The sequence below is a fragment of the Callithrix jacchus genome, chromosome 18, assembly GCF_049354715.1.
Source record: "Callithrix jacchus isolate 240 chromosome 18, calJac240_pri, whole genome shotgun sequence".
Classification (NCBI taxonomy): domain Eukaryota; kingdom Metazoa; phylum Chordata; class Mammalia; order Primates; family Cebidae; genus Callithrix; species Callithrix jacchus.
The window spans coordinates 38,735,848-38,803,616 of NC_133519.1; the positions used below are offsets into that span (position 1 = coordinate 38,735,848).

At 40.8% G+C, this 67,769-nt stretch overlaps 1 protein-coding gene and 1 long non-coding RNA gene across 5 annotated transcripts; both read left to right on the forward strand.

Moving 5' to 3' along the window:
* The first annotated feature begins 29,704 nt into the window (after positions 1 to 29,704).
* CCDC190 (coiled-coil domain containing 190) lies at positions 29,705 to 36,402 on the forward strand. 4 transcript variants are annotated; one of them, XM_008984911.5, is made up of 4 exons: positions 29,705 to 29,810; positions 30,561 to 31,013; positions 34,646 to 34,772; positions 35,039 to 36,402. In XM_008984911.5, exons 2-4 carry the CDS (start codon positions 30,827 to 30,829, stop codon positions 35,643 to 35,645), a joined length of 921 nt encoding a protein of 306 aa, XP_008983159.3. In that variant the 5' UTR covers positions 29,705 to 29,810; positions 30,561 to 30,826; the 3' UTR covers positions 35,646 to 36,402. The 4 variants fall into 4 exon arrangements, with proteins under 4 accessions (XP_008983159.3, XP_078211173.1, XP_002760327.4 ...); XM_078355047.1 differs by having other exon boundaries at positions 34,649 to 34,772; XM_002760281.6 differs by having other exon boundaries at positions 30,815 to 31,013.
* A 6,132-nt stretch (positions 36,403 to 42,534) lies between these two features.
* Positions 42,535 to 45,821, forward strand: LOC144580084 (uncharacterized). The gene is made up of 2 exons (XR_013528961.1): positions 42,535 to 42,910; positions 44,691 to 45,821. It is a non-coding gene; the product is annotated as an uncharacterized LOC144580084 (long non-coding RNA).
* The last annotated feature ends 21,948 nt before the right edge of the window (positions 45,822 to 67,769 follow it).

Consider the following 67,769-nt stretch of genomic DNA (forward strand, 5'->3'; position numbering starts at 1 on the left):
CAGCTCCTGCTGGACATGCCAACCAGGCCCTGCAGCTTCTTCAGTGTGTATTTCCCCTTCTCCTCTAACAGGTGCAGCGTTTTCCAGGACAGTTGATATGGGAACTTACTACAGCTATTGATCTGGTCCCCGGAAGGAGATATAGGACTAGGTCCTGAGCATGCAGTTGTCTCTCAAAGCAGAGGCTTCTGAGCTGTCTTCAAAGAAAGTGAAGGTGCTAACTTTCAACAGGGAGGAATGGGCCACTTCTGTAGGTCTAGAGGGTCTAGGACCATCTGGACATTCAAGATTACCAAGTGAGTAAAACCATGTGTTACCATCCTGAGGCTCAGGGTACCATCTCTCTCTGACCAGGAATCTAAGCTTCTTAGAGCAGATACTTCAGGATTGGGAATTCCATTTTTTCTGGACTTCTGTTACCTTTGTAATTAAATCCTGGGCCTTATCACCAGGCTTTTCTGTTACAAAAGAGATGCTCCGTCTCTCACAATTTAACTTCAATTGGTGATCAGTTATCCTCAGCCTTCTTTCTCTAATGTATTAGACGTTCAGTGGCAGTCCTCCAATTCCACAGTCTATAAAGACTTGTCAAATGCCTGAAATAAGCTTTCTCTTAGGGAATTCCCTGCCAAGTGTTCTGATCAGAAACTCAGCCTCTCAGATGCCCTTTCCAGATGAGCAGGTGCCCCTAAGGGAAAAGGGGCTCCAAATATGATCTCATCCCTCCACAATTCCATATTACCCCAGATCTTGCCCTTACTTAGGCAATACTTTGTAAGTTTTCTCATTACTTTTAAGTAGGTGTTCTACCTAAAGCATAAGCGTTGGTCTGAAGTACCTAGTCATCTGTTACCAGAAGAAGTTCTATTTGTCAATGTTTTCTAATGCATACATAATCTCCGTTTTTTTTTTCTTAATGATTTAGATGTTTCCTCCATAAATTAGGAGTATTCGCTGGCACTGCTCAGGTGATGGGTACGCCAAAATCTCAGAAATCACCACTAAAGAACTTATTCATGTAACCAAACACCACCTGTTCCCCAAAAACCTACTGAAATAAAAAATAAAGTAGCTTTTGTTCAAAAAAAAAAAAAAAAAAAAAGAAAGAAAGAATATTCTTTGGCTGTCATGTTGGCAACAAATATTTTCTCCTAAGTTTGTAGTTTGGCTTTTGACATAATTAAAGTCATAATTTTTTTTTTAGATTTCTTTACGTAGTCAAATTTATCAAACTTTTTCTATGTAACTTATTCCAAGACTAGCAACATATTACCCAATGCTTTCTTTTGGAAATTTTATGAGTCATTTTTTATGTTTAAATCTCAAAACCATCTGTAATTCCAATTTTATTTTCCACAGGAAGGATAAGGGAAAATTCTGAAAAAGCTTCCTAAAATATTTTGCATTTCATTAAATCAGAAAGAAAAGTACCAGATCTTGCTTTTAATTCTCCATTTTTTATATAACATTCTCTCAGTAAGCTATGAATGCATCTTTTACAATAGAAAATTTGAACAATACAGAAATGTATACAAAGGAAAAAAAATCAACAGTAAGTCCACCAGTTAAAGATAATTCCTATTGTTTTGGTGTATTTATTTAGGCACAAGTATAGTTTTTATAAAATGAGGGTCATACATTATGTAGAAATTTTATTCTTGATTTTTTTTTAATTTAGTATTAAGCCATGAAATTTTAGGTCTATATTACTGTGTAATCTTCAAAAACATAATCTTACAGGGCTACATAGTGGATGTAGTATTATATATATGTTAGAATGACAACCATTTCAGCAATTCAGGAACAAACCGATGCATGTTTAAAATATTTCCAAATAACTTCTAAGAGATAATAGTTCTGCCAACTGTGTTTTGGAGCACTTGCCTCAAACTAAATATTTTCTTTTAATCTCAACCATTCTGGAAGGTGACAACTGGCTTATTGTTAGGGGCCTTTTATACACCATGGAAGTGCCTTGGAATGCTAGTGCACAGGAAGAATGTCCCAGGATTTAAGAAAATCCCCTAAAGTCTTCAAGTCCTCAGCTGTTCCAATCATGAGAAAACAAGATGTTCATCCCAAATTACCATTCATACCAAAGCAGAAAACCATTGTCTTCCTTCTCTAAGTGACTAAAGCCCCATCCAGGACAAATGGTCTATCACACTTTGGCTGATTGTGACTCCGAAAATTGTATATTCCCTGATCCTGTCTCCTGAGTAGAAATCTGAACAAACCTGAGAACTGCAGAGTTAATCAGCAGGTAAAGAGCAGAGGAGAGGAAAACATAAGGGAGACGGAGGAAAAAGGAAAAATAAGACGTTTGTTGGGTCTTGTCTCTATTCATTGGGTCTTGTCCCAATGAATCTGAAGAAGCCCAGTGGCTGACATGGAAGTCAGGGTCTAGCCAAAAATCTTAAAATATGCGTCTCATTTAGGGAATGGTTGTTTAATCAAGAAGGCATGCTTTCTCCCCATTTAGTAACAACTGTGGAGTAGCCATGAAATTAAGCACGGTCACAAAGGGATGGGTGAGGGTCATTAAACCAAGACAATCTCCAGGTCTCTCTGGTGAGTGGATTCTTTCTCTGAGCTGTAAAGAAGTCATTTGCCATCACCAAGTCTCAGAGTTTTCATTTGTAAACAAAACTTTAGAAGAGAGAAAGGCAGAAGATAATAAAAACAGCATTTATCAAAGGCTTTCTATACATCAACCATTATATACATCATATATAATGATTTTATATATATTACATATAATCTAATTTGATCTTCACAGCAACCCTCTATTATTATTCTTATTTTACAGGCAAAAAAACTGAGGCTCACAGAAAAGTTAAGAAAATTAACATGGTTACACCACTAGGAAGTAAACGCAGAGCCAGGATTTAAATGAGGGTGTCTAATTCCAAAGCTCATGTGCGGTCTACAAAATTCTGATGCTATGTTGAGCAAAGCATTTAACTTCTGAAGACTTGATTGCCCTACTTTTAATATAAAACAGGCAAAAGTAATTACATAGAGTTATCAAAGGTAAGGACATCCTTTAGTTCCTTGAAACATAGGAGGTTATTTGTAAATTTGATTATGGTGATGCTTTTGTGTTCGTGGAGTCGTACATGAGTCTGTGACTTAAAATTTAATTTAGTCCTGTAATTACCTATTTATAGCACAGAAAACTAGCATGGTCTACAAATAGTGGATATTAAAATCTTATTGTAGAAGTTCATACATTGAAATTTAACTAAATACCTAAACATGCTTGTGTTTCCATCAGTAATTATTCAGTTAGAACAATGCAAGTGTGATGTGACAACTGGAGTCAGAACTGCTGTGAAATGCGGGGAGGGAAAGGAAGCCCACAGTGGGCCCAGCCTTTGATCTCTGTGACCTTTCACCCCTTCCGGTTACCAACTGCAGTTCTCTCTTCCTCCTCCCACTGAAACCCATTCTCAAGAGATCTAGCATCAGGTATTTACAATTAAGGTACATTTTAAACAGCATGCTACTGGGTATTTATTTGTTTCTTAGCTTAGCAATAGGAGGTACAGGAGCAGAGGAGAGAAAGGGATGAAGGAGTGAGAGAAAGGGAAAGGGGCAGGAAGACAGGCTTTGTTTTTTGTGTTGACAATGATGTTACAGTTAAATCAACCCCCGACACCTGAGATCAAGAGAGAATGTGGTTAGGAAGTAGGGAGCAGTTCAGCTCTTCTTTTCTCCCACTAAAAGGACTGCAGACATTGTGCAAGAATGTGGGTTGGAGACAATGTGATATAATGGGATAAACACTGTCTTTACATTCTGAGAACTGGGATTTGATTCTTACCCTGCCACTCTCTAGCTTCAAACATTAGGCAAATTACCCTTCCTACCGGGGCTTTTGTTTCTTCAACTGCAAATTTAGGAGGTTGAAGTCACAACTTCTAAGGACCTTCACACTTCGATTTTCTGATTCTAGTACTTGAGCACTTTCAGAATAACAGGATCTAGAATGATTACTATTTTTGCTTAAAATGTATGAATAAATAGGTTTATACAACAAGAATACTTTCAAGCAAAATTCCAAAAGTATACTTCCTTTTTTCCGGTACGTAGCACAAATCCTTGCATGCTGAGATTAAATTATTGCTGCTTTTTCAGCGACACTCCTATCAATACATGTCATTTCCACCACAACCTGGGGGCACCTCCCTTTGCCCACACAGCTCCCTTCACCCCCACCACCCCCTAACTTGCAAGTAGCCTCGTCTTTTCACTGGACAGTAAAATGAGACTGAACTCTGCCTCTTGAGTTGCTTGACACAAAGCAGAGTGTAAAGAGGATGGGGATGGCAGTGCCTCACCTCGCAGGATTGCTGAGGATTTAGCGGGGTCTTGTGCATGCCAACTGCAAAGCCTACACGAGGGAATGATATAGGAGTTAAAAATAAATTATTTAGGCAGTTAGTGAGGGTAAAGGAATCCCCAGTAAGGTTTTTCTTTTAATAAAAAAGCAGCCCCCAAATCATTTCTTTTCTAACAAAAAGCAGCGTAGGCTGGGTAAGCTAGCTCATGCCTGTAATCTCAGCATTCCGGGAGGTTGAGGTGGGTAGATCACCTGAGGTCAAGAGTTCAAGACCAGCCTGGCCAACACGGTGAAATCCCATCTCTACCAAAGATACAAAAAATTAGCCGCGTGTGGTGGCAGGTGCCTGTAATCCCAGCTACTTGGGAGGCTGAGGAAGGAGAATCACTTGAACCGGGAAGCAGAGGTGACAGTGAGCCAAGATCATGCCATTACACTCCAGCCTGGGCAATAAGAGTGAAGCTCCATCTCAAAAAAAAAGAAAAAAGAAAGCAGCCTAAAAAAATCAAGCTGCAAGCATACATAAGCAAGCTGAAAGCTTGTAGCTCTACCAATAGAAAAGGTGTACTTGGAAGCCAGGTATGTTTAATATGGAGGTTGTCTCTTTGATTTACTTTGTTGCCACATGTGCAGGTGTCATGGCACCAGCCAGGTAAGTACTCTATTTGTATAATAACTGATAAGGGTGGGATAGCCCCTTCTCTGGCTATGTAAATTACACACCTGGTCCAACCAATCCACTTCGCCCTATGTAAATCAAACACCACCTCCTCAAGCTCCTCTACAAAGCCAACCACATGTTGCTCCAAACTCGGAAACCCACTGAGTCTCCTTCCTGTGCACAAGGAAGCTCTATCTTCTTTGTTTAGCCTATTAAACTTTCCGCTCTTAAGCCTGCTCCTCATGTATCTGTGTCTTCGATTTCCTTAGTGCAAGGCAATGAACCTCAAATATTTCCCCAGAAAAATGATGCCGCTTCAGGAAAACTAGAAAGAAGGATGGTGACAAGGAGAAGACATGCCATAGAGGCTTTTACTCTCTGTTTCAATAAACACACCCCTTTTATTTAACGTTGAATATGTACTTCTTAATCCAGAATCCTTTACATGTAACAGAGCATTCTGTATCTGCCATTGTCCTGTTCCTTTTGTGTCCTTTCTTCCCTTTTCCTCCGGCTAAGATTAGAGTATTACCTTTGTGTGGAAATTTGTTGGTGGCCATGTGGCTTCACTGCTTGCAATAAAAAGCCACTTTGCTTTTTTTAATCTTACTAAGCAAAGATAAACATCTCACCCTTTTAGATAAAAAGACTCCATGACTCTTTCCATCACGCAGGCATCGAGCTAGTGTGAACTCATCCTGATCTCGAGTCTCATGGAGCTGCAGTCAGTGTTGTATTTCATTCCTACTCTTCCAAAACTGATCAACCTCTCTGTGCCTTGGTTACTTCTTCTATAAAATAGAAATCAAAATATGACCGACTATATATAATGTTGTGACAATCATAGGAGATAATTCAGCTAAAGTGCTTATAACAGTATCTATCACATAGTAAATACGTACTACTTAAGGAAAATCTCCAACTGCCTTCCTTATATTTCAATATTTTGGGAATTGTAAGACAGTAATCTGAATGGCCCCAACAGCCCCCAGGTCTCTTGGCTGACCTGCAGCATATGCTAATACCAGGCAAATCACCTACAAAACTATCTAAGCATCTCCAGGTACTGACCTAACAAACTCAAACTATCACCGTCTTCATGAGACATAATCATAGGCTGAGTCTCTGCCAGCTCTCAAACCACAGCCACCCTAAATCCTTCTGATGGTAGTCCATTCCCCTGGGCTCCCTTCCTCTCCTGACAGCACCCCGGACCTCCTCTCTCCTCATGCCTGTTCTCTTCCCTTCCCAGCCAACAGCTGTTATCGTAGTTGTATAAGTGCAGGCTGCTAAGGGAAGGAGAGAAGTTGGCTTCTCTCCCAAGGCAAACAATTAGCGAAGCATTAACTTCTCTTAATGGGCAAAGCAACATTAAGCAGATGGAAGCCCAGACCCAGGTCACTTTGCAGAGAGCCAAAACTGTGATGGGGCTGCCAATGTTCATATATGACCTCTAAATTGAAACTTAATTGGCCATTAATGGAATTCATCTAATTACAAACACTTGTAATTAAGCATGAAGATGAAAAAGAGCCTGAATTTTGGAGTTGGAGAAAGCAGAACTACATTTGATATGGTCAATAAACCCATACTTGAGAGCATATTCAATTACCCCCGTCTTCCATCACACATTGCTCACACAACATCAGAAAGCCCACTGTGGTGCCCTCCCTACCCTGGTTTCACCACTGTCCATGAGGGCAGTAACTCCAGGGAGTCCCTGAGAGATAAGAAAGTAGCAATAAGGAAAACCTTTGAAAATATAATGGAATTGATGCTATTTTGTAACAAGGAAACTTTTCCCATTCTGGAACTCCAAGACATAAGGGGTCCTCCCAGATAGGAATGCAGGTTTATAAACTCATTTTTTCCTATATTTCAACACACAGCATAGTGACCTGTAAGGCAAAGGCAAGATTAAGAAAATACATTATCAGGCCGGGCGTGGTGACTCACACCTGTAATCCCAGCACTTTGGGAGGCCTAGGCAGGCAGATCTCCTAAGGTTAGGAGTTTGAGCCCAGCCTGACCAACATGGAGAAACCCCATCTCTACTAAGAAATACAAAATTAGCTAGGCATGGTGGCACATGCCTGTAATCCCAGCTCGGGAAGCTGAGGCAGGAGAATCACTTGAACCAGGGAGGCAGAGGTTGTGGTGAGCTGAGATCACACCATTGCCCTCCAACCTGGGCAACAAGAGTGAAATGCCATCTCAAAAAAAAAAAAAAACGAAAGAAAATAGATTATCAGAGATGTCAAGTCACTTGCCCAGTTCCACAGAGCAGTAAATGGCCGAGCCAAAGCTCTGCAGTAATCCTGCCCTACCTCCTCGTAGTTAATAGGAAGAATAAAATATCAGGTATGTGAAAATGCCTTGTGAAGTATAAAGTATAAAACCAGTAGATCTAATTACCTTCTTGGGATGAAACAATAAAGCACTAGCCCAGTGCCTGGCAGTTACAGGGCGGTACAGAACAGTGGTTAAGAGTTCAGGCTTTGGATCCAGGATGTCTGAGCCAGATCCTGACCCATCACTTATGAACTATGTGACCTTTGGGCAAGTTACCTTTCTACAGCTCAGTTTGCCCATCTGTAAAATCAGAAAAACAATAGTCCTAATCCCATAGGATTGCGTCAATGCATAAAATATTCTTTGAATGCATAAAATACTCTGGAACATAATGAGCACTCATGAGTGTTAGCTATCATTACTGATATGCGAAGACTAACGAGAAGTCCAGATTTTACCCAGAGCTCCCCTTCCCTGTGGTCTCCAAATCTCTCTGTGTGCTTACTGGCGTGTGTAACAAGATCATTCCTAGCTATTCTCCCAGTGCAAGCATGGGGCCAAGATGCAGATGTAATCCCTGCAGGAGGGGTCTGTAGGAGGCTACAATAGCTTTCCCAGATGCCTAAACAGCCCACCTCTTTACTCTTGCTGCAAATGCAACTGCCAAAATGTGGAGACCTTACACTACCCCTTGCTGGGAGCCTATTTAAGCCAGCACCACCCAGACCTCATCCTGTCAGGGAAAGAACACTGCTTCCCTCTGGGTCACGCCATCACAAGCACAGCCTAGGTTTGCCTAACTATAGCATAAGCTTAGATGTATCTAAGGGTCTCCTAACAATGCCAACCTGCCTCCCTCCTTGTCATCCCACCATACAATGAAAGTCATTGCAGGCTTCCCAATACGCTAGAGTCCAGATCTGACCTAATTCTGGCCCAGAAAGAAGAGGAATTCCAGCCTATTTCTGTCGTAAGATTAACCCCTTTCAGGGTTAGCATCATGGGTATGTGATCGTTGAAGTCACACAGGGTCTTATGCTCAGAATTGGGACTTAGTGCTCTGTGATCACCATCTTGAAATTCTTAATAATTTAATCTGTGTTTTGTAAGTAAGTCCCACAGGACAGGGGACCATGAGCCAGGGGTTTGAAGCCTCAGCTTACATGGGGTTCTGCTCCCTGTCACCTCCTCACCTCCCTGGGACAGGTTCTGGGCCTCCCTCTCCTCATACCAGTCCCCTGACCAGTGCTGTCCTCTGCCTAGGATGACTGCATTGTTTAAGCAGGAGGTCAGTATTCATTCTGTCATTGCCCTTGGTCACCAGAGGGTACTGAGCATGGGCAAGAAGAGAGTTGAATGAGTGTCTTGGCTGGAGCAGGGCAGCAGCATCCATCCACACCTGGACTGGCAAAACCAAAGAGCACTTGGCAGGTGACTGGTGATGAGTGGCAGGGGTTGGTGGTGGGAAGAGGAGTTCTTACCACATCCCATGGTTTCTGCCTGTCCACCAGAATTTAGGGCCATGGGCCATAGAGAGCAGAGATTGATTCCCCCATTCCTTCTCAGGGCCCATGTTTTCATTTTGCACTGGGTCTGCAAATTACATAGCGAGCCCTGACACTTTCTCAGGATGATTGGCTTCAGTAACACGAATTACTTTTAGAGAAAGCCCTATTTTTGCCACAGGAGCATGGTCAGACTCCATGACCCCAGTGAGTCTGGATGTTTGCAGCTTATCTGTGATTACCTTATAACAGACATCATGCAAATATGAAATCATGATTACACCATGGGATTTCATATATTATTAAATTACTAAGAGTGCACTCAGGATTCCATTGTTCTCAGGCTCCATTGTGATAACAGTAATGGTAAGTAGACCTGAGAATCAGAGACAGTCTAATTTTGTTATATAACTAGAAACAATAAGAAAATACTGTTCAGGAAGATTTTCATGAAAACAGAGGGTCGAGAACACCAGGCTCAGCTGGGCACAGTGGCTCACACCTGTCATCCTAGCACTTTTGGGAGGCCAAGGAGTGCAGATCACCTGAGGTCAGGAGTTCAAGATCAGCCTGGCCAAAGTGGCAAAACCCCATCTGTACTAAAAATACAAAAATTAGCCCGGCATGATGGTGGGTGCCTATAATCCCAGCTACTGGTGAGGCTAAGGCAGGAGAATCACTTGAACCCAGGAGGCAGAGGGTGCAGCAAGCTGAGACCATACTACCTCACTCCAGTGCCTGGGTGAAAGAGCAAAACTCCGTGAAAGAAAGAAAGAAAGAAAGAAAGAAAGAAAGAAAGAAAGAAAGAAAGAAGGAAGGAAGGAAGGAAGGAAGGAAGGAAGGAAGGAAGGAAGGAAGGAAGGAAGGAAGGAAAGAGAGAAAGAGAGAGAGAGAGAGAGAGAGAATACCAAGCTAAGACTCCCATTAATTTAATGAGCTACACCAAGGCTTACAAATTTTTGAACAGGGAAATCGTTTTCTAAACGGAAAGTAAATACAATCAAAGCCAACTTTGACTCTTTAGGTACTTTCTTCAGCATCATGTCTAGGAGACGGGCTGAGGAGCCATCTAAGCACCACCACATCATTTTCCAGAAAATAAATATGACTCAAGACAGTATCTCATTGCATCTGATTCCCCAGTGCGTTTAGGGTCCTGTTGTGGCTGTTCACACATGACATCTCTATCTAAACTGTCACTGAACAGTCAACCATCCCTGACAGGGTGGGACACAGAGAGCTTTCTAAGGAATTGTATGCTTTTCTAAAAGAAATGTGACTCAAACCAAACTATTCCATTTCGCTTATCCCCACTCACTCCAAGAACTAAACATTATTATTGATTATCCAGAGATTTAAAAAATTCCTCATTATGCTTCTAATGGTCTTAAATGTCACAATTTTAATGTCTACATGTCATTCCTTTTGCATAATTGTATTGGGAGTTTTGATGAAGTACAGTGGCTGCCTGCACCGCCTAATTTTTCTGTAGCTTTTGGCTGCCTTTTCTGTTTTCTAATGAACCAGCTGTGTGGCTCAAGCAGAATGGTATTCACTAAACAAGTGGGGATGCTGTTAGTGGGAACAGAAGAGTTAACCCTGGGTACAACAGACCTAAATGCTTCCTCTTCCCTTCAGACAGTGGCCCTACTCCAAAAAGAAAGGTCCCAAATTCCACCTGCAAAACAGTAAACTCCTAATAGACCTAAAGAGCTTGTGTTTGTAAGCTTCACCTATGGGTCAAACAGTACACCCTTCAATAGCAGGAAATGCACGTGGTTCATCTCCAGGAGGATATAGCACAGTGTTGAAATGTATTGGATGCAGAATAAATGCTCATGGGAGGAAAGAAGGAATAGACCAGCCATGACAACGTGGTAAATAATGTGAAATAATGTGGGCTTTTTTTTTCCCCAAACACACATTTCCTCTACTAGTTTTAGAGAATTCTTTTGAGATCTGTTTTGAGCACAGAGCTAAACACAGCAAATAACTGAAGGCTATGGGCCTCACGAGATCAGGCACCACACAGAGTTTACGTTTGTAATTGTGTGGCTGAGCATGGTGCCAGACACATAGTAGGTGGTCAATAATTACTTGTGAAATGAAAATGTGCCACTTCCTGTGAAGTGAGTCGGGTGAGGCCAACAGCCTCTCTAGTCCAAAATAATTGGACTTTGCTGTTTGTCCATTATTTTGAATGCCGGGCTAAGATCTTACCACAGAGCCCTCATGAATCTCCAAGTAAAACCTACACGAGTGAGCCCCCTTTCCTACTTTATCAGGAACTCCATATGGTTCCCCAGATTCGTGAGTTCTATAGACCTCTGCTTTCTTTCCAGCTGGATAAGAGCAAAATCATGCTGACAAACCTATCAGGATTAACCGAGGCAGAGCGGGGGACCAGAGAACCCAGCGTTCTTCTCCACCCACTTACTTTCCTACTCTCTTTTCTCTGGGGCCTGAATAATAAGGTTAGAGAGGGTTAAAATAATGGATGCGCTGTTTAAAACATGAAAGAGACCCACCAGCCCCTAATCTCTACAGAGCCCTGTCAGTAGAGACTGTACTGATCAAAATAGTCAGCGTGGCCCCTGGTTTCTGAAACCACCTGCTGCTTGGCTTTAGAAACTCCTGGTTTGAACCCCTGAGGGGTAACAGCCCAGTAGGATTTAACTCTGGAGCCTGTCAAAGAAAAAACACAGATCTGCCCCATACATTCCAGGCTGTATTGTTCTTATCACCCACGGGCTGTGATTGAAGGCTGGATATCATCAATCTGATCCAGTCTGTTTACAAGTAATACCAAAATAGAAAAAGACAAAGATCAAAGTCCACTTAAGCTGGACTCCTTCCCTGCATCGCCAGGGCTTAGATTGCAGTTGCTGTGAATAAACTTCCCCTGGACCTGACGGATGTCTCCCTCCCTGACTCCCGCAGCTCTGGGGAAAGGAAAACAGCCCCCGACCAGGGACAACCCAGCCATAAACTCTCCAAAACACGAGCTCTATCAAGATGCTTGAAAATACAAGACATTAGTTTTAGAAAATACAAGCATTTTTCCTCAGCACAAATGCATCACTGTTACCTAAGGAGCAATAAACTGGTTGCTAGAAACACCAACCTGGGATACCAGTGCGAGACAGATCTCTTGCCTCTGGGGAAAATGCACACAAGACAAGAAAGCTCAATTCTCAGTTCTCCTTTAAGGAACATGTATATTCATTACTGCCTCACAGATATAAAACAGGAAAAGGCAGAGCAAGCAAGTGCAAGGGGTATGAGCACTGATTTTTTTAATACAAAGAGATTCAGCATCAAAATACCATAAAGATAGATGTAAATTCAGGGCAAAGTTCATTCATTAACCTTCTGATAACTATAATGTACATAAGGGCCTTTGCTCTGGATATATAGGTGTCCAGTGGTCTTTGAAGTAGAGTCCCCCGACCAGCATCAGTATCATCAGTATCACCTAAGAGCTTGTTAGAAATGCAATTTTCTGGGCCCCACTCCAGACCTACTGAACTAGAAACTCTGGAGATGAGACCTAAGGATCTGTGCTCAAATAGTCCCTACAGCTGATGATGATGTATGTTAGAGTGTTTTTTAGAATAGTGATGCCTGGCCCCCACCCCAGGGACACTCTGCTTTAGTTGGAATGGAGTGTGACCTTGGCGTCAGGATTTTAATAAGATCTCTAGGTGATTCTATTATGCAGCCAAGTTTGGGAACCACTGGGCTGGGTTCAGAACAGATTCCCTCACAGCTCTCTCATCACTCCTTGTATCTAGCATTTGCAGCCACTTCCATTTTGAAGAGAAATTTTCAAGGAGTTATTCACCTGTCAAAAGTTGGAACAAAAATTTAGATGGATAGACTGCTCTAGTTGAGCCACATGTTAAACAACCTATTCTCAGGTACTGAATATGTGGAGGACCCTGTGCTCGAGCCCAGCAGATGTTTTACCATGAATTTGCTATTCTTTTTTAAAAAATAAAAACATCTTTATCGAACCACGTAAACATCAACAGATATGATTCATTTTTAACCATTAATTTTAAAAGTGATATTTGGAGCAGTTTTTCATATGATACAGTAACTTTTTCCCAAATATTTAATTCTCCTCTTAAATCAACCTGTATCATGGTTTTAGAATCAAAATCTTTCTCAGCCATTTAATTTCAGCTTCCAAGTAGGTCAGCCTCAAAATGATTTTTGGTTGCCTATTTCTAAGCACAACTCTGTGTCCTAGTTTAGTTAGAGACAATCCAGTTCATGGTTTATATTCCTCGAGCTCAAAAAAGGAATGTACTGTTTCGCCTTGGGTGCCAACAAAATGGAAAACTGAGATGTCAGGCCTGAGAGTTAGGTAAGCCCAGAAGACTACAGCAGGTACATACCGGTGAAGCAAAGGGCCGTGGGAGGAACAGGTAGTTAATCAGTGGTGGATTGGACGGGAAGCAGGATGCCTACCCAGGAAATGAAAGAGAGAAAGGAAAAGGCAGAGCAAGCAAGCAGCATCCAGAACGCAAAACATGGGGAGGCAACCATCAGGAATACTGACCAGGGTTCTAGAGTTTGTGCTAAATTATAGAAAACCTATGTAATAAATAGGAGGATAGGCATTGATAGATAATAACAAGGGTCAGAAACATAGACAGGGGCCAAATCCAAACACTGTATGACAAGACGTAGCTGTTTGCAGTATAATGTCTCTGGTACCAATTCTGTTTGCAACTAGGCTTGGCTTTCTCCAGGACAAGAGAGACCACAGAAAACCAACCTGCAGAGCCCAGGAAGACCTGGCAGCTGTGGATTGCATGTAATAAGAATTCAATACTGGTTTGTTGAATGAATGTATGTTCAAAAGTATTCCTGGTTTTAATAGCATATTATTCTCTGCCAGTGACTGTAGTCTGTCTGCCACAGCCTGCCTATCATAGCAGCTGGAGGGGAAAGTGTAAGTTTAGGTGTGCTTTAATTAAAAAAATAAAATAAAATAAAAACAAGTGATGAGCTGGAAATCTGGATTTTGATCCTAGCTCTGCTTCCAACTGAGTAGCTGTGGGAAGGTCATTTTATATGTCTACATCTCAGTTCCTCTCCTAGAAAATGAGGCAAACAGGACAGGAATGCTAAAGTATCTCACTGCTCTGAAAATCTGTGGTGCCTCACAATAGGTACATTCCTGAAAATACATTCCAAACCTGATCTCCACATGTCAGATTATATAGGATACCTGCATGTCACCGACGGCATGTGGCTTGATGACTTCCCAGATATTTTCAGTATCTCCACGGTCGATGGGAAGTGGATCTGGTCTTTTAGGTTGTTGTTGCACCGAAGGCCATCCATGTGAGTACACTGATGGTCAGACCTAGAGCACGTATGTTGGCTGAGTTTAACTGGAAGTTATGCAAGTTTCTAAGTTTCTCTACGGAAAACTTTGTATTCTGCCATCACAGACATGGAAGCAAAAAATCAGAGGCACTGGAGTCAGATATTTGGTTTGAGCTTTGGCCTTTGTGCACTGGAGTTAGGGAAAGATGGGAGGAGGAAGGCAGTGTGCCAGGAGTGGAGATGAGTATCGCATACACACGCAGAATGTGGCGTAAACACTCCCTGAAATTCCTGTCATCGTCACTTTCTCCAAAGAGACATCTCCCGCACCCCAGCCAGCTACGTGCCTCATTGCATTCTCAGCCAGATGCGGGTTGGCCAAAGGGGCCGCCATCTGGTCTCTGAAAGCCCATTATAGCCATAACAGGCAGCTGAATCTAGTTATAAAAGCCAGCCTCTCTCAGCCTGGCTGTCTCGGGCTTGAAATCGCACACTTAGGAAGCACCTGCTTGGGACAGAAACACCTCTCCCATGGGAACTAAGGGAGGAGAGATCTCCAGGGACATGGGCACAGGCACACAGGCCGTGGGCAGAATCAGGTTCTGGACAAGGTGTAGAAGCGCTTTCCTGTCACTCCACACCCTGCTCTGTTATCTTCCCTTGCTTACTTGTGAGGAGCACATACACAGATCTACCCCTGGAATGATTGTCTCGGGAATACTGTGAGAAACAGGGCTTTGTTTAAAGCAGGAGCAGGTGAGGGACCTCAGAACATCTAGGACTGTCAAGCAAAGAGCCACCTGTACTAGCAGTGGTCGTCCAAGAGAGCTCAGATCACAGGCTGATGTGGAGGCCACTGGGGCCTTTGGTGCTAGGGCCAGGGGTGGGCAAGTGAAAGGCCAGATGCAGCCACAAAGGAGCTGCTGGGCACTCAGAGGATGGAATGTACGGAAGCAAATCTCACCCTCCACTGCTCTGTATGGCACAGCACTCATATGCATGACCCTTTCCAAAGAGGAGTCAGGGTCTCCCTTCAGTGTACCAGCTCTGATGTTCAAAATAAAGGTTTAAGGCAACAAAAACCCTGAGAAGTCCAGAATGTCCCCTCATTACTGTCCTGACTGGCTGAGTGCCCTGCTGCCCTTCACCGGGCTTTGTTGAAGCCTTCACGTGTTTTCTTGTGTCCATAACTAGCACAGCCTGCCCTGATGCCTGGAATGCCCTTCCTGCTCTACCCCTCCTCATCAACTCTGCTGGAAGCAGGAGAGTGGTCAAGAACACAATCTCCGAATGCTGGACTGCCTGGGTTCAAATCCTAACCTCCCTGTGTTTCTTCCCTGTTGCATGAGGAGGAGGATAGAGTAGTTACTTCAGAAGGTTGTTTTAAGAGAAAAGACATGTAAAGGATTTAAAACAGTGTCTAGTCCACGTTAAACACAGAAGGGACACTTGTCGTTATTCCACAAAGACCTTTTTGAGTCTTCTCTCATCTTCTTATGGCCACTCTTCCTAAAAATTCCTAATTTGAAGGATCACATTTTTTTTCAATTATTAATTTAGATGTATGTCTCTCTTCCTCATCTTTGAGCTTCTCAAGGAACAGGATTATAGCTTATTAATTTTTGCTGCCTTTGGTACAGAGTTTGGCATTCAGCAGGTGTATTTGAAAGCGTATTGAATTAAATTTATTGAAAAACTTCAACTAATAATACTTTTCACTTCATGAATGGTAAATGTGTGCTAGGAACTTGAATTGGTAAGGCTTTAAATTTAAAATTATTATTTTTCTCCTGGTTCACAAGTTTGGCTCTCAGAAACATGAAGGAAAACTGCCACTATAAACTAACAGTTGAGGACTTAAAGAAAAGGAATGAATTGAGAAATAGAATTAAATACAAATATTTATCCTCAAGAAAGAGAAATGTAGGGAAAAAATTGTCGTCTTGGAGTTTATTAACACAAAAGAAGGCGATTCTCTGTGGTCAGTTGGGTCTTTAGGAAGGCAGGTTGAAGTCCAGAAAAGAGCAATATGTAACTTAGAGACACGTCTGAAGAGAGTGGGAAGTTCCTCGAAATAATAGAAAAATAAGGAAGAAAGCAGATCAGCACAAAACAAACCAAAGTGGATGCATGTGGTGCTCGGAGGTGAGCTCCAATTATAAGTAGCAGAAAACCAAAGCAGCTCAATCACATCCAATGCAGCCTGGGCTGTGAGGACAGGTGTTGGAGCCAGCTGAGGCAGAAGGAAAACACTACAGAGAGCCACAGAGGCTCTTTCTCTTGGTGGGGAAAGGCTAGTGTCCAATATTCAGACAGACAGGATAGTTCCACAGCCTAGGAAAGGATGTCATCTTGACAGAGAGAAGGAAGAACAACTCAGCTCTTGTTCGCCTTCAGTTTCTCCATTAAGGATAACCATCAGCAAAATAGAAAGTGCAAAAAAAGCCCTTTTTTTTTTTTTGAGATGGAGTCTCACTCTACTGCCCCAGCTGAATGCAATGGCACGATCTCAGCTTACTGCAACCTCCACCTCCCAGGTTCAAGTGATTCTCCTGCCTCAGCCTCCTAAGTAGCTAGGATTACAGGTGTGCACCATCACTGCTGGCTAATTTTTTGTATTTTTAGGTAGAGACGGGCTTTCTCCATGTTGACCAGGCTGGTCTCAAATTTTTGACCTCATGATCTGCCGGCCCCAGCCTCCCAAAGTGCTGGGATTACAGGCATGAGCCACCACTCCTGGCCAAAAACAAGCATTTCCAAAAGGGAATTGATGACCAAAATGAGTGAAACGGTAGTAAGAAAATCCTTAGAAATTTAAAAGAACTTAAATCCCATGCCCAGGTAATGACAGTCATCACAAGTCACATTTCTTTGGCATTCTATGGCTTTAAAAAAAGTTCTTTCTCTCTATTATCACATTTTATGAATTTAATGTCAAAATGGCTTCTAGGGTTCAGAATGAAGAGTTGACATGAATCTTTAGGCAGAACCCTCTAGAAACAATTTTTTTGACCAACACAGAAAAGTAGTCATTTCATTTTAGCAACTAAGAAGAGAGAATTAAATCACATGGCATAGTTTTGTCCTTTTAAAATGTATTTTTTTTTAATGTTTCCTAACGTTTATCACGCAAAAAATAACTTAAGTCTTCCTAAGAAAAATGAAAACCCCCTTTAACGAAACAGCATGTTGTGGGCATTAGGAGAAGCAAATGTTACATGTAAAAGAAAGACGAAGAAACGGAGAGAGGGCCCACTTGTTGGGCCAAACAGGAGGAGCTCATGCTCTGCTCTGACTTACCCCACTGAGGTTCATGCCGAGCGCCCAGACATTTGCAACATCCTGAGTTTCTGCCCAAAGGTTTCAGCACACAGAGTGGTTTAGAAGCGCCACCTCACGTCAGACTCAGAAACTACAACAAGTTTTCACAAGACATGAAGAATCACTTTAACTAAAAGTATCTAACTGAAATTCTGGCCATAACCTAACTTCAAGCGTACGGTTATTTCCCTAGTCCATGCAACTGAATTCCAACATAGGTTTAATAGTCTATATTGAATAATTTAAAAATCCGTCTCTAGGCAAAACAGAATCATGGGACTGGGTGGTATCATTACCACGATGTTAAGTAACAGTAAGTTCTCCTTTGACCATACAAGTGGCCTAAAGATTCAGGTGATTCGAGTGGAAGCCCTCTCATGCCCTAGCTGTCTTCCTGTCCTTGATCCTCCTCTCTGCAGCTCTCCGTCATCTCTTGGACCCTCCCTATCCTTACAGCTCATGCTTCAGGGTATAGCAAAGCCTGACCCCAAAACCCTTGTTGGGTCCTCAAAAATTCTGCCGTCTCAAGCATCCGTTGAATTTCCAAAGAATTTTCCTTGGTCCAGCATTTTCTGAATTTAAATTCAAGAAATGATGCGTATTGGTCCTAGGTATGGGGAGAGGAAGTGGACAATGGCTGAGGATGTGCAGGTGTTGTAAAGAGAGTGTAATGAGGGATGGGTTTAGAGAGAACAGCAGCTGTTTCAACCTTAACGCACTCGCCATCGTATTGCTTCCTAATTCACTTAAAATGGTAACGCATTTTGCTCCATCAGAAATTCTCTTCCAACGACCCTTCAGACTAACTTGCGTATATATTCCTTGTAAAAATAAAAACTGCCTTTAATTCTACCTGCAAAATAACAATTCTGACTTTATTGTGTTGTAAGTAAATTTGGCTTTTCTTTCCTTTGTTTTAGTGACAAATGGACCCGACCATGGCAATGTCAGAATTCCAAAAAGGATGACTGAAGGTTCGAGTGAAATCCTTGGCTCTAGGACTTCTTTAGAAATTAACAGATGTGAAGGCAAAAGGTATACAATCTTAAAGGACTCAGGTTTCTTCTCAGCGACATCTTTGAGGAATAACCCAGTAGGTGTAGTTTCTTGTCTTAGTCCATCAAGGCTGCTATAACAAGATACCATAATCTAGGCAGTTTATAAACAAAAGAAACATTCCTCACAGTTCCGTAGGCGGGAAAGTACAAGACCAAGGTGTCAAGTTTTTGGTGTCTGATGAGTGTTTCCTGGTACATAGATGGCCATTTTCCTGTGTGTCCCCACATGACAGAAGGGATGAGGGAGCTCTGAGGCCTCTCTTTTAGGTCAGTAATCTCATCAGGAGAGCTCTACCCTCACCACCTAATCACCTCCCAAAGGCCCCACCTCTAAATGCCATCATACTGGGGATTAGGTTTCACAACATATGAATTTTGGGACGACACAAACATTTAGTCCACAGCACCTGAACTGCTTCCCCCATGCAAAAGATGGAGCAAATGAGAATGGAATGGAAGGGGAGAGACACAGCCGGGAAGAGCACAAAACCAGCAAATTCATTTGCAGGATGTGGTGCAGAGGAACACCCACAGGTGCTCTGCCCCAGTTGCTTCTATCTTTTAGGAGCTTCAAATTCAGCTATTTGCATTTCCAAGCCACTCCCAGCCTTCTCTTCTTAATGAAGGGAAGACTAAATGAAGTTTGAAGCTTAAGGAATCTAATTTGCTGATTTCAGGGACTGCATCAGATGAGTTCTTAAAAAGTAGGGTGATGATATCAGTTCTCTACTCACGGTAGTTGAGTTCAAAGTTGGACTTGGCTCCCTTGAAGCAAGAAAGGTCAAGCTGTCTGGGGAGGCCTGTGGGTTTTGATGAAGAGTGGGCATGACCCTCCTCCCTGATGCTGTTGCACTCTACTCCTGGAAGATTGCTTCTGCAAGGTTCACAGGTGCTGCTGCTTGGTATCTTCCCCTACGTCCATTCTCTTCATCAGGTGCTACAGTAAAAGTCAAGATGGTTTGGAAATTTTCTAAGACCCCAATTCTTCTAAAGATTGGTTTTGGGAGAGGAAGCTGCTAAAACCCAGCTCCCAAGCATAAGAAGGGAATTTGTAAAAAAAAAAAAAATGTTATAGAATGAGCATAGGCTGGCTGAGTTTAAAAAAAAAATAGGCTGAGACAAATGGGTTAGGGATATTAAGAAAGGGAGGTACAGCCAGGTGCGGTGGCTCACGCCTGTAATCCCAGCACTTTGGGAGCCGAGGTCAACAGATCGAGACCTTCCTGGACAACATGGTGAAACCCCTGTCTCTACTAAAACTACAAAAATTAGCTGGGCGTGGTGGCAAACATCTCTGGTCCCAGCTACCAATCGCTTGAACCCAGGAGGCGGAGGTTGCAGTGAGCCAAGATTGCACCACTGCACTCCAGCCTGGCGACAGCAAGACTCCATCTCAAAAAAAGAAAAAAAGAAAGGGAGGTACACAGTGACCTAAATAGAAGCATTTCACTAGCAAGTTTTTTCTCCTTGAAGAACAGACAGAAGCTTTTCAAAGTAATAGGTTGATGAGATTACAATAATTTTTTGGATTATTTTTCCTAAACTTTTCTTTATGTTCCAGAGTTCTTACAATAAGCAAATCTTGACTTCATACTTACCAAATATTAAACATTATGAAAAAGAAATCTTTTATATCAGTATCTAATTGAATTTATTTCTAAGTTATAATGATTTCTATTTTCTACCTTTGATAATAGATGGTGACAAAATTTAACTTTTCTTTGACGATGGGGATCTTGGAAGTCATGCTGTTCACTGATGTCAGTATAATTTTTCATTACACAATACTTACAAAAATCTGGAATCTGAATCCTTTTGTCACCCCTGCCACAACTAGAGGTGCATTTCCATATCAAACATCTAATTCTAAGGCTAAAGAATTTTATTTCTCAAGCAAAGACACACTATGGGAAGGTTTTAATCAATGAAATGACATGAAAATCAATCTGGTACTGTGAGAAGGGACCAGAGTCGATTAGGAGAAATCGATTAGGAGTCCATTATCATGGTTTAGACATAAGGAGTCAAAAGGAGGATGGCATTGATGTTAAGGAAGAAATGGAAGCAGAAGATACTGTAATAAGGCAGTTAAGAGGACTTAGTAATGGATACACATATGAAGGGAAACAGAGGAATTGGTGATGACAAGCCCAAGGATCTGGAAGAATTAGGGTATCAGCAACAGGAACAAGTCAATCAAATGGTGAAGAGGATACATTAAGACATATCATGTTACTGGAAATTTTATAACAATAGATTGATGATATGCTTGGTAATTAAAATAGTGTGACTCCCAGTAGTGAATAAAGATTAACAGAAATTTTTAAATTTAGAAATCTACAAATTTTATATTTGGAAATACTGGAAATGAGTGGGTAACACCAACCTAAAAGTTAAGGGCTTCACAGGACTTCTTTCAAAGTTGCTGTCACGTGTTGAATTGCGGCCCCCCAAAAAGATATGTTAAAGTTCTGATCTCTGGTGCCTGTGAATGTGACCTTATTTAGAAATTTAGTTCATACTGATTTAGGGTAGACCCCAATCCATTGTGTTTGGTATCCTTATAAAAGGAGAAGAAACACAGCAACAGACACAGAGGGAAGATGGCCGTGCGAAGATGCAGGCAGAAATTGGAATTATGCTGCCACAGCCAAGGAATATCTGGAGCTACCAGAAGCTGCAAGAAGCAATGATAGATCTGCCTCTAGAGCCTCCGGGGGGAGCCTGGCCCTGCCAACACCTTGATTTCAGATTCCTGGCCTCCAGAACTGTGAGAGAGAGAATAAATTTCTATGGTTTTAAGCCACCTAGTTTTTGGTACTTTGTTATGGAAGCCATGGCAAATTAATGCAGTCCCTATTCAGCCCTCAGAGTAGGGAAAAAGAGGTAGATGTTTAGTTTGGCAGGTGGCGTGGATATCACAGGACTGTGTCTCTATGGAGATCCACTATTATATCAAGTTACCCATTAAACAGATGGAGAGATTAGGAGTGTGTTAGTTCACACAGTAACTCTGTGTATTTTTTCCTCAGTAAGTACACAAAATAACTCTGTGTACTTTTTCCTCAATAAGGGTGGCCATTGCTGTTATCTGATCACTGTGTGCCAGAAATCAACAGGCCTGTCCAGCCTTCTTTCCTGGCACAAAACATTCCTGCTAGAAGCAAAGCATCCTTAGCACCTCATTTCACTCTTCTTGTGAAGGCTACTGGTTTTCAGGAAACTGACAAGCTAACGAAGTGTGTATTTCAACACAAAATGGGAAGGCAAACGGCAAAAAGCTGAGATTTAAATCAAGAATGAGCCAGTTGAGGGGTATGAAAGGAGGGAAATGAATCAACCTACAGTGAATGTGAGGTGACCACGGACAAGCCTGGTGTACCCTGTCGACTATGGTTTTCCCATCTCAAAATATTAGCAAGACAGTTGGCATTGTTTTAAAACACTCTCATCTTTTCAGTTTGATAAGAGAAGCACTAAAGAGCATGTGAGTGTTTACTTAGGAAAATTAAAACCTTGAGTTACTTGAGTTCCTAAGGAAGCTTATTTAATGTGCTATTTTTTAATACTTCATGTGACATACATGTATTGAACACTTATTGTGAGCCAGGCACTGTGCTATATGCTAAAGATACCAAGAATGGTAATAAAATAAGTCCCTCCGATCAAGTAGTTTGCACACCATTAGGAAAAATAGACAAACAGTGGAAGGGTACTGAGATTTTTAAAAATTGTAACATAATAATGCTTATAGTTCAAACATTAATAATAATGATAGTGATACTAGTAAGGTCAAGTGTACTATATGCTTTACATGTGTGGCTAAGGGAGAAGACAGAAAAGTATGCCTGGTTACCATAAGGTTGCCTGCCTACCCTCTTGGCACACCCCTCTTTCTCAGGAACAAAAGGCCAATGTGGAAAGAAGGAGCCAGGAAGAGAAAATGTACAAGGCCTAGAGCTTTGAGAATTCATCCTATCTTTGGAGAAATGCAGCCAGTGTAGGGAAGAGGTGTGGAAAAGTGTGCACGGGGTGCGCTGGACCTCGTGAGGGTTCTTAGCTTTGGTGGTTTAATGGTCTATTTTTGTGCTTTTTGGGGCCAGATCCTGAAAAATCTCTTGTGGGTAGCATTCTCTGAGCCAGTTTTCTTCAAACCAGTGTTCATAAATAGAATGAAGCAGGGAGGGGCATTTTGAATTCCTCTACAAGAATATATAAATGGAAGTGCATTTGATTCATTTCAAATATAATCTTTAAAAATTGGGAATAGCATATTCTGACCATTTGTAGAATCATCTTCCAAGGTAGTATCGCCACATGATTTTAAAGTTTGCATTTTCACTTGTATTTATAATAATGTTCATACCAAATGATGTTTATTTAATTGTAGCCTGCCACATATTAAGGGTGCTGTGCATTAAATTAATCTTAGCTCTCTATCTTTATAGTAGTATCTGTGGCAGAGAGTCCTGGTTGACTCCTAACATAAATTTCTCCTTCTTTGAAAGTAGTGGAACCCTAGATATTTAGATGGGTACCTGGCTACTCAGGGAAAAAAAAAATACATTGCCCAGACTCCCTTGCAGCTAGATGTAGCCATGTGAATAAGTTCAAGTCAATAAATTTTAAACAAGTTTCTTGTAATAGCTTCTGGGACTCTCCCTTAAACACATGGTGAATTTTTACATATGTTCGTAGGATGTATTGTTTAAATATCCCATGTACTGACTGATTTCTGATTGAATGTATCAATTATTAATAAAAGAAAATAAGTAAAGAAACATTGTCCACTGTGATTCTGGACATCAATTTTTTCTTAGAGTTATTTTAATTTTTACTTTATATATTTCAAGTCCATGTTTTGGGAGTGATATTGAAATATTTTAGATCATCTCAGTAACTGTGATTTAACTGAGAAATGCCTTATGATTTCATTGTTTTCATTTGTATTTATATTTATAACTATTTTGGTATAAAGTAGAGCTTCTTTTTTTAAATTCAGTCTGACAATTCTTAACTTGTAATTGGTATATTTAGTCATTTATATACATAATTACTGATGCATCTGGACTTAAATTTCTGTCTTATTTTGTACCTTCTACTTTATCTTTTTCCATTTTCAGATTTTGTTATCATTTCAATGTTTGTCTCCTGATAGTTTGCAGGTTATATCCTTTTGTTTAATCCTTTTAGAAGTTACCCCAGAAATGACAACATGAATCTTTTTTTTTTGTAAGTTATTTGGGTATAAGGGTATTTGGTTACATGAGTAAGTTATTTAGTGGTGACTTGTGAGGTTTTGGTGCACCTATCACCCGAGCAGTATACATGGCACCATATTTGTAGTCTTTTATCCCTCACCCCCCTCCAACTCTTTCCCCAAAATCCCCAAAGTTCATTGTATCATTCTTATGCCTTTGCATCCTCATAGCTTAGCTCCCATATATCAGTGAGAACAAATGAGGTTTGGTTTTTCCATTCGAGTTAATTCACTTAGAATAATAGTCTCTAATCTCATCCAAGTCCCTGCAAATGCTGTTTATTCATTATTTTTTATGGCTGTGTAGTATTCCATTGTATAAATATATGTGTGTGTGTGTATATACCACAATTTCTTTTTCCACTCATTGATTGATGGGCATTTGGGTAGGTTCCACAATTTTGCTATTGTGAATTGTGCTGCTATAAACATGAGTGTGCAGATATCTTTTTCAAATAATGACTTCTTTTCCCCTAATAGATAACCAGTAGCAGGATTGCTGGATCAAATGGTAGTTCTACTTTTAGTTCTTTGAGGACTCTTCACACTGTTTTCCATAGTGGCTGCTCGTGGCTATACTTGTTTACATCCCCACCAGCAGTGTAGAAGCGTTCCCTGTTCACCAAATCATGCCAACATCTACTGTTTTCTATTTTTTTTATTATGGTCATTCTTGCAGGAGTAAGGTGGTATCACATTGTGGTTTCGATTTGCATTTCCCTGATCACTAGTGATGTTGAGCATTTTTTCATGTGTTCATTGGCCATTTGTATATCTGCTTTTGAGAATTGCCTATTCATATCCTTAGACCACTTTTTGATGGGATTGTTTGGTTTTTGCTTACTGATTTGAGTTTGTTGTAGATTCTAGATATTAGTTCTTTGTCAGATGTATAGATTGCAAAGATGTTCTCCCATTCTGTGAATTGTCTGTTGCTGACTGTTCCTTTTGCTGTGCAAAAGCTCTTTAGTTTAATTAGGTCCCAGATACTTATCTTTGGTTTTTATTGCATTTGCTTTAGGGTTCTTGGTCATGAAATCCTTGCCTGAGCCAATGTGTAAAGGGGGTTTTCCAATGTTATCTTCTAGAATTTTTATAGTTTCAGGTCTTAGGTTTAAGTCCGTAATCCATCTTGAGTTGATCTTTTGTATAAGGTGAGAGATGAGGATCCAGTTTCATTCGCCTGCAGGTGGCTAGCCAATTATGCTAGCACCATTTGTTGAAAAGGTGTCTTTTCCTCACTTCATGTTTTTGTTTGCTTTGTCAAAGATCAGTTGGCCATAAGTATTTGAGTTTATTTCTGGGTTCTCTATTCTGTTTCATTTGTCTATGTGCCTGTTTTTATACCAGTACCATGCTGTTTTGGTGAGTATGGCCTTATAGTATAGTTTGAAATCAGGTAGGGTGATGCCTCCAGATTTGTTCTTTTTGCTTAGTCTTGCTTTGGCTATGAAGGCTCTTTTTTGGTTCCGTGTGAATTTTAGAATTGTTTTCCTGAATTCTGTGAAGAATGATGATGCTTCTGTCTCACAGGAATTAAGATTCTTTCCTTCATCTTAACTTTGGTTAACCTGATGACAATGTGGCTATGCAAAAATCTTTTTGTGATGAATTTTCCAGGTGTTCTTTGTGCTTCCAATATTTGGATGTCTAGCTCTCTAGAAAGGCCAGGGAAGTTTTCCTCTATTTTACTCCTGAATATGTTTTCCAAGTTTTTAGAATTCTTTTTTTCCTCAGGAACATCGATTATTCTGAAGTTTGGTCATTTAACATAATTGCAGACTTACCAGAAGCTTTGTTCATATTTTCTTATTCTTTTTTCTTTGTCTTTGTTGGATTGGGTTAATTCAAAGACCTTGTCTTCAAGCTCTTTCTTTCTTCTACTTGTTCAATTCTATGGTTGAGACTTTTCAGAGCATTTCACATTTCTAAAAGTGTGTCCAAAGTTTCCTGAATTTTTGATTGTTGGATTATCGGCTCTGAATACTATTTTATTTGGGATAAATATAGCTTTCCCTAATTTCTTTTATTTAGCATTAGCAGGGTATATCTTTTTCTATTCATTTACTCTTAACCTATTCATTTCTTTATATCTCACAAGTGTTTTCTATTTGTTCCTTTATCAGCATTATATAGTGCGGCTTTGTTATTTTATTTGATCTGAAAATATCTGCCTTTTAATGGGGCATTGAAGCCATTTACATTTATTATATTTCTTAATATATTTGAGTTAAGATCTATCATCTTACCATCTATTTCTTGTTTATCCAAATTGTTCTTTTATTCTCTTTCCTATTTTTCTGCTTTATTTCAAATTTACTTTTTTTATAATTCAATTTTTTTTTTTAATTGAGATGGAGTTTCGTCTGTGTTACCCAGGCTGGAATGCAATGGTGCGATCTCGGCTCACCGCAACCTCCACCTCCTGGGTTCAGGCAATTCTCCTGCCTCAGCCTCCTGAATAGCTGGGATTACAGGCACGTGCCACTATGCCCAGCTAATTTTTTGTATTTTTAGTAGAGACATAGTTTCACCATGTTGACCACGATGGTCTCAATCTCTTGGCCCCATGATCCACCCGCCTCAGCCTCCCAAAGTGCTGGGATAACAGGCGTGAGCCACCGCGCCTGGCTATAATTCAATTTTATCTTACTCGATGACTTATAAGTCTTTGTTATATTATTTTAGTGGTTGCTTTAGAGTGTAGAGTATACAGCTTTAACTCATTACAGTCCACCTTCAAGTCATAGTATACTGCTGCAAATATTGTATAAGGGCCTTATAACAGTACGCTTCCATTTATTCTCATTTGAATTTTGTACTGCTGTTCCCATGCTGTTTACATGCTACATATCTCATGCTGTATTTTTACATTTTGCTTTGAACAGTTAATTCCTTTTTTAAAAGATTTATAGAGCAAGAAAAATAGCCTTTATACTTGCCCTTGTAGTTACTGTTTCTAGTGGTCTTTATTTCTTTTTGTAGATTTGGATTTCTATCTGGTGTAACTTTTCTTTTCCTTGAAGTATTATCTTTTAACATTTCTTGAGCTGTAGGCCTGTTGCTGAAGAATGATTTAAGCTTCTGTGTGACTGAAAAATTATTCAATTTTCCTTTGCTCACGAAAGATATTTTTGTTGAATATAGAATTCTAGGTTGATTTTTTTCTTTCAGAACTTGAAAAATTCTGCTCCACTATCTTCTAGTTTTCATCCTTTTTGGTAGGAAGTCCATGTAATTCTTATTTGTGTTCCTCTATCTGTAATGCATCTTTTTTCATTTGCCTGTTTTTAAGAATATCTCTTTATTACTTTTTATAATAATTTGATTTTATATACCTTGGAGTAGTTTCATTCATATATCTTTTGCTTGAAGCTTCTAGCCTGCTAATTCTGGATACTTTGGTCTTTCTGAACTTACTCCTTTGTCTCCTCAAGTCAGGAACCCCTGCCCGGTTGCTCAATTCTTGTACTGTGGCCTGGACACCCTTTTCAGTCAGAAAGCTACAGCAATAATGAGAATTACCTGGTTTGTTTCCATTCTCTCAGGAATCACAGTCTTTTCTGCCTGATATTCTATTTTCTTTATTTCATAAATTTTTTCTGCTTTTTAAACTGTTTCATGTAGAAAAGTCAATCTAGTTCCTATGATTCCATCTTTGTTGAAAATCAGGAGCTAACTTTTATTGGACATCTACTGTACACGAATTAGATTCATTATTTCTCTTGATTGTATCAGAGAACCTATGATAAAGATACTTCTAACCCTACCATGAAGAAACCAAGGGTTAGGACAGGATTAATGACTAAAGGCACATATTCTATAAATGACAGATTATTTGATTTCAGATATGTTTTGACTACAAAAGGATGTGACTCCACCTAAAACAGAGAGAACTGTAGAAACCTACATGGACGTGCATTAAAAATCTATTCTGTAAATTTTACTTTAATCAGAACCACTTTACTAAACAGTTTGAACTACTTTCTCTAGTGGTAGAAGCAAGGACATAATGTGAGAATGATAGTCTCACACTTCCAAACACTATTTTTGTTCATTTTCTTGTTCCTTAATGATATCCTAGGCAGATTCTACACATTTCTGGCAAGTTAGTTTTTGTTTTGTTTTTTTTTTAAAGTTTCATTCCACTTTGAAACTCCAATTTCACACATAATTTAACCCCCTCCTCACTGGACTCCAGGAGGTTTGGAGGTGGAAAAGGAGGATTATCTGCTCTATCATTCTTCCTCCTCTCCTTTGTCTTTTCAACACTAACCACTTTAAGGCCATGGGCTGGGAGGCAGAGATCTTCCTATAGAAATGCCACATTTGTGATGCTAAGGCATCACTGGCCTTTTCTATCTATTCTTGTGTTCCCATGTTCCCTTAGATAGATTTTCCTGTCTATTCTTTGTGTTCCCATGCACTCTGCTTTCAAGATGTGTGGTTTTATGAGGGAGTTCATCTTCACTCAGATCCCTTCTGTCTTTGCCTCCTTCTGGCCCTGCCTGTGATTCCATTTCACCTCCGGATAAAGCACTATCTTCCAAGAAGAGCACTGTGATGACTATGCCATGATTTCCACCCCCTCATATAATCCCTCTGCTCCCTCCCATGAAGCCAGGTCCTCTCTGGCATTCTCAGAGGGCTGAGAGTAACTAGGAGAGCTTTAGCCACCATTCTTTCCCTAGGCACTCCACACTAAGGTTCTTGTGCTTCAGCCATAGATTATTTCTGTGAGCCTTTCCTCTTCAGTTCCCTCTCAAAATGACATCCAGGAACCAAGTTTTCTAAGAAATCTCCCACTGTCATCAGCTATAGTGGCAACAAGGGGATGAAATGGGGGCTGCTCTATTGCTGTGCAGTCGACAAGCCTCTAGCTGGGGGTAGATCCCAAGCCCAGTCTTCCCTTGCATGGCACCTCATTCTCTCAGATAATGTTCTTGGAATTCCACCTCATTCATTTAAATTCTGGAGGCAAGGGAATTACCTCATGAGAAAGAATGGGAAAGGAACTACCTCCTGCTGAGAGAACAGCATGCTCTTCCTCCCCTGCCACCCCTCATAATCTCCTTATAATTATTTATTTGCTGGGCAATGATTGTGGTTAGTAGGGCCTGTTTAGCCACCTGCCTCTCAGTAAACTCTGGGAGGATCATCAGGCCTCAGTGTTGGCGGCTCTATTTAGACTGTGGCATATCAGTGCCTCTTATTTTCAGATGGAGCTCCAAGGCAACAGTAAAAATCCCACTCAGTATCTTGTTATATAAACAACAGTTCTGCTTGGCCTTCAACTGGAACTGTTCAAAATATGAGCACAAAAGTTTCTTTTAATTTTACTTTGCTTAGTGCTGCTTTCACCACTTTGAAAATCTTGATAAGCACTGAAGGGCACTGAGCACGTAGAGAGGCCTGGGGAAGTCAGTGCGGTGTGCAGCAATGCAAAGTAAACAGTTCTCTGCTGTCCTCCACAAAGTGCTTTCACGGCAGAAAAAAACAGGGTGCTTTCTCACGAGGCTGACCTGCTTTCCGAGAAGTAGCAATGAGGGTTAGGGAAGGGAGGTATGGCAAAGAAAAAGAAAAAGAGAGGGAAAGGAGGAGAAGAAGAGAGGAAGGGTGGGAGAGAGAGACTGAGAACACAGTTAGACACTCATTGCTTTCATTCCTGGCTCCCATGGACACAGCCCAGAAGGAGCACTATGGGCCCCTCTGGGGACAGGCTTGAAGCTGGCAGGCTTCTTTTACCCACAGGGCTATTTAGAGCTCTGGCCTCTCTAGCAGGAATTGGTGCCATCGCCCAAGGAGCTAGCATTCCTGACCAGGGGAGGTAGGGAGGGAAGAAGAGAGCTTTCAAGTGTATTTAACATTCTCCTGCCAGCCCTCTCCAACGGTCTCCCTCCGTTCTTTCTCCAAAACACCAGACTCGTAAGTTTACTGAAGAAAAACAAACCCGTTAATCCAGACTCAGCCTGACATAGCAAAAGAAACAAGACATAGTCTCATGCTGAGAACCCTGGATTTGGAGGTGAGTTCTACCGGCCCTGTTCTTTAATACAAGTTTAGTCTGTGCTTTAGACTTTAAAACAAGTGCCTTAAAATGTATTTCTTTCCGTATCCTGACCTCATCCTCCTTTTTAATGTTAAGCTTTTCTCTGTATTGTAATCACCAAAACTTTTATCGATAGCAATCCATTTATATCCTGAGCACATATTGTGCTCTCAGCTCTGAGATAAGTATTACAAAGACTCAAAGGAGAGACAAACATGTCCCTATTTGGAGGAGAAAGAAGTAGGTGTGGGCTTAGACATCAGAGTACATGGAGGGAGCAGAGCATCTAAAGTCTGAGAAGATGGATGAGGATGAGAAGAGGAGCTTTCGCCCAATCTAAGCAGCTTTCCCAGTGTTCCCCAGACTACTCATTGCGAATGCTGTTCTACTTTATAATCAGGATACCCGGTTTTTGAGAAAGCCCCTTGAGAGTACAAACTGGGTCTCACTCACCATTACCCGTAGCTTTTAGCATAGGCATATAGTAGGATTACAGACTGAATGAACCTATGCACATGTGAATTAATGAACTGGCAGGATGGTGGGGGAGGAATGGCTGTGCCCTAAGTTCCCAAATCCTCTCCAGACCTCCGAGCAGCCTCTCTGAGGGTAAGAAACAGTCAAAGAGGTTTTTCTTCTTGGGTAAATAATGCCTTATGTATATATGTAGACTGCCTTTTTTTTCCCCAATGAGTTGTTCATATACTTCTCACCTGATCTTCACAGAAATCTGACTGGGAGCTGTGTTGGGGGAGCCTATTGTATTGTATCACTATTTTATTGACAAGGAGGCTGAAGAATGACTACCCTCAATCCTGTGTTACTCTGGAAACTCATTTAACAATAGTGGGATTTCATCTGACGAGGCAGTTCTGGTCTCAGAAAGACACAGGTTCAACCACTGATCTCTGATTAAAAGCCAGGGGTCAGCATCCCAGCCTTCCAATATCAGGTTAGCTGTGGCACCTTATTGTCTCTAGACCCTGAAGAAGATGGAGAGGCACATGGTCAGGGAACAACTGTATAAGCACTTTGATTTGGAGAGGAAGAATGCCAAGCAGGCTGTAGCCAGACTGGACCAAAGACTGCAGAGACTGGAGTACATCTGCCTCTACCATACAAAATTGCTGACCTGGGAGCAGAAGCAGCTCCAAAAAGAACTGCAGAGGTTACGGCAAGGTAAGACTTTCAGGACTGGGGAGCAGGTTGCCCCAGAGGCACAGCAGGGCAGTAGGCCCGTCACTCCGCTGAGGCCCTTTCAGAGCCCTGAGTGCCAAGACAGCAACAGCTTCTGATCACAGCCTGGATTTTAGGCTGCCACCCTCCCTTGTCCCTCTCCCATCAATTACATAGCTCCCTGCAGCAGCCCACTCTTAAGCCTGCTTAAGCTAACATTTCTCAGGCTTCCAGTCACTGCCATCTTTCAAATTAGCTCTTTCTTGCTTAAATCCTTAGTTTTCTCCTTTTAAATTTTGTTTTTCATTTTACTTTTCTTACGTTATCTGGGGTTGATTCTGTTTCACTCCTTTTTAAATATCTGATCTTTCTCTTTTGGATCTAACAACAATTTATGGAGCAGTTACTAATGTACAAGTCACTGTCCTAGCCCACTTTATGAAAGTTAAAAAAGAAAAAGAAAGAAAATAAAAAATTTCCCTGGAATTAGTACCTCAGCTTCCTCCCATGTAAAATAAAAATATTTTCTACCTTATGGAGTTTATTTGAGGATTCAGTGAGCACTTGGAATAGTACCAAAACATAAAGTAAGTGCTATATAAGTACCCACTCTTATCAATTAAAAATTGTTACTGAATTGAAACTCTTCTACTGTTTTTGTTGAAAACTGCCACAGTTGTACAGTCTGTAGAAACTAGTTCTCCTTTGTTCATCATTAAAACAATTAGATTTTAATATGACTTAAAAATTCAGCACAGGACAGAAATATCTCAGGTCTTGAAGACTACATCCTTTCTTACTGAAGGCAAGTGCCAGAACTCAGGAGTTTAAAACAGACAGAGTGTATTCAAGAGGAAGGCCAGGTGCTGTAAATGAACATACACTCTTTCAGGTCAACACAGCTAATACATGACACAAAGGCCTAGAGTAACAGCCAAATGTCTAGCCTGGGAATTCTTTCTAACTTCCAGCTTTGGGTTTGAAAGATGAGTCTGAACAAGCAGTTGAACTCCTCTGCTCTCAATTTCCCTGTCTGCAATAAATAGTTAAACCAACCTAGAATGAGAGCTCACATACTGGAAAAGGGTCTTAGAAGCCATTTGGTGGATTCCCACTCTTATTCAAAAAGGACACTGAAGCTCAGATGCCTGCTCTCAGGAGGGTGCACAAAAGGTCAGGCCCTACATAAGTGGCTGTCCTTGCTGAGTAGAGTTGGGTTAAAAAGCGTATGAATCAGGAGGCATAAAACTTTGATTCAGGTGCTTCTGCCTCCATGTCCTTTGGTAGGACATATCCTCTCGAAGCCTCAGACTTCTTGACAGTAAAATCGGGGATAAAGGAAGGAAGCAATACATATTAATTCTCAATATTTCTTAGGCACTGTGCTAGGCAATAGTTTTCCAGGATTCATTTAAATCAAATTGTTATTGAGATTTAATTATATGCCAGTGAGTGGATTATTTAAGATTCGTGTTGCCAGTCCTTTGAGTCAGCCGGTTAGAAATTAGGCTTAAAAATCCACATTTTCAACTGAGATGATACTAAGGCAGATTATTCTGGGAAAGGTGTTTTTCAGACCAGACTTTGCAAAACAGCGACTCAGATAGAGTCTGGAATGCAAATATGAAAAACCATGGTCTCTGCCCTCACAGTGCTCATATTTAAATTGGGGAGTAGTTCCACTTATAAAAAATGATGACCAACTCTTAATGGAGTTCTTCACAAAGTAGGGCAGGAACATAGAAAGGTTCCTGTGTCTATCAAAGGGCTTTAGCTAAGATTTCCCTAAAGACGCAGTGTGTGAGCAGAATCTTAGAGGAGGGGGAGAATGGGGGAAAGGGTGGGAAGTTTATCAGGAGGATGTGTACAATGGGGCTACTCCCGGCAAAAGGAATAGTATGTATAAAAGCACATAAATGACCACCGGTTGCTTCAAACAGCTCAGTACTGTGGGCATGTGACATGGAAGTGGGGAGGAGAAAGTGTATGTGCAGTTTTCAGAGATAACACAATATAGCCAACGTCTCCAATCCAATTCAATCATGAATGGCTTCACAGGTCTTGCAAAAGAGTTGAGAGTTCACCCCATAGGGTTTGAGACTGGTGAAGAAGATTGCATGCTCAAATGTTAAAACATATAAGGTAAAATAGAACTTAGGCAGAATAGACCTGATAGAATTATAAGGTTCAAGCTGTGGTTTCAAGACCTAAACGAGCACTGGTCAGGTGAAGAAAATGAGAAGACCAGCATCTCAAGATGTTTAGAAAGTATAACTGTCAGAGCTTTATAACTAAACGTATGTCCAAGGGTAAAGAAAACCAGTCAAAAGCATATTGCCTGGCACAAAGAGGGCACTCAAATGAGCTTGTTAAATTTGATAACTGGGTGGGTAGAAGTACCATACCTTCACAGAGAGAACATTGGAGAAAGATTAAGTTTCCGAGAAAAGATATGTCCATTTCTGAATCTATTGACCCTGTAGGTCTAAACTTCAGAAGACAGACCTTGCTGGGAGAAGTAGCTCAAAATCCCTCAGTTTATTTATATAAAATTGAAGTTCTTACGTGGAAGAGACCCCTAGAAGAGAGGATCACAAAGAACTCTTCCTTGTTCTGGTTACTTCACAAAGAGGTGGCCAGATGAAAGAGTATTAGGAGTTCAGTGCGAATTCTAGGTTCCCTATCTGGCCATACTCCCTCTGCTTGGTGCCTACTAACCAAGTTGTAGATTTAAGGAATTCTTTCCCATTAGAGCAAAACTTGTCCAAGATTTTCATCTCTAAATGACCAATTCATGAGATGTCTTAAAAACTAATTGAGTTTTCCAAAGCAGCTATGACTACAAGATGTTAAGACATCAACTCAACAAGTCCACTTAGTCATGGCTGGCAGTTGCAAACTCACGGGTGGTAGGAGGTCACGTAATTGCAGTGAAAGAGACAATCCACTCATATCCAGTCATTTTGTTTTTGAAAACATTGTGTTTGCCAAGTAAAATCTTCAAAGGAGACCTCCATGGGCTTAGCCAGTTTAAACCTCTGATGTTGGTGTTTCTAAATCCTCTTTAACATATTCTAGGTAAACACTGGAAAACTGCTTTACATTTTTCTGTTACCATCTATCACAGCAGATCAGCCTAACGTGTAATGTAAACCAAGGTTTATACACACTGGTTCTCTGAAAGCCCAGTTTGCAGAATTCTTTTTCTTCTTCTTATATTAATTTCCTAGGGCTGCCATAACAAAGAACTACAAACTGGATGCCTTAAGCAACAAAAATGTATTGTCTTACAATTCTAGAGTCTAGAGGTTCAAAATCAGTATGTCAGCCATGTTGGTTCCTGCTGAAAACGGTGAGGGAAGGATCTGTTGCAGGCCTCTCTCCTTGGCTTACAGGCCTCTCTCCTTGGCTATCTTCTCTTAGTGCTCTCCCTGTATGTGTCTGTGTGTTCAAAGTTCATTTTCTTATGAGGACACCAGTAATATAGGATTAGGACCCACTCTAATGAATCTAATTATCTCTGTAAAGACTCTATCTCTACATAAGGTCCCACTGTGAGGCAATGGGGGTTAGGACTTGAACATAAAAATTTGAGCACACAATCCGACTCAAAATACTTCTTAATTAACTCAAAGCAGAAACCATGAAGAAACATTTCTCCTCTTATTTGGGGAATGGAATTCAGAAGAGACCAGAAGATGTTCTCATGTTCTCACCACAGGGAGGGCAGAAGCACAGAGTCCCACAGGCTAAGAAAATGAGGTAAGAAATAGATTGCTAAGCTCATGGGTATGACACTAAGTCACTCTTCCCAACTGACCTCTTTAAACTGGTTTCCTGAGGAAATGCTCCCTTCCCCTTCTTAAGCGAGACATTTTCCCCCACATTGTTACCACTCAATTTCACCCTCCACCCCATTCCCACTCATATTACCTTGGCTGATACTGACAGGGGCCACATTCTAATAAGTTGAAATATCTAAAAAAGACCCTCTTCATTGGTTTTCTTTCTTTCGTCTCCTTTCTTAGAGCATCAGCAACCAGTAGGACCCAAGACACATACAAAAGCAAGTCCCAGGTTCCTCCTTCACGTGACACTGGCCTCAAAGACCCCATGAGGAGCAAAGAGCAGCCACTGTCTCAAAATAACAGAACTGCCTGCTTCATAAAAGAGCCTCCACAAGCCCAAGAGAAAGGTTCTGTGAATCCACCTAAGGACATAGACACCAGCAAGGGCATCTGTGTTCTGTGCCAAGATCAAGCGGTTTCCACCAACACCACAGAACAAGGTCCTAGTTCCAGCCCAACTAGTGATAGTGGAATGGCACGTGCTGATGAAACCAGATCAAAAGATGTTGCTCTAAAGCCAGGTGGGAACACTGGAAAACAAATGCCCCCAAATCACGTGGAATGTGCAGGACGCTTCCAAGGCGAGTTCACAAAGCCAACCTTCTTAGAGTTGCTTTCAAAGGCCAGAAATGCCCATTATCTCCGGCATAGGGTCCCTCCTGAGTCGGAGAGGTTGCTTAGCATTGCGGAGATATTTGGGCATGGGGAATCCTCATTGTCCAGGGCAGGAGAGGAGTGTGAAAACAGGGTGCCTTCTAAGTTTCTTCCTCTAAACCATTTAACATAGACCTCACAGTAACATATGCCATTATTGCTAAGGAAATGTGCTCCTCAAATGACTATGTTAAGCAATACAGAGAAAAACAAACAAACATAATTGAATTACAATTTTATTTTAAACTCCCTATTTTTTTTTCCGGGAATATAATATTTCTTAGCCAGGCACAGTGGCTCACGCCTATAATCCCAGCACTTTGGGAGGCAGAGGTGGGCATATCACCTGAGGTCAGGAGTTCAAGACCAGCCTGACCAACATGGAGAAACCCCATCTCTACTAAAAATACAAAATTAGCTGGGTGTGGTGGCACATGCCTGTATTCCCAGCTACTCAGGAGGCTGAAGCAGGAGAATCACTTGAGCCTGGGAGGTGGAGGTTGCGGTGAGCCAAGATCACTCCACTGCACTCCAGTCTCGGTAACAAAAGCAAAACTACATCTCAAAAAAAAAATTCTTGAATGAACGATGCTAACATATGAAAAAGGAGAGAAGAATGAATCTTCTGAAAATATTTTAAGTGATATGTTTATGATGTCATCAAAAATATGAATATATATTGATGACTGGACTTGATGGGAAAATAGTAAGAGTCCGGCTTTCAGGGACTTCCTGTTTCTTCTAAAAGATTCTCATGGTGCCACCTGCTGGCAAAACGGCATAGCTATTCTCTTTGTTTTAGTTCGATACATGGTAGTGGTAGAAATGGGAATGCAATTATAAGTATGTTCTGTAACGTGGTCCATAAAGAAAACCTGCTCTTAACCACAGCCATGTGCTCTCTTTGGAAGCTCTTTCCTTCTTTCCTTTATTTCCAAATAGCTCCATTTTAATTTTCTCCTTCCTACTTTCAACCTGCTCATATCAGATTTTTGTAATCCTGTTGAAAGAATAATGAACAATCTGTTTCCTTTCATATCTCCTAGAATCAAAGGATTTTTTTTTTTTTTTTGAGACGGAGTTTCGCTCTTGTTACCCAGGCTGGAGTGCAATGGCGCGATCTCGGCTCACCGCAACCTCCGCCTCCTGGGTTCAGGCAATTCTCCTGCCTCAGCCTCCTGAGTAGCTGGGATTACAGGCACGCGCCACCATGCCCAGCTAATTTTTTGTATTTTTAGTAGAGACGGGGTTTTACCATGTTGACCAGGATGGTCTCCATCTCTTGACCTCGTGATCCACCGGCCTCAGCCTCCCAAAGTGCTGGGATTACAGGCATGAGCCACCGCACCCGGCCGAATCAAAGGATTTAAAAACCTTTTAATCATCTCCCAACATGCTGTCAAATGCACAGCAGATTCTATCAAACCTATTTCACTGTAAAATGAGAGGTACGAACATCTTTAACAAGTTGTTGTTTCAAGTAGGCCCCTACGACTTGGGCTACGCTGTCAAAGAATCCATGAGAGTTTGTTTCCCGTCCAAAGGGTCCAAATATCACACTGAAAGTAAGTAGTATCATCAGTCATCAGAAAAAATAGCTTTTTGTTAATGCATTTTAAACTTATTGTCCACCTGATGAAGTGCAGAATAAAATCATCACCACTTTTTATTTTTTACCCCTGAGACAGAGTCTTGCTCTGTCGCCCAGGCTGGAGAGCAGTGGCTCTATCTCAGCTCACTGTAACCTCTGCCTCCTAGGTTCAAGCGCTTCTCCTGCCTCAGCCTCCCAAGAAGCTGGGATTACACGTGCGCGCCACCAGGCCCAGCTGCATTTTTTTTTTTATTTTTAGTAGAGACGGGGTTTCACCATGTTAGCCAGTATGGTCTTGAACTCTGACCTCATGATCCACCCGCCTCGGCCTCCCAAAGTGCTGGGGTTATAGGCAGGAGCTACTGCGCCCAGCATCACTTTTTATCTATACTGACTCTATTAGGAAAACCAGCTTGAACCTGTAGATCTCAAAGAAATTAAGCCTCTATTGGTGGGCAAATTCAAATCTTCAACCCAATAACAAACTTTAATTAAAGAAGAATAAACCTGAGGGTGTATTTCATATCTGGAATCAATAGTTGACATAACCCAGCCTCGGATATTTTGATGAAACAAGATTATTTAGCTCAGAAATGATAAAGGACCTCAACCTACTAATATTACAAAGGGCCTGAAATGAAGATTAATTCGTATTTAATTTATAGTTCATTAAATATAAATTCAAAGTACCTTTAATTTGAAAACATTTCATTTAGTTCAGATTTAGAATTCCTTGTGTTTAAAATAGTAATTCCTAATAGCTCCTATTTTTCAGTACCTCCCCCCATCCTGACACCACAACATGTTAGCCGGTCCTCAAAACAATGCTGCAGAATAGTTCTTTATCCCCATTTTACAGATAAGGAAATTGAAGGAAGAGTGGTGGCAACTTGCTGATGATGACAGACAAGCATGTCACCTCTCCTCAATTTCCTTGCTTACGCTCTTTCATTACACCTCACTAACACCTCTCTGAAGACAAAAGCTTAGATCAAACAGTGAGTTAGTTTCATTAGCCCAGCCTCTGGCCTTCAGTGGGGAGACAATACTTTATAGTGAAAAGAACACAAGAAATCTGCACCCCCAACATTTTCTTCCATGAAGCAAACCAACAGAGGAAGGCAGGTCACAGGGGACAGAACCAATATTCACAAAAACTTAAATTTATTTGCACTAGCCATGCCTGGGCCAGCTGAAATAGGCACACACCAGTCAGAGAACCCCTTTGTAAACCACTCAAGCTCTTTCCTGTAAGTTATTTCTTCTTGTCTTCTACACGAGCCTTGCCTATCATCATCACAATTTTCCTCCAAGGCTGAGTCCTGAGTGAATGGGTTGTCACTGCTAAGTGGGTCTTTTCACTGCACTAGCCGTAACAGCGGGAAGGGGCCATTGCAAGGCCACAGGGAGCCAGACTCATCCCAGGCCTCTGCTCTACTTGGTTCTACACTCTCTGTTCCAAGTCCACCTCACTCCTGCCATCCACCGAGGTGGACATTCTGCATGTTCCTCCTTGCTACCTTATTTGTGTCTTCACGGACATCTGACAGACCCAGATCTGTCTGCACTTCTAAAATCAGTATTTTATTACATCCTGTTTTAAATAATATTTCACGCATTGTCACAAAATTGTACATTTAAAAATCTTCCGACCACCTAGATTTTATCTTCTTATCATTTCGCCTAATACATGTTTCTTCTTCAATACAGTGGATACAATACTCCGATTAGTACAACGTAACACAATCAAAGAGAAAGCTGCTGCATGGAGCCTTTCCTGCGTAACTCATTACATTCTAAAGAACAGTTTAAATCCTTAATCTTCACCTGGCACACTGTGCTTTAGGATGGCTTGCTCTTGACCAGTCTACGGTCACTTCACTTATACCAGTGGTTCTCAGCTAGGAGCAAATGTGCCCCTTGCCTCCCAAGAAACGTCAAGCACTGTGCAGAGATATTTTTGGTTGTCACAGCTGAGGTAAGGGGGCTGCTTCTGGAATCTAGTAGGTAAGGACCATAAATCCTGTAATGCATGGGGCAGCCCTCCAAAACAAAGAATTAACAGGCCCAAAATGTCAGTGGTGCCAAGGCTGGAAACTCCACCGTGTACCATTGCATTAAATACTCACAAAACCTTCTGAGATAGAAAATCCGGGAGATAATTGCTGCCATTTTACAGATAAAGAAATTGAGGCTCATGATAAGTAAAATAGCTTCCTCCATACGAGAATGTGGATGAGGAACAAAGATCAGGATACTCTTGTCCCATACTCTCCTCTCAAAGAAGATGAGGAATGGCACGTGTTCAATGGCTGTCGCCCTCACTATCGGTTAAGAAATGCTTTCAACCCTACACATAAAAATCTTTAACATTGAAATTAGTAACAAATGGTTAAAGGAGAAAATATGTACTTCAATGTCGAGGAAATATTTTTATTACATTCATTCATTTATTCATTCATTCAGAGATGTATTGAGGACAGACGATACCTTCCCCATTCCTTCCCCCATGAGGAAAACGGGGCTTTTGCCTTGTTGCCTTAACTCATTCAATGAGAAGAGATTCCACTTCTCACCTAGAGGCAGAGGCAGCTGGGAACTCTCAGAGGTAGAGACCCAGTTTCCTCAGGTTCTAGACGCTACTGAAGAGCGCCCTGAAGTGTCTCCCAATCCTCAGTGTTGGGGGAAAGTTGGGTAAGTTGTTACCAGGAACACTGATGGGCTCAGCTCCTTCCGGGGTGAAATGAAACTTGAAGGAAGGGCAGAGGGAATCATGTTCGGGCTAGAGTTTTGCCCTCACGCCAAGAGAACAAGGGCATCAGAGGGTGCCAGTTCAAACAGGTGTCAGCAACCCTACCTCACCAATGACAGCCAAAGTAGCAAGCAACCATTGCAAAAAAAAAAAAAAGTAGGGGAGGAGGGGGAGGAACCAGAGGTGTGTGGACCATTGCGTGAACCAACTCATTCCCTCACATCCGTCCTTACCCACTGCGGCAGGCATTCAGGCACTGAAGACAGAAGGGACAGCAGACAGCCAGGTCCTCGTCTTCCGCCAGAGGCCAGTACAGTAGAACAGAAGTTCTACTGGGCGGGGAAGGAAGACTGTAAACTGGACAAGAAGCAGAAGTAATAATACCTAAATGCGGTTAATGACCACCTACCAGAAATAAGGCTTTTAAAGCAGAAGTGCATGGAAGTCATCAGATCAGACTAAAATAATATTACGCAAAGTTGGTCATAGTTATAGGGGGCAAGAAAAGATCATATATATATATATACACATATATATCCCTATATATATACACACACACATATATATATCCTGTATATGCACACACACACACACACACACACACACACATATATATCCTGTATACGCGCGCGCACACACATACACACACACACACACACACACACACACATATATCCTATTCTGTTTGTCCCTCTAGGGAACCCTATTATGGATTTTGGTACCAAAAGTGGTTCTAGAGGAACAGAATATTAAGGATGCAGCTCTTTCATTGGTTTTGGGGTTTCTTGAGTTGGCTGCTTAATATGATTAGACCTAAAAATGCTAAGGACTCTATTTCTAACAGTATGGAGAACACTGATAGTCCTTGTTTAGAAACTGATAGTAACTGTTTAGAGAGTTATGCAAAATGAATGCTTTTGACACTCCTGATTCGCTGCTCGTGAGAGGCAAAGAGTTTAGAGACTCTGTACATAATACCTCTGACCACATGTGGAGAGCCAAGGAGCATAACGAAGCTGGTTGGTTGCTCCTGAGTTCACTGGACAAAGTGATGAAAGGAAATGATGAGCTCAGGGATTCTAACTCCCAGCTTCAGAGGCAGATACTGAGCCTCAGATCTGCCAAGATTGCCCTGAGTGAGAGTCTTAACTCCTGTAGAGAAAGAGCTGAAATTGTGGAAAAACAGACGCAAGCCCTTATCATGTGAGATGGCTGACCTGCAATGAAAGGTGCATGCACAGCCTCACCAGGTGCACTGATTGGAAAAGAACAGGACCCTGCAATGTGGAACGGGGACATGTGGGCGGACCCTGATGAAGCTGGGGACCCTGAGTTTGTAAACTTTGATGATCCTTTTTTGCCAGAAGAAACAGCTTCCCCAACCCTAGCAGTGGCAACATCCCCTCCCTGACCCATGCTGCCATCAGCCTTTCCACTTTTGTCTGAGGAGACAAAGTCTGTGATGACTGAGGCAGCAGTGATGGCCTCCCCCGAGGCAGTTGCCAGGCAAGATAATGTTGATTCTCCTCCGGACACATCTCCAACACCCCTGTTTGCTTCTAAACCTGAAGTCCCAGTGGGCACCTAGAGGTGAGGTTGAGAGTGTGACCCATGAAAAGGTGCAGTGGGCTCATGCGCATGGAATTCACTGGTCCTGCTATGTTCCTTATCATCCTGAAGCAGCTGGGTTGATGGAATGGCCATTTGAAGTCACAATTACAATGCCAACTAGGTGACAATACTTTGCAGGGTGGGGCAAAGTTCTCCAGCAGGCTGCATATGCTCTGAATCAGCATCCAATATATGGTACTGTTTCTCCCATAGCCAGGATTCATGGGTCCAGGAGTCAAGGGTTGGAAATAGAAGTGGCACCACTCACCATTACCCCTAGTGATCCATTAGCAAAATTTTTGCTTCCTGTTCCTACGACATTATGTTCTGTGGCCTAGAGGTCTTGGCTCCAAAGGGAGGAACACTGCCACCAGGAGACACAAGAATGATTCCATTAAACTGGAAGGTAAGATTGCCATCTGGGCACTTTGGGCTCCTCCTACCTTAAGTCAGCAGGCTAAGAAGGGAGTTACAGTGTTGGCTGGGGTGACGGACCCAGACTATCAAGATGAAATCAGTCTACTACTCCACAGTGGAGGTCAGGAGAGTATGCAGGGAATACAGGAGATCCCTTAGGGCGTCTCTTAGTATTACCATGCCCTGCGATTAAGGTCAATGGGAAACTACAACAGCCCAATCCAGGCAGGACTACAAATGGGCCAGACCTCTCAGGAATGAAGGTTTGGGTCACTCCACCAGGAAAAAAACTATGACCTGCTGAAGGTGAAGTGAATACAGAATGGGTAGTAGAAGAAGGTGGTCATCAAAACCAGCTGTGACCACAGGACTAGCTGCAGAAACATGGATTGCAACTTTCATGAATATTTCCTCCTTCTTTTGTTAAAAACATGTTTGTGCATGTATACACTTGCACTAAGAAAAATATTCATTTCATTTCCTTTTCTCTTTATCATGTGACATAAGATCTATTGAGTTCGTATCAGCATTTAAGTATTGTTAACTTTATGTAATAGTATTTGGGTTGGTGATTGTTGTGTTTCTGGTTGTATAAAGACAGTTGTATTATGCGAGGTGTAATTATGACCTTATTTTTGTCTTTACCTGAAGATCATGTATGATCTCAGAAGATGTGAATGGGTTCGAGTTGACAAGGGGTGGACTTGTGATGGTTAATACTGAGAGTCAACGTGACTGAATTGAAAGATGCGAAGTATTGACCCTGGGTGCATCTGTGAGGGTGCTGCCAAAGATTAACATTTGAGTCACTGAGCTGGGAAAGGCAGACCCACCCTTAATCTGGGGCACCATCTACTCAGCTGCCAGCACAGCTAGAATATAAAGCAGGCAGAAAAACGTGAAAAGACTAACCTAGCAGCCTACATCTTTCTCCTATGCTGGATGCTTCCTGCCCTTGAACATCGGACTCCAAGTTCTTCTGTTTTGGGATTTGAACTGCCTCTTCTTGGTGGGATCTTGTGATCATGTAAGTTAATACTTAATAAACTCATATATATATATATAGACACATACATATATATACATACACATACATACATACATAAACATATATACATACATATATACATGCATATACATACATATATACATACACACATATATACATACATACATACGTATGTATATATACGTATGTATGTATGTATACGTATGTATACGTACGTATACATACATACATATATATCTTATTAGTTCTGTCCCTCTAGATAACCCTGAGTAATACAGCTGGGTTCCAAAATAAAGAAAAATTAAATTAATTAAGTTGGGACTAAAAATGACATTTGGCATAGTCTCTAGGGAGATAATTTAAAAACTGGACAGAAAGAGATCAGCAAGATAAGGCAATTCTAGGGATCACAGGGAGCTGAGGAACATGTTCTCTCAGGGTTTTAGCTTTATCCCTTAGCAAACCAAGTGGGACTTCTCTTCAACAGAAAAGCTGGCAGATCTGTGCTTTGCTGCCCCCAGATCTCTTTGTCTCTGTAGCAGAAGCACCAACAACTGATGTCATGACCAAAAAGAAAAAAAAGTCCCTATATTAAAACCTTGACGGGGACCTCAATTCTAAAATCGACATTTCCTTAATTAACCAAGCAGCAGTAAGATGAGGAGCTTTTTCTCACAACTGATTCCCGAGGGTCCATTTTTTGTTATAAAAAAACCTATACCTGCTTTCCTTTTGCCTCATAGCTAGCAGTCCAGGGATGGAAAATAATTCACACCAAGCAGAACGTTCTTTGGCTCAGGGTAATCAGAATCCCTAGGTGGGAAGTCCTACAGCTTACTCATACTTTGCCACTTAACCCCAAATATCACTAAAAAATTAAAACAACTATGTTTAGTAACAGAAATTACTATCTTATTTATACTAGTGATTTTGAGGCTTCTTCCACAGGATATTGGAATTGGTGAAATTTGGGGGGTTAACCAACTTAACCCCAGTTCAAAGGTATGAAGTGGCTACTTCAAAACAAACTAAAATGAACACACTTTCCCACCAAACAATATTAGTTTAGAATTGAAAGTTTGTTCAACCTGCGTAAACCAATGCTGCCCCCTTGTGGCAAAGATGGCAAGTTCAAGCAAGTCATCTTGAGGGGCAGGAAATTAGTAATCAAACTATTATAATTTCCCGACGGGTATTGCAAAAGATCTTGTTAAGTGCTGTCAGAAAAAAAGGACTCTGGGTTAAAATAAATTTGGAGAAACTTGGATTAAACAATGAAAACGAATTTCTCTATGAGACTTCTCTAAGCCCTTAATATGCTAATGTCACTGTGAATGTCAAAGGGGAAATTACACCACACTGAATTCCCCCAAGTAATATGACCACGAAAACTTTGCCCATAAATAATCTCCAGGGACTACTGCAATCCACAAAGCACATGTTAGAAGCACTTTTCCCAAAATAAAAAAAATAGATTAAGATTTTATCTTCTACAGGTCAAATAGTCAGCAAAGACCTCATGAATTCCAGATGGCAAGAGCAGGAATGACATTTTCCTTAGAGGATATTTTCCTTGATTTTTCTAATAGTTATTCCCATATACACATGACATACACCTATTCATAAGTGCGCGCGCACACACACACACACACACACACATTGTAATGGCCTCACTTGAAAATATTGTTAGAATTAAATGGCAGAAATGTTAAGAAACTGGAGAAGTATTTGTAGCTGTTTTGGCTAGGTCATACATGTTACATATGTTCTCAGGGGTTGTCTTTGCTTCATTTTACAGATAAGAAATCTGAAGCTTAGAGATCTGAACTTCAGAAGTCCAGCAAGATCCTAAACAGGTAGCAAGTTCTGACCTGGGCACCAAGCCTATTTCTATCTAGCTCCAAGGACCCTGTTCTCCCCACTGCCTTACACCACCTAGCTTACATCCATCCAAAAGTTCTACAATGGCAACGAAAGTGCCCGCTGATGCAAGCACTGTGCTTGGGGCTAAAGGTGAATGCATATCCCACACAATGATTTTGTTAAGATCAAAAGAGACAAAGAAGGGCATTACATAATGGGAAAAGGATCAATGCAACAAGAAGAGCTAATGATTGTAAATACATATGCGCCCAATACAGGAGCACCCAGATACATAAAGCAAGTTCTTAATGACCTACAAGAGACAGACTCCCACACAATAATAGTGGGAGACTCTAACACTCTACTATCAATATTAGACAGATCAATGAGACAGAAAATTAACAAGGATATCCAGGACTTGAACTCAGACCTGGAACAAGCAAACCTAAGAGACATTTACAGAACTCTCCATTCCAAATCCATAGAATATACATTCTTCTCAGCACCACATCATACCTACTCTAAAACTGACCATGTAATTGGAAGTAAATCACTCCTCAGCAAATGCAAAAGAATGGAAATCATAACAAACAGTCTTTCAGACCACAGTGCAATCAAATTAGAACTCAGGATTAAGAAACTAACTCAGAACAGCACAATTTCATGGAAACTGAACAACTGGTTCTTGAATGTTAACTGGATAAACAATGAAATGAAGGCAGAAATAAAGATGTTCTTTGAAACCAATGAGAACAAAGACAAAATTTACCAGAATCCCTGGGACACATTTAAAGCAGTGTCTAGAGGAAAATTTATAGCAACAAATGCCCACATGAGAAGTAAGGAAAGATCTGAAATTGACACCCTATCATCAAAATTGAAAGAGCTAGAGGAGCAAGATCAAAAAAACTCAACACCTAGCAGAAGACAAGAAATAACTAAGATCAGAGGAGAACTGAAGGAGATAGAGACATAAAAATCCCTTCAAAAATCAATAAATCCAGGATCTGGTATTTTTGAAAAGATCAACAAAATAGAACACTAGCCAGATTAATAAAAAAGAAAAGAGAGAAGAATCGAATAGATGCAATAAAAAACAATAAAGGGGATATCACCACAGATTCCACAGAAATACAAGCCACCATCAGAGATTACTACAAACAACTCTATGCACATAAACCAGTAAACCTGGAAGAAATGGGTAAATTCCTGTTTGGACACTTACACCATCCCAAGCCTAAACCAGGAAGAAGTCAAAACCCTGAATAGACCAATAACAAGGGCTGAAGTTGAGGCAGCAATCAATAGCCTACCAACCAAAAAAAGCCCATGTCCAGAGGGGTTCACAGCCAAATTCTACCAGCCATAAAAAGAGGACCTGGTACCACTCCTTCTGAAACTATTCCAAACAATCCAAAAAGAGGGAATACTCCCCAAACCTTTTTATGAGAACAACATCATTCTGATACCAAAACTCAGCAGAGACTCAACAAGAAAAGAAAACTTCAGGCCAATCTCCATGATGAACACAGATGCAAATATCTTCAATAAAACACTGGCAAACCAATTGCAACAGCACATCAAAAAGCTTATGAATCACAATCAAGTAGGTTTCACCCCAGGGATGCAAGGCTGGTTCAACATATGTAATCTATAAATGTAATTCACCACATAAACAGAACCAAAGAAAAAAATGACATAATTATCTCAATAGATGCAGCAAAGGCCTTTGACAAAATTCAACAGCACTTTATGCTAAAAACTCTCAATAAAGTAGGTATCGACGGAACGTATCTCAACATAATAAAAGCTATTTATGACAAACCAACAGCCAATATCACACTGAATGGGCAAAAACTGGAAGCATTCCCTTTGAAATCTGGCACTAGACAAGGATGCCCTCTCTCACCACTCCTATTCAACATAGTATTGGAAGTTCTAGCCAGAGCAATCAGGCTAGAAAAAGAAATAAAGGGTATTCAAATAGGAAAGGAGGAAGCCAAATTGTCTCTATTTGCAGATGACATGATTGTATATTTAGAAGACCCTATTGTCTCAGCCCAAAATCTCCTGAAACTGATAAGCAACTTCAGCAAAGTATCAGGACATAAAATCAATGTGCAAAAATCACAAGCATTCCTATACACCTATAACAGACTGAAAGAGAGCCAAATCAAGAATGAATTGCCATTCACAATTGTTACAAAGAGAATAAAATACCTAGGAATACAACTAACAAGGAAAGTAAGAGACCTCTTCAAGGAGAACTACAAACCACTGCTCAAGGAAATAAGAGAGGACACAAACAGATGGAGAAACATTCCATGTTCATGGTTAGAAAGAATCAATTATTGTGAAAATGACCATACTGCCCAAAGTAATTTATAGATTCAACATTATCCCCATCAAGCTACCAATGACCTTCTTCACAGAACTGGAAAAAACCACCATAAACTTCATATGGAACCAAAAGAGAGCCTGCATAGCCAAGTCAGTTCTAAGCAAAAAGAACAAAGCTGGAGGCATCACGCTACCTGACTTCAAACTATACTACAAGGCCACAGTAATCAAAACAGCATGGTACTGGTACCAAAACATAGATATAGACCAATGGAACAGATCAGAGGCGTCAGAGGCAACACCACACATCTACAACCATCTGATCTTTGACAAACCTGACAAAAACAAGCAATGGAGAAAATATTCCATGTTTAATAAATGGTGTTAGGAAAACTGGCTAGCTATGTGCAGAAAGCAAAAACTGAACCCCTTCCTGACACCTTACACTAAAATTAACTTCAGCTGGATTAAAGACTTAAACATAAAACCTAACACCATTAAAAACTTAGAAGAAAACCTAGGTAAAACCATTCAGGACACAGGCATAGGCAAGGACTTCATGACTGAAACACCAAAAGCATTGGTAACGAAAGCCAAGATAGACAAATGGGATCTAATTAAACTCCATAGCTTCTGCACAGCAAAAGAAACAGTCATTAGAGTGAATCAGCAACCAACAGAATGGGAAAAAATTTTTGCAATCTACCCATCTGACAAAGGACTTATATCCAAAATCTACAAAGAACTAAAACAGATTTATAAGAAACAAACAAACAACCCCATTTAAAAGTGGGCAAAGGATATGAACAGACACTTTTCAAAAGAAGACATACATGAGGACAACAAACATGAAAAAATGCTCATCATCACTGGTCATTAGAGAAATGCAAATCAAAACTACATGGAGATACCATCTCATGCCAGTTAGAATGGCAATCATTAAACAATCTGGAGACAACAGATGCTGGAGAGGATGTGGAGAAATAGGAACACATTTACACTGTTAGTGAGAATGTAAATTAGTTCAACCATTGTGGAAGACAGTGTGGCAATTCCTCAAGGACCTAGAAATAGAAATTCCATTTGACCCAGCAATCCCATTACTGGGTATATATCCAAAGGATTATAAATCATTCTATTTTAAGGACACATGCACACGAATGCTAATTGCAGTACTGTTTACAACAGCAAAGACTTGGAACCAACCCAAATGCCCATCGATGATAGACTGGACAGGGAAAATGCAGCACATATACACCATAGAATACTATGCAGCCATAAAAAACGATAAGTTCGTGTCCTTTGTAGGGACATGGATGAACCTGGAAACCATCATTCTCAGCAAACTGACACAGGAACAGAGAATCAAGTACCACATGTTGTCACTCATAGGCGGGTGTTGAACGATGAGAACACATGGACACAGGGAGGGGAGTATCACACACTGAGTTCTGTTGTGGGGGGACTAGAGGAGGGACAGTGGGGGGTAGGGAATTGGGGAGGGATAACATGGGGAGAAATGCCAGATATAGGTAACCGGGATGGAAGCAGCAAACCACATTGCCATGTATGTACCTATGCAACAATCCTGCATGTTCTTTACATGTACCCCAGAACCTAAAATGCAATCTTATATATATACATATATATGTATATACATATATAAATCAGATGCAGTTTGTTATGCTAGATTTCTCTCACTGTCATAGTTTTTGCAAAGGTGGTTTCAACTGTGCACTGGATACAGGCCCTGTGGACTCAGACAGAGGCACTATGAGGTTCTTGATTCATCAGATATTTACTATGTCATCTTCATATGCAAGATATTGTTCTAAAACATAGTCATGGACAAGGACTTCATGTCTAAAACACCAAAAGCAATGGCAACAAAAGCCAAAATAGACAAATAGGATCTAATTAAACTTAAGAGCTTCTGCACAGCAAAAGAAACTATAATTAGAGTGAACTGACAACCAACAGAATGAGAAAAAATATATTGTAATCTACCCATCTGACAAAGGGCTAATATTCAGAATCTACAAAGAATTAAACAAATTTACAAGAAAAAAAACATCATAAAGTGAGCAAAGGATGTGAACAGACACTTCTCAAAAGAAGACATTTATGCAGCCAACAAGCATATGAAAAAAAGCTCATCATCACTGGTCATTAGAGAAATGCAAATCAAAACCACATTGAGATACCATCTCACGCCAGTTAGAATGGTGATCATTCAAAAATCAGGAGACAACAGATGCTGGAGGGGATGTGGAGAAATAGACTTTTAAACTGTTGGTGGGAGTGTAAATTAGTTCAACCATTGTAGAAGACAGTGTGGCGATTCCTCAAGGATCTAGAACTAGAAATACCTTTTGACCCAGCAATCCCATACTGGGTACATACCCAAATGATTATAAATCATTCTATCACAAAGGCACATGCACACATATGTTTATTGTGGCATTGTTCACAATAGCAAAGACTTGAAACCAACCCAAATGCCCATCAATGATAGACTGGATAAAGAAAATGTGGCACATATACACCATGGAATACTATGCAGCCATAAGAAAAGGGTGAGTTCACGTCCTTTGCAGGGACGTGGATGAAGCCGGAAACCATCATTCTCAGCAAACTGACACAAGAACAGAAAACCAAACACCTCATGTTCTCATTTATAAGTGGGTGTTGAACAATGAGAACACATGGACACATGTGACACAGGGAGGGGACATCACACACCAGGGCCTGTCAGAGGGGTGGGGGCCTAGGGGAGGGATAGCAAGTGTTGCGGGCGATTGGAGAAGGATAGCATTAGGAGAAATACCTAATGTAGATGATGGGGGGATGAAGGCAGCAAACCACCATGGCACGTTTATACCTATGTAACAAACCTGCACGTTCTGCACATGTACCCCGGAACTTAGAATATAATAAATAAATTTTAAAAAGAAAAATAAATAAAAGGCTTTAATTAGAAAAAAAGATGCTGTCCTAAGCACACTCTGTCAATTTTCCTTGAAACAGGAGATCTCTTCAGTTCAACAACTATTACGTGTCTACCATGTAAAAGGAACCTGGGAAATAAAAGAAAGCCTCTACTCCCAGAAACTTGTAGTATAAAAAATTAGGCAGTTGTGCCATGCCTTTACCTAAGAAATGACTGGGGAAGAAGTGGTCCCAGAGATACAATATCCTTTGCCTGTGGATTGAGGGAAAAGCTCTAGTCATTAGAAAAGACTGGAGCTGGAAAGCCCCAGATGAGATGTTTGGCCAGGGTCGCATCACTCTAGCAAGTTCTGCCCGAATGAAAATCTCAGTCTGCACAAAACTTATGTTGGTGGCTTTTAGCTATTTTATTCCATCTAAAAGCACTGTTTGATCTTTAGTGATTTGTTAACCACAGCAGAATTTTAGTATTTCAAAATGGCTTAATTTTCAATTATTTAATTTAATTATTGATAATTTATCCTGAGAACACATTTATTATATGTCACCTCAATTTTAGTTTAACAATAATTATAGTAGCATAATCATCATATACATTATACGTAATCGTATGTACATTATATTTAATTATATATGAACTAGTATTTTTATACCAATTTCTTTTTTTTTTTTTTTGAGATGGAGTTTCACTCTTGTTGCCCAGGCTGGAGTGCAATGGTATGCTCTTGGCTCACCTCAACCTCTGCCTCCCAGGTTCAAGCAATTGTGTGCGCCACCATACCTGGCTAATTTTTTTTGCATTTTTAGCAGAGACGGGGGTTTCTCCATGTTGGTCAGGCTGGTCTCAAACTCCTGACCTCAGGTGATCCACCTGCCTTGGCCTCCCAAGGTGTTGAGATTACAGGCGTGAGCCATCATGCCCAGCCTATGCCAATTTATTTTAATCTTAATCTTCATTTTATTTTAATACTCATTTTATTCATTTAAGTGAGGACTACAAAATACCGTATAAATGAGACAGCCCCTGTTTTGCCCGTGCCTCAAATAAAAGAAGCCTTTTGCTTTCTTCCTCCAGTCAGCAGCTGGGAAGTCTGTTGGCCGTTAAAGCAGACCTCTCCTACTTACACGGTTATGTAAGAAGTTCATAGCAACCCAGAAGAAGGTCGGGTGAATAGCTTTAGGCTCAATACCACATCCCTTGGCGACTCACTGTTGACTTATTTTTAATTTATTATAATAAGCAAATATAGCTATAGCCACTATATAGCAGATACTGTGGTAGCCTTTTATAAATATCAACCTGGGCCCCCCTCCTCCAAGTGGGGAATGCGTCTTATCTCAAGGAGTGCTCAGAAGAGCTGAGAAGCTGTGTTTCTGTCTTATTTTAGCACCACTCAGTTTCTAGCTGAGAAAATCTATGAGCTAAAGCTCAGAATCCCCAACATATATAAATCAATATTAGACAAAAACTCACTAGGTAGGAAATCACAGCCCAGTGGGCCCTTCATTGTAATCACACCATGAGTTTAATTCAAGAAAAAATGCAGGTATTCCTGAAACTTTCTATAAGAGATATGTGAACTATTTAAATCTGTTATTCTACTTCTATGAAACGGGCAACCACCAATAACATAAACCTCCTAAAGGAATAGTCCTGTTTCGTTCTCTCTCAGGTTTGTTCTCATCAAGAAAGCCAATAGACCCTTCAGAATGAAATACTCTATCATTACCCTATCGCCCATTTATAGATAAAAAGCGCAAACCTTTCATGACAATTGTGGCTTAAACAAAATCCCAGATGCCCTTAAGAATGGGTAATACACTCCAACCTCACCTAACTCCAGCTCGGTTTTTACAGGATAAGCAAGAGTGACCGGATTCCAACAATCTGAACAGAAGCAGAAACGCAAACTGAAATGGCTTCTCCCTACTCTTTAAGCTACAGCGAGATGATTACACACACATTTGCAACTACTCCTTAAGGACTGAGGAGCAGCTGTGCTACAGTATTGGATAAGATGGAGTCAGATCTGAAAGGAACCCAGCATATAAAAATCAAAGCATCGGCCGGGCATGGCGACTCACACCTGTATTTCCAGCACTTTGGGAGGCCTAGGCAGGTCGTTCACTTGAGGTCAGGTGTTCAAGACCAGGCTGACCAACATGGTGAAACCGCACCTCTCCTAAAAGAAAAAATTAGCTGGGCATGGTGGTACACACCTGTAATCCTAGCTACTTGGGAGGCTGAGGCAAGAGAATCACTTGAACCCAGGAGCTGGAGGTTGCAGTGCAACAAGATTGCACCAGTGCACTCCAGCCTGGGCAACAAAAGCAAAACTCCATCTCAAAAAAACAAAGAAAGAAAGAAAGAAACTGAAGCATTAAATAGAAAAACGTTAAGGTGACAGCAGCTGGAAGTGGCGAAGTTACTGCAGCACAACACTGAAGGAACATGCTTAGGAAGTGCCAGGAGGATGAAACAGACTAAAGAGAAGGCATGAAAGCCCACAGACTGGTCCAGGACTTGCCATTACTAGCACGAGTTATTCAAAGCTTCAAACATGCAAACACCGAGAAAGGGTGAAGTTTGAGCAGCACGTAGCACAAGTATCAGTCTTCACCGGGCGGCCAGCAGCCAGACTCCAGAGTTCCTAACAGCAGTTTCAGTTCAGGCACGTGCTGCAAATGATTCTCTAGTTGAGGTGATCAACAAGGGAGAGACTGTCCCTAAAATAAAATTATAGGCCTATAGCCATTTCAGAGCAAGGGGACAATGGCAAAGGCCACAGCCACATCAAGTTCAGAAATGTCTTGAACCTTGTTGGAATGAAGAAATCCAAAGAAAGAGTATGGGATCAGGACTTTGAGAAGGAGAGGCTTAGAGAAGGTGAGTCCTTAGGGCACATCAGCCATAAACCATCACTAGACAGTCCAGTGTGGCAGTGAGATTCTGAGGACACAAGCCTTAAGAGGAAAAAGAAGTGAAAGATTTTAAATAGGCATAAAAGGGAAAAGGGGAATTTCAAGTGGTCGGCCACTATATAAACTTTTTAAATTTGCAAGAAAAATGTCTCATATGCTATTCTCTGACAGAAAATATGCTTAGGTGCATTTTCTTGCAAATATGGCAAAGTGCCTTAGTAAACCACATGATGGGTGATTTCTTCCATATGTTAAACTCTAGATAGCTGCACAGGAAGCCAAGCATACAACTGAAAGTGAAAAACCACACAATGTTCTCTTCTCTCTTACTTTTTTAAACTCTACCACAAAGCCTCTGCTATGCCTTTGGCGAATGATAGCAATATGGGTTCTGAAGTTTGCTTAGGATGATTGCTATAGGGCTCAAGATTTGTTTGTAGTTTCTAGGTGCCCGGGGTGTGAGGCCAGTGCTGGGAAAATCTTACGTGTCCTATTCATACTATAGACTCTTTAATGAGAGGGTGATGAGAGAATAAGCTTGGGTTAATCCAACCACAGAGTTCTGTGGGAACAACAGTAATAGGTCACTCGGTTACTAAGGTTACAGATGCTGGAGACAGCCCTACTCACCCTAAACATCTGAATCTGATGGCTACAGCGGACAGAGCAAATGAAGAAAGATGATTTGAGGATTTTGACATATTGAAACACTAACTTATGTGGGAAAGGAATTTTAATCTTCAGACATTAATTTTTCCCAGGAAATGTTAAAATGAGATCATATGCATGCTGTTCTGTATATTTAGGGATTTTTTATATTGCTGGTGTATGGCAGATGCACCTGATAGCAATAACTCAAGCATACCCTGAGAATACCCAAGGTCTAAGAAGAATATATGTTCAGAGTTTCAAGTTAAGGTATCTGGAAGTACCAATCCAAATCCCTGGCCCATCCCCTGGGACACAGGCTGTGCAGAGGATAGAGGCCCTTTGCTCTGAACTAAATGCAGGTTACTAGATGGAGGCTGCTAAGAGGAAATGCTATACAGCTGTATGCTTTTTGTGAACTGTAGCATTTTTCTAGTCCGGCCTGCCACTCCTGGACCTCCCTGTATGAGTCCTCAATACACCCTGTGTCTCATTCACCGGCTCCAGATATATTCTCTGTTCTCCTGGACACGGTGGCCAGTGCTACTGGAGTCGATAGGGGTATGGCACAGTACCTGGTACTGTGTGTTCCCATTGTCACTGAAGCTCACTGCTTCATCTCTGGAGAGTTATATCAAACAATAGAGCACACAATTGAGAATTAGAAAAGAGAACTGAGAGCCAATTTTTATTCTGGTAGAGTGTGACCTTAGAGTTAATTTCATTAATGAATTGTTCTAACCCAATCCAGAATTTTCTGGGAGCAAAAGTTCACACAATGAGCCTAGAGAAAACATGTAGAAACAATAGTTGGTATTAGAACTTCAGTTCTTAAAGTGTGTTATGAGGGATCCTTTCAGGGAGCCTATCAGGTCAAAACTACCTTCATAATTACACCTCACTGTCTTTTTCACTCTTCTGTCTCCCATGTACATAGCTGAAATCTCCACGAGCTCCATAACATGTGGCTCCACGACATTGGTCAGATGCTCCCTTACCCCCACCATCTCCTGCTTACCCTCTCTTTGAAAATGATTTATCTTACAGGAGAGATTAAGCAAAGGGGATGAGCCTGTGTGGTTCAGCTCTTCCACAGCTGGCTTGCCCACAAGCAGCTAATGTTCTTCTTCTCTTCCTCTCCATTCAGTGAGGTGGGCTCCACCCCAGGTGGGAAGGTAGTTGTCAGCCAGCCTGTAGCTGAAGGGCAAAGTTAATTCATAGGAAATGGACTAAAAAAAAAAAATCCAATTTTAGGCCAGGCATGGTGGCTCACGCCTGTAATCCCAGCACTTTGGGAGTCCTAGGCAGGTGGATCACAAGGTCAAGAGATAGAGACCATCCTGGCCAACATGGTAAAACCCTGTCTCCACTAAAAAACATAAAAATTAGCTGGGTGTGGTGGTGCATGCCTGTAATCCCAGCTACTTGGGAGGCTGAGGCAGGAGAATTGCTTGAACCCAGAAGGCGGAGATTGGAGTGAGCTGAGATTACACCACTGCACTCCAGCCTGGCACCTGTCAACAAAACAAGACTGTCTCAAAAAAAAAAAAAAAATTCAATTCTAACATCAGGTCCAACTTTGCCAGAAACAAAACTATCTGGTAATCCTCATGTGTGTATGAACCCGGAAAATCTGACACAGGTCTGAGTTAATTTAGAAAAATTTATTTTGGCAAGTTTGAGGATGAGACACAGTCTCAGGAAGTCCTGCCAACATGTGCCCAAGGTGGTCAGGGCACAGCTTGGTTTTATACCTTTAGGGAGACAGGAGACGTCAATCAATATATGTAAGCAGTACATTGGTTCGGTCTGGAAAGGCAGGACAACTTGAAGCAAAGGCAGAAAGACTCAAAGCAAATGGGAGGGGGCTTCCAGGTCAGAGACAAATGGTCGCATTTCTTTGGGTTTTTGATTAGCCTTTTCAAAGGAGGCAATCAGATATGAATCTATCTCAGTGAGCGCAGGGATAATTTTGAATAGAATGGGAGGCAGATTTACCTTAATCAGTTTCTAGTTCGAGTTCTCCGTAGTGATTTTGAGGTCTCAAGATACTTTCTTTTCACATATGTTACTCGAATAGTGCACACACTGAAACGTATTTTAATTAATTTATACCTCAGATTCCAACATATGATCTTAGGTGAGTACTGTCCTTCCTGTACCTCAGTTCTCTCCTCTGGAAGATGGAAATATCATAGCTACCTCACAAGTTTATGAGATAATACAGATAAAGAATCCAGCACATTCCCATAGCAGGTAGCCATGGCTTTATTATCATTCATTAGATAAATCAGATAGCCCAGAGAGTTTCAAAATGCAAGAGAATGAGCTGCATATAAGCAGAGAGCCATGAAGACATATTCACTACTCTAAAATGTTCTTTTTTCTTTTTTTTTTTTTGAGATGGAGTTTCGCTCTTGTTACCGAGGCTGGAGGTGCAATGGCGCAATCTCAGCTCACTGCAACCTCCGCCTCCTGGGTTCAGGAAATTCTCCTGCCTCAGCTTCCTGAGTAGCTGGGATTACAGGCATGCGCCACCATGCCCAGCTAATTTTTTGTATTTTTAGTAGAGACGGGGTTTCACCTTGTTGACCAGGATGGTCTCGATCTCTTGACCTCGTGATCCACCCGCCTCCGGCCTCCCAAAGTGCTGGGATTACAGTCTTATCATCAGGCATTGACAGTAACAAAGAAGCTCCTGCCCGGCTATTTCCATATCACTGAGACAGGCCTCACCTGCTGATTGAAGTTTCTGTTCAAAGCCACACTCAGGGCAGTGGTGATCTGGGAGAGCTGACTGGCTCCTGGCCTTTGCTGTGCTGGAGGTTTTCAAGCTTGAAATGGGATTTCCAGGCACTGCAGGTTGTATCCAAGATAATCAAGATGACAGAGGAGAGGTTCTAGCTTTTGAATCCGAGGTCAGACAACAAACAAAATAGTGCGGGAATTTGCAAAAATATTTGACACCTGCATAAATAAATGAGCAAATGTAACGAAGCCCACGAATACTAGAATAAGGAAAACCAAACAGCTCCTCAGCTGTAATAATAAAAATAAACTTCATATGGCATTATAACTTATTGAGGACCCTCCTAGGTTCCAGGAACAGTGCTGGACACTTTAAAGGCATTATCTTTGATCCTCAGAAACAAGCTGCCAGGTTGTAATAATCCAGAGAGATCAGTAATTTTTCAAAGTCCTTCAGCTAATAAGTGGGAACTGAAATGTGAATGCAGGTAGTTTGGCTTTGAAACTTGGACATGCAAACTCTACACTGTAGAGGGATGGAAAGAAATAAACTGAGTTAAAGAGACAAATCATAAAATGTTTAGCAAGGGAATTATGATTCAAATATTCATCCAGTACAATTGGTTTTTAAGTTCTGGACTATTTCCATACCAGTCGGTAAATATAATAACAATGTGCTGAGCCTGCTGGTACCACTTCCCTCTCCCCTTCCCCAAACCTCATTGACTAAAGAGTCGGTTTCCTCTTCCTCTAGGAGGCTCCAAGACCCTGTTCAGTTCTATGGCTTATATTTCTCCCATCCCATCCAGTTGTTACCTATCTTGAATATTGCCCCCGGGTATAATGAGATGCAAATTTCTGACATGCAATTCTAGATGCAAAAGTAGTTTATCCAAAATCAACAAATTATGTCTGACTCCTACCAGAGTCAGGAATACTTGATGCAGATATTAAAATAGTACTATGTACGATGTATGTGACTCAGGAAAGAGCACAGAAGAAAATTTCACTGAAGCCAGAAAATCTCTACATTTGGAAAGAGATAACCCCATCTCTACTAAAATACAGAAAACTAGCCAGGCATGGTGGTGCACCCCTATAGTCCCAGCTACTCAAGAGGCTGAGGCAGGGGAATCGCTTGAACCTGGGAGATGGTGGTTACAGAGAGCCAAGATCAGGCCACTGCACTTTAGCCTGGCAATAGAGCAAGACTTTGTCTCAAAAAAGAAAGAAAAAGAAAAAGAAACTAATTTTTTCGATTGCTGGTCTAACTTGTGCCTAATGTTCTTCATCAGTTCCTGACACTGACACTGTACACATTTAACTAATCTAAGACAGTTTAGTACATGACACATCTAACAGATGGGCATAGAGAATTACCTTCCATTTAACTTGTCTACTGTCCTCTTCCAGCTGGAAATATCCCTAGCAGAGAGCAACGTTCTTTATGGGACCAGTCTACATGTCGCAGATCATTCTGTATGCAATTTTTCCTTGGTTTGCACTTTCTCTCTCAAAATTTACCCTTTACAATTGAAGTAAAAGAAGAAATAGGGGCTGGACGCTATGGCTCACACCTGTAATCTTAGCACTTTGGGAGGCTGAGGTGGGTAGATCACCTGAAGTCAGGAGTTGAGAACAGTCTAGCCAACATGGTGAAACCTCATCTCTAATAAAACTATAAAAATTAACCAGGTGTGGTACCATATGTCTGTAATCTCAGCTTCTAGGGAGGCTAAGGCATGAGAATCAATCATTTGAACCTAGCAGAGAATTGTGCCACTGCACTCCAGCCTGGGTGACAGAGCGAGACTGTCTCAAAAAAAAATTGTTTGACTATTCTCGCATCTTGATACCTCCATATTACTCTTATAATCTCTGTGTCAAGTTTCTAAATACTTCCATTGGCAATAGCCAAAGAAACCTTGAAAAAAGAACAAAGTTGCAGATCTCATTTCACATTTCCTGATTTCAAAATTTACCACAAAGCTATTGTAATCAAAACTGTGTGGTGCTGGCATAAAGACAAATAGATAGACCAAAGGAATGGAATACAGACAGCGTAGAAGTAAATCCTTGCATATATGGGCAAATGATTTGACAGAGGTGCCAAGACCATTTAGTGGGAAAAAAGGACAGTTTTTTCAACAAATGGTGTTGAGTAAACTGGATATCCACAAGCCAAAGAATGAAGTTGACCTTTACCTTATACCATATGCAAATAGTAACTGAAATGGTCAAAAACCTAAACAGAAAAGGTGGATTTGGCAATGACTTCTTGGATACGACACCAAAAGCACAGGCAGCAAAAGAAAAAATAGTTAAGTTGGACTCTATCAAAATTAAAAACTTCTGTGCATCAAAGGACACTATTAATACAGTGAAAAGGCAGCCCACCAATTGGTAAAAAGTTTTGCAAATCACCTATCAATAAAGGGTTAATATCCATAATACATAAAGAACTACTATATCTCTACAACAAAAAAACAACGCATTCCAAAAATGGGCAAAAGACATGAATAGACACTTTTCCAGAGAAGGTATACAAATGACCAATCATCATAGGAAAGGATGCTCACTGTCACTAGGTATTAGAGAAAAACAAATTAAAACCACAATGAGATACCACTTAATTCCCACTAGATGGTATTATCAAAAAACAAACAAAAAATAAAAAGTACTGATGAGGACGTGGAGAAACTGGAACCCTTGTAGATTGCTGATATGAATGTAAAATGGTACAGCCACTATGGAAAATTGTATGGTGACTCCTCAATATATTAAACACGGAATTACTATATGATTTAGCAATTCCACTTCAGGATACGTATCCAAAAGAAGGGAAAGCAAGGATTCAGCAGAGCAGCATGGACAGTGTCTGTCTTGCTTATGTTCCTGCATTCCTGCATGGCAAACACAAGTGAAGCTCATCATCTTCCACCAGCAGCTGCTGCAGAAAGATAGGCCAATGCCACCAGGAGGACAGTTCAGAACAGGATGTGCATTATCTGGATGGCATTGGGTAGAGATATTTTTCTCTGGTTCAGAAAACTGATTTTGACTGTTTTGGTTCTTGTCAGGAGCCCTGGGAAATATATTTTTAAAGACTTAAAAGTCTTTTAAATAAAGGGAAGAGGGAACTCACACTCTAAAAGCCTCTTACTTAGTGTACTGTCAACAATGAGAGCTGTCCTTTTTCATTGCTCTATTGAGATTATCCCGAGGCAAGTTATCATCCTGAATTTACTATGCCACTGATTATTTAGGGGTGATTACACACCATCAATAGGTGTTAAAGACAGCATCTTCATCAACCATTTTAATACACTTTTTATTTTCTCAACCAGTTTGCAAGTTCCTTGGGGGCATATATGATGCCATCAGTAAGTTAAATCATCACAGCTAGGAGCAAACAGCAAATGTTGTCTGCATGAATGACTGAATGAATCCATCGTTCATTAGCCAGTCAGTATGAGCAAATGACTAATGTAAAAAGGAATATTCAGTGTAATTAAGTATTTACTTGGCTTTGTGATTTGTTTTTCCCTGAACAAACTGGGACTTTAGAAAGACGAATGGAAGACATACAAAATAGAAACCAGGAAGGAGAAAGCAAGGAAGTAGGATGCTCAAGGATACAGGAACTCGGAGGAAGACAAGTCTTCAGAGGAAAGCCTTCACAGGAAGCAAACAGGACTGTCTATTAAAAAGATAATAACCATGACCTCCACTGAATGTATCTTCTTCATCTCCTTCTAATTGTCACAAGGTGACAAATGGCTCAAGAGTGCTCTAAAGCTCACTGTGAAACATCTCCTTAAGCAGCTGGGCCTGTAAGCACAGAACCAAACACCTTCATTGTGTATCTTCCTTCACTGAGGAAAAAATAAGCTGTCTACAGCCACACCGTGATCTCGGAAGCTAAGCAGGGTTGGGCCTGGTTAGTACTTGGATAGGAGAAAAAATAAGCCTGACCTTATTTTTATGTATGTTCAGAAAGAGAGAATTCCCATGTTGTGATCTGTGCAATTCAGTAGTTATGAGTACAGAAGCTAGAGCTAGACTGGATACGTCTGAAACCTCACTCTATTGTTTGCTAGCCCTGTACCATGGGCGAGTTACCTAATCCTTATCTTATCTGTAAAATGAGGATACTAATGGTGCCTACCTATAGCATGAAAATTATGTGAAAAATATATATATAATGCACTTAGGACAGTGCCTGGAAATTGGTTAGTACTATTTAGTTGTTTAATATAGTTTTAGAACAAGAATCTATCCGGATCGGGTGCACTGTTTAGGCACTGGTGGGTGGAAGACAGTCTAGCGGTTGTTAAGGACGGTGAGAAGGGAAGTGGTGATGATTCACTGGACGTGGCAGAGGTGCACTCAAGCATCTAAAATTGATTTCGATTAACAGGAAATGTAAGTAAATATGCAAAACACTGAGAAATGTCAATGGAGAATTTTAATACAGTACTAGCATCTACCATAAATTCAGATTGCAAAAGCAGCAAAATGGATTGGCTAATGTCTGGCCATTTTTTGGCATGCCCTGCACTGGAAATGAAAATAAGTAAAACAGCCAGAAGCAGAAAGAGCCTACAGGAGGAGGCACTGAAGGGTCTGGTTGTCTTTGTTTCTTTCCATATTCAATAGGTAACTATCTTCCCTCCAATGCTTAGTTATTAAATAAGAATTGATGGTTTCTAAAAGGTGTTCCACCCAAACTCTAAGGGGTACCACATCCACTTAAGCTCTGCCGGTCCCTGTTCTACTCGTTAATTAAACCTAGTTGAGAGAAGCTCTACAGCATGAAACAACTGGAAACCAGTACATGACCACCTGAGTCAGGACCCCAGGCTCTGAGCCGAGTCGGGGATGGTCTGCTGCTCTCGCCCGCCGCCTCTGGACGATTACGAGGACCTACTTCCTGAAGGCAGGGCTCAGGCCCCCGGAGCCAAGCTTGATTCGACTGCAAATTCCCCGAGCTCCCCGAGCTGGGCGCGGTTGGGGGGTGGCTGGTGACGAGCCGAAAGCGTCTCTGCCCAGCTAGGGGATGCAGTCACGGGGCGTCAGAGCGGTGGGTTCCGCACCCCGTCCGGTGGGGTCCACGGGGAGGCGTTCACCTGCTCACTACGCAACCGAAACCACCTTCCTCGTCATCGGCGTGACGAGCACGAAAACCGAGCACCCAAGCAACAGAGACCACAGCAGTTTCCCAGTTTATTTCTATCCGAGGCTGACCCAGCGGCTCCACCCACCGCTCAGCCCCTCATCCCGCACCAGAGCACCCGGGGATACCAGCCGCCCGCGCCAGTCCCGCCCGGCAGCCGCAGTGAGGGGCCCCCTGCTGGCCACCAGGCGCGTGGGGACAGAGCCCACCACCTTGGTCCTGGACTCCGCTCCAGTCCACAGCGTTCCCCCATCCCTTCCGCACCCTCCGCTACAGGCTGGAATTGCTGCACAGTATTTTGCTGGAGACTAAAATTTTCTATCATTATTCCATTTTTTCTTTCGCTTCATTGTAAATGTAAAAATCGAGGCACTGTGTCATTTTTGTGTTCACATTCCAGTCATTCATCTCCTTCTTTCCTTCCTTTGCCATTACACTCCTAATTGCAGTCGCCTATTAAAAGCAAAACAAAACACACAACTCATCTGTCTCAATTTTTTTGTTTACAGGCTGAAGCAGAAAATAATCTGGATTTTGATAAGGAATTGTATGTACTATCACAATTTGTATTTTTATGGTGTAGAAAAGGTCATCCACTTCAACTGCCTGCACTTAAAACCGAACCTCCTTATAAAAGATTTCAAATGCGTTCTCTCTCCTTTTCTGCTTCTCAGAACCGTCTTTCCAAACACCCACCATGGAGGAAGTGGTAACTTCCAAGGAGGGCTGGAGACAGAACTAAATCTAATCATTTCATACCTAGAGACTTTTTTTGAATAATAATAGAAAATAAAATATGTAAACTAAAAATTCAGTACAAGAAGTATGCAGTGAAAAGCCCACATAGTACTCCTCTTGGCTACTTCACCTTCCCAACACAAACGGCACTGTCACCAAATCCCGGTGTCTTATAGGGTCTTGGAGAGATTGTGTGTGTGTGTGTGTGTGTGTGTGTGTGTGTGTGTGTGTGTAATACAAATGAAAACCAAATCTATAAAGTTTACAGCATCTGGTTTTTATGCACTTAATTCCCGTTCAATATCACTTCATGTTTTAAACTTCAGCCTTTTTTTAGTAACTGTATTTCTTTTAATACTTTTTATTACATTTTATGAATACCACATAATTCTTTATCCAGTACTCCAGAGGCTAGAGGAAGATGTTTCAGGTCTTTCTACTCTTTTGCTGTTACGGGGGAAGAAATGCTACAGTGAATGTTCTTGTACAGATCTAAAATCCTTTATGCACAATTCTAAAGTCCAAACAGCTAAGAAAATTTAAAGTATTTTCAAATTTTTGGCACACTCATTTGGCAGGTGAATTATAGCTGTGCTGATGTGATTCCACTTACCATCTTTACTTCTACTACTTAATGTGAATTCATGTATCTTTTTTGCTAACATAGAGGTTTGATTGCAGATTTATCCCAGGTCCCACTAGAGTTATTACAAAACACACTGTATTATATACACCAACTTATCTTTCTAAAATACAAGCAATTTTAAATTCTAAAGCACAGTCAGTACTAAGTGTTTTGCATAAGTAATGGCAGTTCTGTATAAATATCTTTACATATATTAATGAGTTGAAAAATTTAGGAAAAACCTCAAAACATAGAATTATTTAAGGTATGTGATTCCGAAGTTTGATATTGTCAAATTGCTTTTCAAAGGAATTAACAATTTACATCACAAACAATATTAAATGAAAGTTCCTGTTCTTTCACACCCTGGACAAAACTTTTTGGTGTTTGCTAATATGATAAGAAAAAAGGTGATAACTCATGCATTTTTAATTTGATTTCATTTCATTATGGGTGAAATTAAAATTTACTATTGATTTGTGCACATTATTTAAAGAGTGGGTTAATTGTCCAATTGGCTTATATGTTACAAATATTTTCCCAGCTTATTTGTATTTTCATTTTTATTTGTGACAATTTATTATATAGGAAATTTTAATTATTTTGTAATCATATTTATTCATCATTGATACACATGGAATTCATTTGAGTATAAGGAATTGTATTAGTCTTCTATTACTGCTGTAACAAGTTGTCACAAATTTAGCAGTTTAAAACAATACACATTTATTATCTGAGTTCTGTAGGTCAGAAGCCCAGCATAGCCTGATGGATTTCTGCGCTCAGGGTCCCACTAGAATAAATCAAAGCCAGCCAGGCTCCGGGTCAAATCAGTTTCCAAGTTATCTTATGTCCTATGCAGAAACCAGTTCCTTGCACGCAGGTCTACGGTCCCACTTTCTTGCAGTTTATCAACTTTAGGGGGTGGGAGACAGAGGGGGAATCCTCAGCTTTTAGAAGTCACCCACTATCCCCTGTCAGGTAGCTTTTTCTGCATAAGGTAGTTTGTTCCTTTGGGGTCCACAGGAGAGCACTACTGTAGCTGCAAATCTCCCTACTTAACTTCTGCTACTCTCTACAGCTTTTAAGGGCTCATGAGGCCCACTTGAATAATCCAGAATAGCTGTGCCACATAACAATGCAATCACAAGAGTAACTGAGCAAAAATCATGGGAGACATTTTAAATTCTGCCTTCTACGGCAGTGACATAAGGCTCCAACTTTTTTTCCCCTGGTTACTAGCCACTCATCCAAAAATTATTTTGAATAAATCACTGATACTATCAATTTGTGTGGTTGTTCGACATTTAAATTTCTGGATAATTCAGAAATGTTCATGATTTGAGAGAAACTCAGCCCCCACCCTTCTCCCACTCCAACTCCTTTAAAGACAAGAGATCAGTATTTGACAACTATAACTCTGAAAATAAGAACAGTCTTATTCCAGGGCCAGACCCAAAGGCTCAATGTGAAAGTTCGTGGGCTCGGAGGTGTCATGTAAGGCAAGAAAGTGAGGGGAAACTTGGATATGTGCCTGTTCCGTTAGCTCACCCTGTGGAAAACAGAAAAGGGTCCTAATCTTGGAGGTTTGGTGCTCATGATAATGTGAGAATGACAGAACAAAACTGTGAGCTCCAGGAAGGCTTGAAGGCATTGGAGCAAGGCCAGCAGCCTCTCCCTCCCACTATCACTTCCATCAGAACCAAGTAAGAAAGACCTAGTTTCTTGTATCACTAAAGACCTGGCACCTTTCACTAAAGAATTTGCTTTCAAGCTGCTGCAACCTTTGAAGAATTTGTCTGATCTGCTAAAAGTAACAGAGAAGGACAGAACTCTAGATGACTGAAGAAATCATGTACATAAGTTATTAAAATGTATCATGTAAAGTTATCATGATACTATCATTTTGTTGATGTCCCTCTGTGTACTTTCGATACCAGCCAGGTTCATTCTACTTGCACAATAACCACTTACTGGAGGGTTTTTGCAAAAGAACATTTATTAATTAGGTATCCTAGCAAGGAGGTGGGACAACAGCTCTCAAGTCCGCCTCCCCAAAGATAGGAAATATTTATGGATTAGAGAAGCGGGTGGCCTAAGGCATGGGGAAAGGTGATTGGCAGTGGGTAAAAAATGAAGTAATCAGTGATCCATGCCAGCATTATTGTGGTTCAAGGCATTTCACAGGATATATGTCCAAAAAATGGCAGCACTAGCATGATCTAAGAATGGAGTTTTCCCCTCTGACATCAAAAGACCTCCTCTCAGGCATTTACACACACCCCGTTGAAGGATATACGTATATACATGGTCTCAACTGATTTGAACTGGACAGGAGCTGCTCTGAGTCCCTAAAAAACAACAGAAGTGACCATTACCAGTGACTTATGTCATCTGTGAGGTAGCCAGTGAAGGTTAAGTCACAGCATGCAGCGGTGCAGCCTTCAGCTACCATGCTTTCAGCTCCAGGGAAAAACAAAAACAAAAGCAAAAAGCAAACGACCAAAAGCAAGCAGAGCAGGTTGTTTGCTGGCCTAATCAAATTAAGCCCTTGGCTTTACTTTCAACAACTCCTATGTTTTCGTCTGGATTTTTGTTTTGTTGATGTAGATATTTTAGTTTCCGGACATGGAGAAGCATAGCCTGGTCATGATAACCCTATTCCTGGACAATCATTCATCCGTTCTCTCAATAAGAATCTGGGAAGCTGATTTTTTGTCATTTTTTTCATCCACTTCTACCCTGAACTTTAAAATCTAGCTCTAATTCCCATGATGCGCCTGAACTAAGTCCTGATGGCCAAGAATAAAATGGTTTATTTTTAGCCCCTTATAACAGAGAACTTGTTCTTCTCTGTAGATCTCTCTGGAACGAAGTTGCTTCCAGTTTCAGGCAGGGGGAAAGTACTGCCTTGACTCAAATACTCTCCCTTCCTTTCCTTTCCCTCCTGTCATCCATATCTTTTCCTTTCAAATCCCCACACCTCCGGCCTGGCTCATAACTAATGTGTGGGATAGGATTTTTTTATATTGTTATAAATGATAAGTAATTAATTCTTACTCATATGGCACATATAATAAATCATTTTTTCCTGGGTGGTTGTGACTATATTTCTTTCAAATGTAGAATATAAATGATAGTTATAAATAGAGATCACTTTGCAATCAAAGATATAGAGAATACAGCATCATTCCGGCTGTTAAATAGAGCAGAGTGGGATAGTTACTTCCTAGCCTAAGAAAGAAAATAAATCCATGTATAGCCTATATCTAAAGCATCATCTATGTCATCTACCCACATTTAAGCCTACTTATGATTCACTAACAAAAAATGTGTTTCTTGAACATCCAGAATCTCTGGCATCTTTCTTTTCCACTACAAACTGCTGCTATAAACCTCCCATAATTTCTTTCTTTGAAACAGGAGTCAAATGAGACAGTGAGGAATAACCTCCAGCAATGGTGAAATGAGCTCTCTTTAACCCAGTGATTAGCCATTTTCAACGGTCCTTTATGTATATTGTCATGGTTATTAAAAATAATAAGTAAATGAGATTTGTCAGATAATGAAATTTGTTCACATTTTCAGGTGCCAGACAAGAAACATGGATTATTGCATGGAGTTCCATTAGTAGAAATACAACTCATTCTACATTCTTCTTGTTCTTAGTATTTTCATGAAAAGGAAATTGTTTGTATCAGCACAAGGCAATATTCTAATATGACAGTGACAGCAGACAGAACCTCAATAAACTCTGACTTGTTACTGCAAACACCATTTCAAATTAATATCAAAATTGTGATCGTTTTTTTTCCTGAAGTGGCTATAACAAAAAAAAGTTGATTAAGGGTATAAATATCAAGAAGCATAATACCTTTATTCAAATAAACCTTTGTTTAATCAGTTGTTCATGTATGTATGCAACAAGCAGTACTCAAGTGCCTCCTGTGTGCCATGCATTGATTTAATAGTGGCAAAACAATTTTTTTTAAAGTCCCAATCATCTTGGAGCTTATACTTTGGTAGGTTGAAAGGCAATAAATAAGATAAGTAAAATATATATGTTAGATAGTAATAAGCAGCAAAAGGGAAAAAAGGTAGATGAGAACACACGAGGGACATAATGAAAGTTTAGACTGGATGACCAGAAGACTTTGATGAGAAGTGAAGCAAACAAAATGAAGGAAAAAAAAAATGCTTGCACTGACAACCACGATAACCACCATCCTCCATCCCCAAGAAAACTTCAAAAGAGAAGAGAATACTAACACAATCAAGCTGAATTAAATAGCCTTAAACAAGCATTTGGAGATGTTAAAAAATACTATGGATCAAAAATTTTAAAAACAGACATGGACAAAGAACAGGAAGAAATAAAACAAAAACATTATATTCAGGAAAGAAACAGAAGTAAAACCATACAGAAATAAAGACAGAACTAAACTGTGCGGAGAAGTCTTGATTTTAATTATCACACTGTACCCCAGCTACAGACCTCCGTTGCTGAAGAACAACTATTAACTGTGGACAAAATGCAAAAGAACAATTTTACCTTAGAATTCTGAAGAAGAAACAACAGCAAGGCATAGTGTGGAGGAGAGCCCGTGAGACATTCACCCAAGCAGACCATGTCCTGGCCCATAAACCAAACCTCAACAAATTGAAAGCTACAGAAATCAGACAGGATGTGTTCTCTGACTGTAATAGAATAAAATTAGCTATCAATAACAAAAATATAGTCAGAAATCAATAAGTTTTTTTTAAACTCTAAAAATATCTACATTAAACATTTCTAAATAATTCATGGGTAAAGTCTCAAAGAAGTCAATAAAAATACATACAACTTAATAAAAAAAGACAATGTGTCA

Bases quoted from the DNA above. Each gene is read 5' to 3' on its own strand.
- CCDC190 (XM_002760281.6), top strand. From the start codon at position 29,787: ATGCTGAGAACCCTGGATTTGGAG. The intron at 29,811-30,814 runs GTGAGTTCTACC...TATTGTCTCTAG, and splicing joins TGAGAACCCTGGATTTGGAG to ACCCTGAAGAAGATGGAGAG. The intron at 34,773-35,038 runs GTAAGAAATAGA...CTCCTTTCTTAG, and splicing joins CCACAGGCTAAGAAAATGAG to AGCATCAGCAACCAGTAGGA.